General features: G+C 41.5%; 3 protein-coding genes across 3 annotated transcripts; 1 reads left to right on the top strand and 2 right to left on the bottom strand.

Moving 5' to 3' along the window:
- Positions 1-37,906: 37,906 nt before the first annotated feature.
- Positions 37,907-40,119, bottom strand: SNAI1 (snail family transcriptional repressor 1). Its single transcript, XM_053453494.1, has 3 exons — positions 39,956-40,119; positions 39,114-39,632; positions 37,907-38,282 (listed from the first exon to the last, which is right to left on the bottom strand). Exons 1-3 carry the CDS (start codon positions 40,032-40,034, stop codon positions 38,101-38,103), a joined length of 780 nt encoding a protein of 259 aa, XP_053309469.1. The 5' UTR covers positions 40,035-40,119; the 3' UTR covers positions 37,907-38,100.
- Positions 40,120-50,489: 10,370 nt separating this feature from the next.
- RNF114 (ring finger protein 114) lies at positions 50,490-54,917 on the bottom strand. Its single transcript, XM_053453498.1, has 6 exons — positions 54,788-54,917; positions 53,579-53,729; positions 52,467-52,582; positions 51,762-51,876; positions 51,033-51,140; positions 50,490-50,589 (listed from the first exon to the last, which is right to left on the bottom strand). The coding sequence occupies exons 1-6, from the start codon at positions 54,910-54,912 to the stop codon at positions 50,524-50,526; spliced, it is 681 nt and encodes a 226-aa protein (XP_053309473.1). The 5' UTR covers positions 54,913-54,917; the 3' UTR covers positions 50,490-50,523.
- Positions 54,918-56,883: 1,966 nt separating this feature from the next.
- On the top strand, positions 56,884-63,343 carry SPATA2 (spermatogenesis associated 2). The gene is made up of 3 exons (XM_053453490.1): positions 56,884-56,947; positions 60,757-61,169; positions 61,738-63,343. Exons 2-3 carry the CDS (start codon positions 60,837-60,839, stop codon positions 62,992-62,994), a joined length of 1,590 nt encoding a protein of 529 aa, XP_053309465.1. The 5' UTR covers positions 56,884-56,947; positions 60,757-60,836; the 3' UTR covers positions 62,995-63,343.
- Positions 63,344-72,089: the final 8,746 nt, after the last annotated feature.

Raw genomic sequence — 72,089 nt, 5'->3', positions numbered from 1 at the left:
GGCCTTATATTTTGTTGGCTTTGTAGAGCTCCGTTTTCCCTGTAAACGTGTAATAAGGTAACACAAAACTTCAGTTTGTCTAATAACTTCTCTAAATATTTTATACAAACTCGGAAAATGACTAGCGAAAAATAATCTTACAACCCTAACGCGCATTTACAGACAGAACATTGCATGTCCACATGCGCGTCAGCCGCGGTATAATTTAGGCCTGAAGAATTCCCAAACCCACATTACGATCTGTGAAAAAAAAAACCCTTAATTTTTACGTTATTTTGCAATTGGCATCAACAAGTCGAAAAAACGCTGCCAACGCGTAGCTGTTAGAGAATTTATCTTCAAGATTTAGTTTTCAATTTCCAATAAACCCAAGGACATATAAAATTTGATGTCATACTGTGAGATACCCCCTCCGTTTCCAGCTGGAATGGTTTAAAAAAACAACAACCAGTTATTGTGTTATTGTCAGCTTGCAGCCAGGCCAGAGCCATTTCACAATCTCATTTTAAAGAGATGCTTGGAAAATTTACCCGAAAAACGATTTTCTGTCCTCGCATCTGTTGTATCCAGCGCTTTGGTGGGGCAGATCGTTTTCCATGGGTTCTCCAAGACTTTGGTTCTCCAAGAGTTGGCGCACCACCACCACCATGATCCTTCACCAATCCAGGGAGTTGTAGTTTATCCAAACACCCCAAAAAGAGACCCTTTTGATTTGATGTCTGATCTATCTATAGCTGCGTATGCATCCTGTAACTCATACTGCTGTTTCTATACACATTATTGGGAGTTTTAGGGCTGAAGAACCCTGCTATACCCTCATGGCCATCAGAGCTCCTAGAATAGAGGGGCTATCAAGGGAGGAAAGATAATTTGGGTCCTAAAAACAAGACTTTCTTTCCTAAAGCAGGATACTTGAGCGTTATGCACAATGCACTGCGACGTTCTAGATTAACATTGGTGACGATAAAGACTTGCTCTGGATCAAATGGCTTCTTCAGTCGGCCCTCCTAGATAAGACCCACCTCATCAGAAGAGAGCTAAAACACCTCCTGCCTTTCTTCATTGGGTCTGCAGGTACACCCAAAGGTCCCACGTATATATTTAATGTATATTCATATTAATGAGTCCCGCTTGATTGGAACCAACTCTTAAGAACCAGGCTTGACTCGCACCTCAAGTTTGGTCACTGACCGACCCATCTCAAGACCTACAATCCACCGATTGTGGTACCTCCAATAAAGATAGCAGACGGGACTAATTATTTTATATATATATATTCAAAAGTTACAATACTAATATGCCCAGATTTTAAAGAAATTAAATCCAGGGGCATTTTTACTTTTATAATTCCAGACAAAGCATTAGGAAGCCTACATTGCGTTTGCATAAAAAAAAGAGATGCATCTGTAATGAAGACAGCGTTATCAGAAAATATATATATATATTTTTTTACAATGTATAAAATAATTAAAATAAGTTCTACAACTTTATCAATGATCTTACTGAGAAAAATAATATTCAATAAAATAGCTGGATTTTTAGAATGACTTTAGAAAATACTTTGAATGGCATGACAAAAAAAATAGATTTTTAAATGTAATTTACCTTTTGTCTTTAAAAAAAAAGGTTTTTGGGCAATTCCCAGGGATAAATAGCATCCTACTCGGGGATAGGTCACCCATAAAGTGGACGAATGGTCACCCCATGCAAGACATAGCTGCTATTTTTCTTAAAGGGAATATTTTTTTCCATGGCAGGGGTCACCGACACTTTACAACAAATGAGGTAATCCATCTTCAAAAAAAAGTTTCAATGACATCACCGCGGGCTCACACACACACACAACGATACCCCTGGACAATGTAAAACGTGATCAAAACCGACAGCTGCGTTTCCCATAGGCCTCTAGAAAAAGTTTTTTCTGTGCCTCCCTCACCTTTTCCATTGTCTCGGCTCTACGCTTAATCTTTTTTTTATTATTTTCTTTTACAACTTAATATTTTTTTCTGCAAACACAATAGATTTTTGCAAAAATATTGAAGGCTGCTTTTTTTTTTTTTTTTTTTTATAATTTATTTTTTTTAAAATAAATACGGATTAATTCATAGGATGTTCTATTAAGTCGTAATACTTTTGCAATTAATTTTAATAAGCCGTGAGTCTCTAAAGAAAAAAAAAAAAACTGTAACAACAGACAGTCGGTATTTATCAGGTAAAAAGGAAGTACTCCCTTCCTTAAGGAATCTCGCCGTGACCCCCTCCGCTGCAATCCCACGATCCTTTTTGCTACCAGAAGCCCATCTTATCTTAAGCGTAACATAAATATTCATTAAGCGCAAACAGGCTGTCTGGTTTCTCTGAGTTTTAGATCATTTTTATTTAAATCTGCGGGTCTCGTATGTATTTAAACCGTTTGTGATGCTGACATTGTTTTAGAGGAAATTTAGCAATATATACATATATTATATTATATATATTATATATATATAATATATATATCATATATATAACATATATATATATATATATATTAGATATATCATATATATATATATATATATATATGAAAATGTATATACATAAAATATTATATCATAATTATTACATTGTCACTATGGCACAGCCATCTATGACATCATATTCTGGCACTACCGAATGAGGGGCTAAATATGCTTCTGAATGGAACCCCCGGATGATTGGGATTCTTCAGTTACCTCAATCTGCATATGATGTAGTGGCCCCAGCGTCTCTATTCTTCTATGAGGTTCTTATGTATCATTGCATCCCGGATTTGCCAGAAATTCAATTTTTTCCATGAGGATGACATTGTTATTCTTCTACACACCAAATCTTCATGTCGATATTTCAAATCCTTTCCTTAGTTTGGAAATCCACTAGGATGTGGGGGTTTCACAGCCCAAATCTATCTAAGATGTAAGGGTTCCATAGCCAAAGTCCATCTAGAATGTGGGGTTCCACAGCCCAAATCTATCTAGGATGTGGAGGTTCCACAGCCCAAATCCATCTTTGGATTGACTGGGTTCGTGTGTGAGCAAGGAGACACATGCCTCTTTTGAAGCACATGGATACATGTTGGATTGGGTTATGGAGTCAAACACTTCACACAAACCCCATCGGTTACACCACAAAGACAGAGGGCAAATAAGTGTCCTAGTGAGCTCAAATGGACATCAAAAGGATTTCCAATGGACTTCGACATATTGGTCCAATACAAGATTGACTTGTCAAAGTCGATGACGCCATAGTAAAAGATATACATAAGCTTCTGAGACCTCAGATGTCTTTTCTTGAGATGGAAGGACCAACGGAAGGTAATAACAAACTACAGAGTTTTGATAAACACAATGAAGACAAAAAGGATCCAGTAATGGAAGGAATTCTGCTGAACTGTCTGCGCCTCCAGAGTTACTTTCACAGGAAAATGGGAAATCAGAAATATGCTGAGTACGTGACACTAAGCAACCTTTTGTTCCGTGAAGGTGAAAAAATATGTGCATTGCTCAAACATATGAGAAGCTTGAGTGCAAATATGCCTAGCGAGGCGATCTGTGATTGATACAGCGCATTATAGCGTGTCTTTCTATCACTTTAGCCTCTCTCCATATGGTTAATTGACACAAGAGAGGTAGCCCATGATGTAACATTTTACTTTTGATTCACACCAAGTGAAATATATTTTAAATTACTTTGGTGGCAGGATGCCCAGGCTGGAGCCTTGATGCATTACCCCCCCCCCATTAAATTGTGTTCCATTGAACAAGAGCAACCCAATAGTAGCAACCCTGGCGCAAAAAGTGGACTTATCACCGCAGCAACCAATGGAATGTTCCTTCCAACTGGACTATTGATAACCATGGCGATAGCATCACTTTTCAAAACCTGCCGCCAAAGAAGCTCATTAAAAATACAGTAACAGTAACCTTCTGATATCAAGAGCACGCCCGGATCTTAAGCAAAGCCTTTAGTGTCACGCGTTCATAATCTGACAGCTCTTGGTTGACTGTCTAATAAACATCTGGAAGGAGTTAGCGTTTCCCAGAACACCACTGGGGAGATACTCACAGTTTTGCAATCCTTTGTTTGCAAGATGGATGGCAACAGAACATACGCTCCCTTAAGTATTTTTCCTAGCGGGCGGGAAGATACAATTAGCTGTGCGTCAGCTTTGATGTAATATATTACCCCCCCCCTTTGCTGCTTTTAGGGAATATCACTTAATATTCTAATTATGGCTTAAAGTGATGTCGCGTTGCTCGTTGTCGATATATTTTCCCTTACTTTGTCCGTTTTATGGTCCTACTACGTCTTTTGCGGCTCAAGTTTTGGCCCTCGGATACACGTGTTAAGAGATACTGGTGCATACCGGTCCTGCTCTAATGAGCTTACAATCTATTGGAAGGGGGGATGAGACAAAATGAGAGGGACTGCTTCGTGGAGGATCCGGGGCGGATCGGGCCCCCCGTGTGCGTCCTCTGCCTATGCACCGGATGTAATTGGCGGCTGCGTGTATGTCATTGGGCAGCCGCTGGCCTTAAAGTGCTAGGGTCGCCTAGTCAACCCCCGTCTGACCCGTACAACATGGCGGATACCTAATAAAGAAGACCCCTACATGTGCTGATACAACACGAGTTTAAGGCCCTTTCCCTGCAAGTTTATAATCACAAATTCCTGGCAAGGATTATGAAGGCCTGGCTCATGAGCTTACAATCATACGGGTAATTGAGACAATAGGAGGGGTACTTATATGTATTCCCCGTGGCCTGAGGATTTTAATGATGTGAATCACTACGGTACTTGATGATAGTTCCCCTCCATTAAGTTACCCCTCCTGTTTGCCGGCTGGCGTAATATTAAGAATGGCTCCAAAACAAAAAAACCGAACAAAGATGTTTTTAATAAACAAACTCAAGAATTCCAAATATATGTCCGTAATCAGGCCGGCTGAAGTATTTATTTAGACTGTTATCAGCCCCTCTTCTGTTTAGTATAAACTCGCATGAAGTGTTCCTTTTAACTTCAAAGGCGGCTGTAACAATGGCTGCACCTGTCTTCGGCGGGCTCACCTTTCTATAAAAAAAAGTGAAAGCTCCTGCTTTGTTTGGCTGAACCTGAGCTTTTTCTTTCCACCGAGAAGTGATAATTTCCTTTTGTTGGACGCGGAGTCCTTTGTACCCAGGTGGATGTTGTCGACACGCGATAACCCCGCATGTATGAAGTTATTATAACCTTGGGAGGTTTCCAGTCCCAGCAGAGTAACCTCGATGTATACGTGAAAAGCCCAGGGAACCATTTTTTCCCTATTAGTGTACAAAATTACTCTTGAATTCGGATTTTTGTGAATACTTTCTAAGCAATAGACGGGCATGATGTCATCAGGAAGTAAAATAATTAAGGGTTGATAAAAGGGCTGCCATCGGGAGGGTGCAACCAGTACTGGTGTATTGGGTCCTGGCAAGCAGAATGGCCTCCCTGATCTGCCACAAGCCCTCTCATTGTACCTTGTGGCCCACTACCCATGTCCAGGCCCTTGTGGGCTTTGGAGCCCAGCTGGCACCTTTCCAGACTTTGGGGCCTAGTGGCTCCTTTGTGGAATTTGGAGCCTGGGAGCAATGGGCACATATTGGAACTCTCCGACTTTTGCCCAGAGACTCCAGATGAAGCACCATTTTCCGGGTCACCACGGAGAATCTCCAGGTAGCGGTGTTGAGTAACACCCATACTTGGGTACTTTGTGGCTCCAGCAATCTGGAGCCCCTCCTTGCGGGATGCGGAAGGTCCAGCCGACATCAGTGGGCGGACCTGCTGATGTCAGTGGGCGGTCATGGTGATGTCACTGGACACATGCCATTGTGGGCATGCCGCTCCCACAGCCCGGAGTTTTCCTGTATTGACCTGTGGACCCAGAGAAGTGGGGCTTCCCCTTGCTTCCCTAGTATGAGAACGCCCCGCCCACTTCCTCTCCTACAACTTTTTTCAGAATGTAAGGGTATGGGGCAGAGCTGGGGGAGGAGCATGGGGCAGGGCTAGGGGAGGAGCATGGGGTGGGACAGGGCAGAGGGCTCTGTGTTTTATACCAGGACCCACGATTTCTGATGGTGGCCCCACACTTAGGGCACAAACTGTTTACTAAGAGAGTGGTAGATAAATGGAACGGCCTCCAAGCAGACGTGGTAGAGGCGTATACAGCGAGAGAATTTAAACATGCATGAGACAGGCATTCTTGTTTTGTTTAATAAACCACTTTTTTTTTGCGGGCAATAGCTAAAATTTAAACTGTAATTGAATCAATCAGGATTTGGATTTGGATACACGAACAATCCATTTGACGTCATTTGGGTTTTTTTTATTTAGGTTTAGCCAAAACACCATTATTTAAACTTAAAAAGGAATATATCATCAAAATGTTGTTTAATCATTTTTGTTTTTGCATTTAAACATAATCTAAGCAGTTTCGGTATAATTTTCTGCATTTTTCTTCCCTTAAATGTGAAACATAATTCTTTATGCGGCTGTCTCTGCAGTTTTTCTGTCCACAGCCCTCTTTTGTAAACCTCCATCTAATGTCGCTTTCCTAGGCAGCAGGAAAGAATCTATTGGAAGGCTCTTTATTTGTATCCATGTAACCCTACATATCGCACAATCGTTCTATGCAAAGGCCAAAAGTACCGGCAATGTCATTAACGCAATTTATAGAAAACGATTCCATAAAGTTAGTGGTCTCAATGCCGTCGCTTAGTTATTAATCTATAATGAAATGGGGGGGTTTGCTGGGACAATAAACATAAGCATTCAATATAAACCATACGGTGCAATCAACATAATTAACAAAAAATGTACTATATTTAGTGCCTTGTAACCACAGCTCTTAAATGAATCATAGGCTGCGTTCCAAGAAGCTTCTCGCTGAGCCAAGGGAAATAAATAGGGTTTCGATCTACAGCTTCTAATGAAGAATTGGCTATAAGCCTTATGAAAGCAATATTACCTCCTCGTCTACGTGTGGTTACAGAGAATTAAGATGGATAGGAACCACACTTTCCAACATGGATTAACCTTGTATTCCCTAACGCTTTCTAGTCCACATTATGGGACAATTTAGTCTATAATTTGATACTAATAATCTGGCCGTTTGGGGCCAAGATCATGTGGAGAGTTTGGTTGGCATTGCTCAACAAAATTGATTACTTAAGGACAAAATTGGACTCCAATGAAAGGACTTTCTAACTTCATGGGTAAACCCATCATGATGGTTTGCAATGATTCTTTTGTGGATGGAACTGGACAGAATGATGTTGAGCATCAAATTGTGAATGTTGATCCTCATTGTTGTGAGTTTATTTTGGTTCTATGTTCATGAAGATGTTCCATAAGCATTATATCATGATCCTTGGTCCACAGAGCAGAACGATGACCACGATACATCAAAGCCACTATGATGACCATCATACATCCAAACCGTCATGATGACCATCATACATCCAAACCATCATGATGACCATCATACATCCAAACCACCATGACGACCTTCATACATCCAAACCACCATGACAACCATCATACATCCAAACCACCATGATGACCATCATACATCCAAACCACCATGACGAGTATCATACATCTAAACCACCATGATGACCATCATACATCCAACCCACCATGACGACCATCATACATCCAAACCGTCATGATGACCATCATACATCCAAACCATCATGATGACCATCATACATCCAAACCATCATGATGACCATCATACATCCAAACCGTCATGATGGCCATCACGTGATAATGATGGATCCACAATGATTGAGGTTTTTTAGGTGGGATGAATCAATTTTCTTGGGTGGAACCTATATGAAAAATATATTTCCACCGCTTTAACTCTTACTCTCAAAAGATTTAACAATGATGGTCATTAATTACCCTCCAAAAAAGTTGAGCGATCACAGCCTCCCGAGACTGTGTTAAAGGGCGCTGCGCACCTTAAAGACATACCCTGGAGGTCCATGTCTAAAATTTTTGCCTCGTAGTATAATGGGGTCACTTATATTCCAGAAGTTAAAAACATAATGTTTACCAATGACATCATCCATCCTTATTGTTTGATGGAACTCTATATTTTACTTCCATACCAATAAGCATACTTGTCTGTATATTCAGTATCACGTTAACTCGATCTCTTTAAATTATTGATTAACTTGGGTATTATTTGCTCGTCCAAACGCCTAAACTACATTTGGCCCTTCAGAGGCTCGTAAAACGACAACGGAGTCATAGAAGAACATCAATTCTTTTTAAGGGAACGCGTCTGTTTAATATAAAACTCAAGCCTTACGATTTGGAGTCAGATCCTGAAATGAAGGGGTTTAGAGTCATAAGATGCTTATGGAAGGAAAGCAGTTCCAGAGGCGATGGCCGCGAGCCAGGATTACTTGCTGAAAGTGGACAGTCAGGCAGGGTGATAAGCTACAGTCAGAAGAACACAGCGTTCCAAATGAAAAATGCGGAGAACCGGCTTTTTTTTCAGATAGGATGGGAGCAAGGACACATTAGATGTCAAAATATGCAATTTGGACCATGCAGATCCCACAATGTTATGGAACTCTTCAAAACGCCTGTCCATTGGGAGAGCTTTTTGTTCCAGAGGTTTTCCAGACAAACTTATTACAGGACAGAGAGAGGCATTCGTGCGCTGATTAATTACACCGGATTTCTCCTTGAAGCAATTCATACTCAACAAACTAGGTCCTTGTAGCCCCCGACTCAGCCTATACCTCCCAACCCTTCTTTAGAGGCAACAGAGCTTACTTAACCGACACTTTTTCAGTCGTTGGTCTCGTCTTAGATTCAGGAGCCGTATGCCTACCCCATGCATTTTTATATCTTCTCACTGTGTTAGCCTCTACCACTTCGGCTAGGAGGCTATTCCACTTATCTACCACCCTCTCAGTCAAGTAAAATGCCCTTCCGTTACATCTACTTTTTAAGCCTCTAGAACCCTGTGATACCCTCATATAGGGCAATATTGGTCCAAAATGAAGTACTTGCACTAATGACTTAAATACCCCAATTGCTTCCATGACTGATTTTCCTTAAAACGTCGCCACTATGTCAATTAACATTTTCTGTCCCAAAACCTAAACCCGCTAGCGATAATCCTGGTTGGGGCTACCCAAACATTCCCGCGCAAGGATACATTCCGTAATCATCGGAACCCCTTTTACGTACTGTTACTCTGCTTCGTTCAAAGGAGGGTCGCACATAAGGACCTCATATTCTGGTTCTCGATTCTGTTTGGAAAAGGAAAAATGATCTATTTTTCTTTGTGCGGGAAAACTGGGCATGGGTTTATCTTGAGTGCTGGTTCACATATTCTATTGCTCAATCTTTGCTCAGTTCTATTCTCCTGACAGCTACTTCCTTTCACAGAGAGGTAGCCAGGACTGTATCAAGAAATCTTAGCGTTTATTTGAAGGGAAACATGTTTTTTCGGGGGAGTGAGAGCCCGGAGTGTATGCATCTGCACTGCTTACAGCGTTTTGACAGGGAGAATAAAATGTCAGCGACGAGACGAGCGGCCATTAGCTGATTGCTTGTTAAACAGAGTTATGACATTGTCAGTTAAGAGGCAGTTTGTGTGGCTTGGAATAATAAACCGCTCAGACCTCAAATACTTTTCATGATCTTCTATTTCGCCTGTTTGCATAAGAATATATTGATTTATATAGAAAAAGAAGGATACCTCCCAAGTGTCCCTCTTTAAGAGGGACAGTCGCTCTTTGGGACCCAAGTTCCTCTGTCCCTTCTTCATCCCCTGATGCCCCTCTTTTCCAGGAGCTCGGAATGTTTGCTGAGTATGAGGGTATCTCAAGGTTCTACAGCCTTAAAAGTCACAATAATGCCGTCGGGTTGTCATGTCATTTTAGGTAGACCATCCGAGGTCTCCAGTATGACATTAAGCTCTGGGTTTGACTTCTGAAGGTTTATGAGGCCCAGAAACTGGAGGGGACCTTGTGTCCTCACCCCACGTCTCTACCTTGAGAGGAAGAGAGGGTCGGTTCTTGTCAATGTGGAGGGCAAGTCGGTGATATTAACATGTTGGGCTGCCATCGAGGTCAGAGCCTGGTCCCTAAGATGATAATGGACCCAAAAGTCTTCTGATGTTGTGCCAGGGACAATTGTTTATTCCTAGTCCAGCCTAGAGACCCCCAAAGCAGCTACATTTAAGGTGTCGACAGTGGAAACTAGGATGGACATCCACTCGACATTCACCCCATATGGTCTCCAGCTTCCTTATACTGGAGGTGAGTAGATATTTTGAGTAGAAGCTCCTATGTGACGTGCATGATACCAAATTGAACAAGTATGCCCCCAACAAGTATCCTGACAGCATTTATCTAATCTAAATCTAAAAATCATCCAGGGTATAATAAGAATAACTTGCCCCAACCTATTACCCCCATACGAGTTACTCAAAAAGGCTTAACTGCCCATGGAAATCAACATAACAAAAAAAATAATTGGAGACCTCTAGATTCTGAAATAAATAAAGGAAAATAAATAAACACACAAAAAAGTTCTTTCGGGCAAATTGTGTAACAAAAACAATCCTTACAACAAATAAACCAACCTTCACGTTTTAAGCAAAAGGATATTGTTGACTCATATGGAACCATTTTAAAATCATTTGCAGATAAGAGACCTGGTAGATTCTAGAAACGGTTAATATAATTAAATCTACACTTGTAATCAGAAAGATTAATTGGTACTATTTGTCCGGAGTCAGTCCTGGAAGAAGATCATAGCCGGGATGTTTAAAAAAAAAAAAAAAAAAAAAAAAAAGAAGAAAAAAAAAGGAACAAATTATTTGTTCGCTGAGTCCTAGAACATTTCCCATTTTTCTTTTAAAAAATGACCCCATCCCCAGAAGACTGAATGAAAATGTAATTACTTGTGAAAAAAAAATCCAATTATACAGAGGAAGCAGCCGAGAGAGAGGCATTTTTATTTAAGCAAATAAAATCTATTTTCTTAAAAACATTTTTTAACCCCTAAGAGAACTAGAGGTGTGAGATGGAGAGATTAATTAACCATTCTGCCAGTTCATGTTATAAAAGGCATGAATAATTTATGTATCGAGTAGAAAGATTTTTTTTAACCCTTTGAAGTGCTCAGCCCTCTGGCATACTTAGGGTTAAGGTCCCGTATCTTCTAAAAAAAAAAAATCTTCCTTTTATTTTGGGGAAAAAAAAAACATATTGAAGAAGAAGAACTAACTCTAGAAATGCATATTATTATTTTTATTTACTTATAATGAGTGGCGCAGCAGGAGGGGATACTATGGCTAAGCACCTTTTACCTAATGGTCTAATGGGCCTAACTGGGAACCCCCCCCCCCCGCAGAGCTTACCCACCATTACTCCTTATCGGAGGCAGGAAAGGGGTGTGTCTGAGTTAAGGCGTCAGGACTATCCCCCGGGAGACGCGTAAGGGGCGGGGTGTGACCCAATGCCACTCCCCCAGCAGGGACATATAAATATTCCCAATAGAAGCCACACAAAGTCAGTCACGACGAAGATGCTGGGAAAGCAGGCAGGCAGAGATCCATTCCCAATGAGAGTTTTGAGATTAATCCTTTTGTTAGCCTTGCAAAATAAAGAACGACGCTACAGAACCTGCTGGTGCTATATAAATAAATGTAAAGTAATGAATGGCACCACCACTGGCGTTTGGTCACATGCAACCTCATGGTCAGGTTCTTTGGACAGAACTTTGCCAACATAATAATACAACCACAATTAACATACCTCGGGTCCGCTCCGTCACAGAAAAAATAAATGTAATAAGTTAAGAAACAGGATATAGGACTTTTCCTTAAAAAAATCGCCTCAATACATTAGCCTCCTCTTGCCTCAAAGGCATTTAGTGGATCCAGTGTTTTATTTAGATTAAATGAGGCAAATGAATAGAAATGCATCTTCTCTGGGTCACCTGCTTCGGACTGTGTATAACTTCCCTCATAAAACAAATCCGGAATTAAATCCACAATCCTAAATACGTGTTTGGGTGAGGAGGGGAAGCACCAGAAGGAAATGGGTTTCCGTTCCTACGGTTCGCTGTTTCAACAATGAAAACCCCCCACGTTGAAATATATACTTACCATGAGCTCGTACCATAAATGAAACTAATGTATAGGATAGAATATTTAGAACAGCCTCATTTGTAATGTTTGGTTCTCCTATATCACCAAAAGGAGACCACATACATTATAACGTTACAAAGCCTCAGCTTCCTGTTAATATTTCTTAATGTAAACCTGTTCTTTTTCGGAATTTGGCGGGAAGAATTGTGGCTCTCCTACAGGGGGCTTAAAAATAAGTATTTTTTTAGGGTTTTTTGTTCCCTTCCCGTCATTATTAGACTCTAGAAAGGAATTTAAGTGGATGCGGTTGACCTAACATATCGGGCTAAAGATGAACATCTACAATCCCATCACAGCCAGTCAGATCAGGACTGATGATGTCATGGCGTTCTTTAATGCCAGCGTCCGCCTCATGTTGTTAGTGCGGCTGGTGGGGTGATATGATACTTTTTTGACTGCTTCTGGTGCTCCGGACTGGGTCTGTGTGTGGCGTTGTCAGCCACCGGCCTGCAGCCATTGGTATATTTACCTTGGCTACTGCCTAAGGCCTGATCCAGGGCAGTCTCCCAGCCATCCCCAGGACTCACCTCTACAGATGTCATCCTCGCTGCTTAATTTTTGGGATATGATGTCATAACACAGCACGCTGCCTCTTAAGGACACTTGGTGCTGTTGGCTTTTATGTCTGGGCACAGTCCCCCATAGTGTCAATGGGCCAGTTGGGTATATCAGCGGTCTCCTTTGTAACCAGCCTGTAACCAGTCTATAACAATATTTTAGTTGATACATTGTATATGAGCAAAGGTATGGATCCCACTTTCTTACGAGCATCTTCTTCCCAGTTACATTCGCATATGCCATCGTACCGACACAGAAATGGGTTATTTTGTCTAACAACATACTTAATAAGTTCCTAGGATTTTTCCCCAAAGCCGTCATGTCCAAAAGAATGTATACCAGGAATGTATTTACTGAAACATAACTTAAATAAGTTCCCATATTTGTCTTAAGTGTTGAGAAAACATTAACATATAAGAAAGTATGATAAGGCTGGCGCCATGGCAACTGGAGATGTTATCAATAGTGTTATTGTTGGAAATAATCCCATGTACATTTGTCTGGTCTGTCGGGCGTCAAACCTCAACATCACTCTTTTGGTCAAAAGGACACCTGCTTTCTTCTGCACCCAAGCCTCTCCATAACTTGGGTTCTTTGGCCGTCTGTCATATATTTTGTATATTTCATTTACAAACTTCTCGAAGGTTCCATCTGAGAATGACCCCAATGGCCAATGGAAACAGCCAGAAGTTAGTGTTAGTGAAATACTTTGCACGTAGAGACTGGAAGGTCCTGATCACAAAGTGTGATTTGGGGAATGGACGTGAATGATTGGAATTTTTTGGCCTTCATAAACATAAGCAAAGAATCTTTCTTCTACCAGCACCAGAATGAGGATTCCTACGTTGGAACCTATAATTATTGAATCCTATAGAATGTATATGTAATCTATAGTCTTACAGAGTTTATTTTATTTGATTGTTGTATTTAGTGTTACCCTTCAAAATGCTCTGTATGTTCTGAGCCTTCTACGCTGCCTCGGCATTATGAAGAATGTCGATTGAACTCTACGGGCTCTGTTCAGAAAGATGTGTCAAAGTGAGCCATGTTGGTTGCATAGGCTCACCTCAACATAAGTCAGTGTGACTGCCAACTTGCGTAAGTTCATATGAAAAGGATAATAAGTTGTTGCCCGTTGAGTTGAAAATGGCTTCAACTGGGAAAAAGAAATCAACTCCCTTATTGGAGTTGACCCAGAGCTCCATTACAAGTGGTCAACTTGACCACCAACGTACAGCAGCAGATTCAACTATCAAACTCGACCATTCACCACAATTGACTTAACTGAATAGCCAAACGACTTGACACCTGACTTTATTTTTTTAATTGACTTAGTCAACTATAGTTGCATTAATTAAAGTGAGCCAACTCCGTAACTCTGTCACCTCATACCTGGTGTGGCCTGGCCATCTCTGAAGACTACCTTTTAAATAAAAAAAACACCCATTGTATCTCTAAATCTACGCTGTACAGGGTAGCCACGTGACTACGGACTAGAACAGGTACCCTACACTGGAATATTAAGGGATTTACGATGGTTAAGCATTGTAGGGACCCTGGCCCTGTGTTAAACCAACATGGCTTTCCTTGGGGATTGCAAAAGAAAAGCATGTCTTCTAAACCCTTCTTATAATTTAAGTCAAATGTAAACATTCCGAGAGATGTTGTTGCTTGCTGGCAGAAAACTGTATTTAAGTGTTTGTTCGTTGAATCACCCCTAATTGCTACCAGTCCATGCTGAGAAAAAATGCAGACCATATGGTGACTCGGTATAATGGGAGGAAGTCCAAGGGGGAAAAAAATGCAGTATCTTTAAGAATTTCTCTTATCACATGTCTGGTGATGCAAAGCAGGAGAAAATTGGATTATGCAGTGATATCAGATGTCATAGGAGATGTGGCATTCTACACTTGTTATCTTTGTCTTGTAAGTAGAGGAACGGCAATTAAAGCTGTCTCCATTAAAGTTAACAACCTTGTCCAGGGGGTCTGCGAGGCTTTTTGAAATGGTAATTAGTTGCAGTCCCTTACAGGAGAACTATCGGGGAGACATCTAGAGAGATTTCTGCTTTAACCATGTAAAGGTAACACTTGGTGAGACTTGGTGAATTGACGGTAACCGCGTCGCATATTTTCCAACTGAGAAACAGAGCTAATTTTTATGGAATGCCTTATTTTGACTATATTTTCTGTATATATATATATATATATAATTTTATATCATTCACATTTTTCTTGGGCTTAATAGTTTTTATAAGTTCTGCAGAATTCTTTTTTTTTGGGGGGGTGCAAAATATTAGACCTATACAATGGGTCGTAAAAGGCCATCTGTCATGGAATTTTATTTGGGGGGGACAGGTGCCCCATCTTGCCCCCATACAAATAATAATAATATTAATAATAATACTGTGGACATCCATGAGAATTTCCCAGACCCAGTCATGTTCAAGGCACCATCTGAACTTCTTCAAGATGACGGGTTCAGCTGCATTCCCATCGAAATAAACTGTTCATTTAGCAGAAATTAAGAAAGTCGTAGAATTTGCTGAAATGGTTCATGTAAACAATGTGCCCAAGGTTCCCCGTGTCTTGGTTATCAAACTTGCGGCTTGGTGAATAGACTTATTAGTCAATGGGAAAAAGCCAACCTTTTGACGTGTTTTTTTTAGCACTCATATCCTTTAAACCTTAATAAACTGCAGAGAAAAAAACCTCAACAATGCTTCCCGTAAACTTACTCAACTTTAACGAGACATTGCTTCATATTTCCATAAATGTGACATCTTACAGCAGAGAAATCATGGACCTTGGATGGATTCTCTTCTCTTTGGAAGCGTAGCTTCTGTTGCCCAATTCACCTGCCAGTTCCTGAATCACGCGATATATCAGACTGAAGGAATTCTGGACAGAGAGACCCCGATAAGAAGTCTTTAGCAGTAGTATTTACAATCTATCCCCATTTCTCCAGTACTTGGCAGAGGTTTCATTCAGATCCTTGTCATTGGTTCGGCAAATTCATGGCCTTGGTTGCTGTCACGGCAAGGAGAGAGCTGCCGAAGGGTCAGACGAGCAATTACCTCCTCGGTGGCCTGATTCTAGTAGTCCTACATATAGTCACCCAGACGTGTAGTGTAAGGAAGACATCTCCATGATGTCTCCATGACATTTCCGCAAATGTCTCTTGGATATGTATTGAGCATATTGAGCATGTTCTAACAGATGTATTGTATGTTCCTCTAGCAGTAAGCCACTTGGCTAGACTTACCCTCAGGGCTGAACGTAGTCAGTGGGTCGATTGAACCAATTCACCCGAGAGAGAGAAGACACCGGACGAGCTACCAATATTGTGTAGGGATAGAACAACCTTCATGACGACAGAAACTTTGGAAGTTCCTTCACCCTGCCCATCATACCCCACAAGGCTCATAGCAGTTTGTTTTTAGGGACAGTAGGGCAAGGGTTCCAAGGGCATCTCCGTCTACCCCACAACACATCTAAGGACATATCGCATTAGCTCATAGCCCAATACTTTTAGACTCAGTACCTTTAGAATCAGCCGTACTGGTAGGAGATGATTCTTCTTTCCATTATGAATCAATTTAAATTAGAAATGCGTTTTTTGCATTGTGCCCTTGACCAAGTCTATGGGAAAACACGCCTGAGCTCACGTTACAAATTATAATATCATTCGCTGTCATTATTCTACAATACGGAACATTTTACGCGTTAAAAAAGATGCAATATTGAGAGTGATAACAACAGTTCCGACTAATGTCTATATTAGCTTTCCTGGTTGGCTTTGGAAAGACGGTGTGTGTGTTTTCAATCTGCGCTGGACAGGAACCAGTTCTTCTTAAGCAATAATAGTACGTTTGGGGGACTCCTTAAACACTTTATTGGCCGAGTCTGCTCCATTAGCTCCCTTCCTCCCATGATAATATCAGATCGTGGAAATGTTACATATCTGGGCCTCCCACCTTGCGAGAGCCATGAATGGGGAGAAAGATAGTTTTTTAACGTTTTCTTTTTCCTTTTAATAAACGTTCTGGCCGATGAGGTCACATGACAAGCAGGGCAGAGAAGAGAACATTGTATCCGCTCCGAACGATTATACAGTGACCCTATTCTCTTTACAGCGGGGCGTGACGCACAACGTCATCTTAAAAACAATCGGCCCTGCAGGTGTTGCATATAAGCGCGGTTTGCTGATAAGTTGATTGAAAGTCTATTTCTAAGCATGTTTTCTGTGCAGCTGCGAGCGTCTTAACCCCTCCCCCCTCCCCCCCCCGCTGCGTTCACGCACCTTCTGAAATATTAAAATTGTATATTTGTACAGTAAATACTCAAATAGCCTATTCATGCACGGGAAATCACGCAGGTTTTAAAGAGCGTTATGGGTAAAAAAAAAAAATCTGCCCCCAGACTCGTACGCGGAGCACCGTGGGTGGCGGGTTAAGGTTTTGGCACCGGGACGGTTAGTCTGCGACCGAAATTGTGACCGCCGCAGTAAAAAAGAAAAAAAAAAGAAAAAAGAAAACACTAGAACATAGCGTAGGAAAGTTCTTTTTAGTAGGAAATAATTTGGGATACTTTGCACTCCGACCGTTTCTTTTTTTATGAAGTGCGCCGTCACTCATTTGTGGGCACGTTAAGGGATTTAGCAAAAATTTTCAGCAATGCTATTCAAAATCGGCCAGTGAAAAATGAAATCGGGGGTGGGGGGGATAAGAATGGAGAGAAGAAATAGATTAAATCTGTTGTTACATGGTCAACATATGGCTGTTCCCTGGGAAGGGCTGGCACCTTCTGGCCTGGGGGGGTACAGGTGAGTGGCCCCCCCTGTCCTTTTCTCTTCTTCACTAGAAACTATACACACACCACCATGCTCATGATAACACATACACACACTTATACATACACACACTTATCCATACACACAACCTCTCACACACACTTATACTAAATCATACGCACTCCATCACACCCTACTCTACCAACAACGCCTTCACACTTCACACTCTCACACAGCACACATCACACCCTGACCTTGGCTGGAGCTTGTTCTTATAGCTGCTCTCATACTGTACGAGCAGACATGTTTTTACTGTGGGGGGTGTCAATTTTGGGCCGCCCATGGAGCAAATGCCCCCAAGGCCAGCCTAGTCTAATAAATAAGATATTGTATATTTTAGAAATGGGTGGAAAAAAAATTTCCAGTTTGTATGACAACAACCTATCACTGCCTGCTTTTGTGTCACATGACAATTACGTATTCCCGGCAAAATATATGGCAACTTTTAAATGATATTTTTAAAAATTTAACGTAATATACAGTTAATATTTTAATTCCTCATACATTTTTTCTATTAAGTAATAGAACAAAAACCCACAAATATAAGGGTAGGCTTAATAATATTTTAGCGCCACGGTTTGATGACTAAGCATCACATTTTTCCACTCTGTGGCCAAAATCTCCCGTTCTCCGATTTTTCGCCGGAATGAGCCAGCTGCTCGTTGCTTTGCAATCCCCTTCGGCCGTAAAAGGATTAAAAATACAGAATATATTTAAGACAACCACACCGAGAGAGCGCTTTTTGCATAGGGTTACGAGCAGGGGTTTTTATAGATGCATTGAAAGCGTTCAGAGGACCGTGGTACGTTGTCGAAATACCATAACCTGCGTATAAATCTTACATGGTGCTCCTGGACTTGCGTAATATAATGATTTCCAGATCGGGACGAGGGATTAAAACGCAGTTTGTGTACGTCTGGAAGACACCATCGACAAGATGCAGCTGGAACCGCTCACTGCTAACTCTGTCCCTTAACAAAATGAAATATAATAAATATAATACTAAACATACTAAATACTAAAAGAGAAACTCTGATTATAATCATTTTAGGGGAAATTATGAAACTGTTTTAATATAAATCAGCCTTCCAGCTGAAGTGGTAGAGGCTAATACAATAAGGGAATTGAAACATGTATGGGATAGACATACGGCTCCTGAATCTAAGACGAGACCAACGACTGATTAAGGTTTACAGCAGGAGAAACGGGCGACTAGACTATAGCTGGAACCGGGATTACGATGGCCGGATCCACCACAACGGCAAACTGGATGACCTTCTATTCCACGCAGTTAAATGAGGCTAAGTTCAGAGTCTAAGCTCAGAGTCTCGAAAGTCTGCCCCCCTCCTGGTGTATAACGTGGAAGCGGCAGTGAGATCCGTGTCCCCGGGAAGGGCCAACACATGAGAAACACTTGGAACACGTGGGTTCTTGGCCCTTGTAGAAGATGAGGACCTCTTCCATAAACCAGAGACCAATCCCACTAGAATTGTAAGGCTAGTTACAAAGTTATCATTTTGCCCCAAACCTCTTTGTGATGTCATCCAATGACCAAACTTGCCCGCTGAGCTCCCATTTGGGGTATCCTGGGGATGCCAACTGCGTTAAGAAAAATATCTAAAACCGATGAACCATCTTAAATGATGTTATTAAAAGATACAGTTAGGGCAAATTTTTAGCGCCCCTAGCAATTCATGGAAGGGGGTTCTCAATGGTAAGAAAGCAACGTCCCGAGGAAATAAAACGGTTAATGTATCCCCGTCCTGGTGTTCTATACATCGCAGGATATTGAGTTCCCCTCGTTAATTTTGCAGGCACGGTACAGGCCGCAGGAAGATTGCTCCATAAAATTGCACTTCCTCGTTCACCACAACACAAGGCGCTGAGCAGAACAGGAAATATTAGATGTCACATTTCAAGTTAACTTTGGAAAGGCAACTGATTTTATGTAGGGAAAAACTTAACGGAGTTGCCATCCGCTTCCTTTTTGCAGAACTAAGAGCATGTATAGATTGGGAAGTCAGGTGACCACACATTGCTTTCGTAGGATTATGAGAAGAAGCTCCGTTGATTTTGAATACCAAGTTCCACGGTCAGCCGTTGAACAGCCATTGTTAAGTTAAAACACATTATCATCCACTCTGACATTTCCGAACAACGTGGCGTCAGCTATGGTGGACTCAAACTGGACTTCTGGCACCCTAGGCGTTCCATACTTGCCCGATCTGCTGCTCCAGAGGTGGCCATTGGCGGCCATTGGCTGGATATGTCTGGCCACAAGCTACGTGAGCATAAAATAATGTAAGCTGATACTGAATGATAGCGCTGGATGGTCAAGATTACCTGGAACAGTCATTGCTAGGAACTAAACAAGGACACCATATATTTTAGGTATTAGAGAGAAGAACTGGAGAACCTTCAACGCTCCATAGTGAAAATCAGTGTGGAAGAAGCTTATGGAGTCAGGTTGTCACCCAACACTTTGGTCTCTGTCCATCAAACAGACCTGTTGAGACCTTGTATACAAAGCAACCACAAAGGCATACATGCCGAATATATATTCATTCTTAAACGTGCCAGACTTTAATTTGCTGGTGGTATCTCCTTAAGGTTCTTCGCCGTCTCCAGTCGATCATTTAACCTTAACACACACCGGGGTCAATACTAATATGTTTTCGGTGGGACGATTGCACTCCTGATATAATAATGACTTCTTTCTTGCTTTTTTACATCCACACCAGTGGTGGCAGAAGAGGCAACGTCATACTTTTTGGGGTAAAATTGGTAGCGCAGGGGTAATACCACATGTATTTAACATGTAGATGTTCTAGAACACAATACGAGAGAGATACATATTAGGAAGCTGCTGTGCCTTCAGAACCATGTGGATGTCTCAACATTCCATTCGGGGCTTTAACAGCAGAACTGCAGCAGAACGATGACCTCATTTATTAACTAAGAGCACTAAAAAGGCAGTCGTGTGGTGACTATTTAACCAACGCAAATCCTAAATCAGGAGATTTACACACTGTAGGTCTAACGGTGCTCCTCAGATCTTCATAAATCATAGAACTACATATGGAAAACGTGACATACCTGAACCATGCGTGGCTGGCTCTCATCATCTCCGGAGCCACTCGTCTCGGCATCGTGAGTTATTTGTATTCCGCTCGTGGCAATCGATCAGCTTTAAGGAATGAGTTTATTTTTTATTTTTTCCAATACAATGAAAGTTTTATTAGAGTGGATGCCACAACTCTTCGCTGGTTACATTAGACCCAGAGATGGGACTTTGGCGCGATAGCTACCAGAGAATTCTTGCTATTAACTCTGGCCATCGTCGGGAGTCAACAAGGCTCGAGCCGTTGCTTGCCAGCGATCCACTCAACATTTTATTCTTACAAGTAGCTTAGTGAATACAATCCATAGCGAGGACCACATAATTCAGTCGTTTAGGATTCTGGTACCAACATGGAACCAACTCATGAGTAAATTCTTGGCTGAGGCTTGGCTTCAATTTGAAGACTGCGAGCGACCCCTCAATTATTAAGATAAGCAAGTTAGTGGGATACATTGTGAAAGTTGATTCCGATTTGGTTTCCTAAGTGGGTTACCACTCGGTTCAAATACGTATCATTATCATTATTTATTGGTTTATATAGTGCCATCGTAGGCTACAGAGCAGCAGGCGCTGGTGTCCCGTGGTAAACAGAAGAAGTAACAATACGCACGGCGTTGCAGATGGCTTGGGGGCATCCTTTAAGGGCTAGAAGAAAGGAGATTTAACGTTCCGCAGTGGAGAGGATTTTTAACAGTTAGGGGAATTAAGATGTGGAATTTACTGCCTCATGAAGTTCTTTCAGCAGATTCGGTCTCAATCTACTAGACAAAAGTCCTGATTCCTGATCATACTGCCTGTGGGAAACGATAGAATGCATCAGTCTCAATTACACAGCCGGACTCTCTGACTAATGGAAGTCTATGGAGGAACGGACTTCATTAGCATTGCCATAAAGCGTCAGCTCAGTGTGGCGATTGAGCCGGGAAAGTCAACCAAAATATTACATGCCTGAAAACAATGGCGGCCTCCAGGTCTACAGATAAAGGAAGTTTATTGGAACTATTATTATTATTTATTGGAACTATTATTATTATTTATTGGAACTATTAGAAGTTTGTGGAAACTTCTAATAAAATCTGATACAATTTCCGGTGGATTCGGATAACATTTTTGTTTTTTTTTTACATCGGGTGATCTCTGCCAAAGGCTTGGTGGACAAGCCAAGATAAAATGTCTTCTTTTTGATTTTATTCTATTTTTCGGTGAATGACCCACTTTTACGGTCTGGTGTAACTTTACATGGTGTGGATAAGGGGTTAATATAACGCTTCTAGGGGGGAAAGATTAAGTATCTCCTCCAAGCAACAGCCACATCACCTACTTAGAGAGCTGGTCCCAAACCCAGCATGGAGAGTGTCTAATGAAGTGCTATTAGCAGCGGCCCGATTGAGTAGTGACATAATACAGACCTCTAAAACCCTTTGTCGGGGGCTTATAGCTCTATTCTGTTACCCGCCGCGGCTTCCTCGCCTCTGCCTTTTGTGCCTTAAGCACACTGTCAACAAGTGAGACGAACGCTCAGCACCACCCCTCTTTATGGACCCTACAGACAATATGTCGCCACCGTAACCCTGCGTGGAAAATTCGGAGGTAGAGGGGAACCCGTACTAATTAGCTCGGAAGACGCCAACCCCTTCCCATGTGTAACGTGAGATTTTTTATGGGGGGGAAAGTAAAACAAGCATTACATTGCTGCGTGTTCGCCCAGTAAAACAGAAGGTGATCCATACACACGCGTGTTATTCTGTGAGCTTGAAAGCTTTTTCTGTTGGTTTTTAGGCTGGCGTCCAAAGTCTTACAGCGCGGCGGTGCCACCGGGGAGGGAAAAAAACAACGAGCGCTTGCTGCGGACAGGACGTTCGAATGGTCTCAGCTGGCCCCACCGATGGTCGGGTTCCTAGGGTTTTATGTTGGAAAAACGGGTTGTAATCTAAATCTAGAGGGCCTGAGACTTAGTTGTAATGTAAGGAAGCTTTGCTTTACTGAAAGAGTGGTAGATCGGTGGAACAGCCTCCCAGCAGGAGTTTAGAATGCATGAGCTACGCATATGCCCCCCCCTAAATCTCAGACAAGACCAACGACTGATTACATTTTAAGCTCTTTCAGGCTTCACAACCTATCAGCGCCTGCTTTTGTGTCACATGACAATTAAACATTCCCGGCGGAAATTAAGAACGAGGAGGCGAGATTGTGGATGATGAAATAATTATTTCCCTGCAAGGGTTTAGATATTCAGCAGTACTAAGAATGATATTTCTGATGCTGCGTTTAGGGACAAAAGTGTCAAATTCAGTGGAACAGCACCTTTAAGAGCTTTTGGGGGGGGGGTTAATTCAGGAACAGCTGTATATACACAAGTGAGAGAGTGTAGAGCGCTGCAAAACATGTTATAAGCCTGGAGATTTGAAGGCATCTTCCCCGTTTTGTGTCCTTCAGTCCCCACCAGGAAATCGTCGGATGAACCCTCCAGAGCCTTTGAACCTTCCGGAGCGTCATCTATCTCCTTGACAAGACCCCCCTCTCCTCCGCTCTGCCCCGGTCTCATCTTCCCACATTTGTTCCTTAACAGACCATATTGTAGACTCCCCGAAGATCAAAAAGAGAACTCGCTTCTTGTCTGGGGTTTGTCAGGCCTGACGCGGGAGAATAAATTCAAGAATAAAGAGATATTTGGGAGAAAAATCATCCTCAATCTCAAAATTTGAGTCTTTTTTTAGGGATTAAATTAGAAAGTTAAGGATGAGAAATGATAGATTCCCCAAACTATGACCTGAGTGTAACATTTTATAGTGAATAATGTTATTAAAGCAAATGATCTTTGGGACCTACTAGGAGGTCATATCACCACCTTGACATGATGGGTGTTCAAGGACCACTTAGATCTGAAAATACTGTAGGAATGAGAGAACACGAAGAAATACGAGAAGAGGTAAAACGTAGGTGGGGGATAACATTTGAAATACAACCTGTGGATACGTTGGGTTGTATGGAGAACGTCTAAGGTTGCGGGGAACCACCGGAGAACGAAGAACAGCCATGGGTTTGTCGTGGACTACAAGATGGATGCTGGAACGGAGATCAGAGTTTTTCTTCATCCTGGACAAGCTGAAAAAATAAAGCAACGTTTCCTTCTATTACGAGGTTATATGCCACAAGGTAGTGAGAACTAGCCACGGAGGCTTTTTTTATTGTATGCCACCTAGTCGGAATAAAGCAACGGAAAAGCTCTCCATAAGCAACACCACGCAGTCCAATTACGAGTTCATTTGAAGACTCACGATGCCAGAATTTCCGCAGACGTCAAGAAGCAAGAACGGGGCGTTTCGCCTATTTCTCGACATTTCTCAGCCGCGTCGAATGTGACTGTTTGTAAATAAAAGGCTAATTACGCTAAAAAAAAAAAAAGGATGACAAAGTACATGGCAGGAAGTCAATTAAAACGTCGTATTTCCACCCACCGGCCAACCACAGGCAGCCAGCGGGTTTTGGCTCGGGACCTGTTTTTCCAGACCTCTAAGCCGGGCCTGATGTAATAGTCAGTGGGAATCGATGCAGACGTTTACCGCAGAGTAAGTGGAAAAGACGGTATATATGCCGACTTCACAGCTGGCTCCGGCACAACAAATTAAGACTTTCGGGCTATTAAAGAGGCCAAGTCACCTAAACGGCGTTTGCTATGGAAATGCGAGTGGGATGGAGTTGTGTAGCATAAAAATGTTGCGTCATGTTAGCAGAATGTCAAGTAAATAATAGGCAGACTTTAAGGGGATCTTCCCACCATTGGTTTATTATTAGTGTCAAAAAATATTGCTCTGTTACCGTTTTGGCCCCATAGTATAATGTTTTCTGGCAGCTGCATATCAGCCATTTCTCGTTCTCGTTCTGTTATCTGAGCCCAGATCTTCTAGACAAGCAACCTAATTCCTTATCGTACTGCCTGTGGTAAACGATAGAGTGGCTTGGTCTGAATCACTCAGCCGGAAGGCGCTGACTAATGAAAGTCTATGGAGGCCCGGACTTCATTAGCATTGCCATAAAGCATCAGCTCAGTGTGGTGTTTGAGCAAGGAAAGTCACTCAAAATATCACACGATTTGAAGATCCAAATTCTCTGGACTGAGTTTATTCTGACAAACTTTACTAAAATACATAAAAACAAAAAAATGCATTAAGTGTCTGTTTTTAACCCCTTAAGGACAACGGGCGGTCCCTAAACCCATTGAAAACAATGCTTTGCCATTAAAGGGTTAAAAAAAAAAAAAAAAACCCAACATGTTATAGTCTCAGATACATTCTGGATGAAATAACCGCCCTACAAGATAACCTGATACGCCATCTTTAAAGCGACTCGCTACATAAGAGGCCACATCCACCGCCCGACCGTAGAAGAGAAAGGGGGCTCGTAACTCGTGTGTGCGTCGGGGGTTATTTGTTCAGTGTAAGGGTTTTACGGAGACAATAGGATCTGACAGCCCCGTGGCATGGACCGTGTTGGCTTTAATATAACTGCAGGATGCAAATACAATGACTACACCTGCAGTTGTGTTTGTGAAGCCCGTGTGTGATAGGTAACTGTTAACTGATACAATCTCTTGTCTTAGATGTGTGTTGACATGCAACCTGGGTTTAATGTCAATGCACCTGCTCGGCTGCTCAAAGAACCGCTGATATACATGCAAAGCTTTCAGCCTCTTCATTAACCCACGTACAATGCGGGCTCCGGGCTCCTCGCGGACATCGCCACCAGCTGAGGTCTCTGGAGGACAGGAGATAAGCCTGGCGGACGGTCACGTCCCAAAACCAATGTGAAATATTGAAGGGACACCCCAGCGCTCCGGGGAGCCCCCTTAACAATCAACGCATATGAAGCAGGTGCCCAAATTTAAAGGGACCTCTAAAGTGCTTATGATGGGTGGAGTGTCCCTTTAAAGGTATGGTCACTTTAAAAAATATATATTTTTTCATGATAAAATGGAAGATTATATTTAACTTTTCTTCTAGCTTCTTAGTGCGTGTAAAAAAAAATTTTAATTTTAATTAGCTATTAATTTGATATTTTACTACTTTTGATCCATACTTTGCTCGTTATTAATATATAAACTGGGACAATACTGTAGGACAGGGCCTGAGCCATTAAATGGATCGATCTGCCATGTGAACCGATGTAAAAGGTAAAGAAAAGTGAATAAGGAAAAAAAAACGTAAATTAAAACCAGCAAAAATCACGGGCAGAAAGTGGATTTTCAGCTTAGAATGAGCGCCGCTGGCGAGATGTTTGGGGGATTTGGTGTAATTGAAAACGTATGCGCAGAATAGGTCTAGAGGTTGGGCCGAGCGAGAAACGCAATGTTTAGGATCCTTTAATTGCATTATTCAAGGGCGCTGGATTTAAAGCAGAGCTCTACGGCTGGAGGTCTATGGCCACCTGTGACTCTCAGCCACAAAAAAGTGCGCGAAGATAATGGTTAAAAAATGCTTTTACAGAAAGAATATTCTGGCTACTTGGCCTTGGCTAATGATGACGTAATGGCCCGGTAGCCGATGGCTCCTTAAAAGACCTTTTTTTAATGTGGTTCTAGACAATCATACACCCAGAGCCTCTGAGATTTCCCACGCGCGATCAGCGATGACGAACTCTCCAGATGCTGTGGTGTCCCGAGGGTCAAACGCACGGGGATTTCATTTGGATAACCACAACATCTTCATCTTTTTTACATGTCTAGCCTGTCTGTTAGTATAAGTGAAGAATGAATCATTAGGCAGAGTCGGGTTTGTGTAAATGCAGAGCGTGGCGGGAGATCCCGAGGCTTTGTTTCCAACATTCTACTTGTTACCATTTGTAATGAAGAACGACTACTAACATTCTGAATGTGTAAAACAATTTTACACTATTTAATCATCTCAAATCCTTCATTTCCAACAGATTATATCTATCTATCTATCTATCATCTATCTATCTATCTATCTATCTATCTATCTATCTATCTATCTATCCATCTATCTATCTATCTATCTGTCCATCTATCTATCTATCTATCTATCTATCTGTATATCTATCTATCTATTATCTATTATCCATCCATCTATCTATCTATCCATCTATCTATCTATCTATCTATCTATCTATCTGTATATCTATCTATTATCCATCCATCTATCTATCTATCTGTATATCTATCTATCTATTATCTATCTATCTATCTATTATCCATCCATCTATCTATCTATCCATCTATCTATCTATCTATCTATCTATCTATCTGTATATCTATCTATCTATTATCCATCCATCTATCTATCTATCTATCCATCCATCTATCTATCTATCTATCTATCTATCTATCCATCTATCTATCTATCCATCCATCTATCTATCTATCTATCTGTCTGTATATCTATCTATCTATCTATCTATCTATCTATCTATCTATCTATCCATCCATCTATCTATCTATCTATCTGTCTGTATATCTATCTATCTATCTATCTATCTATTATCTATCTATCTATCTATTATCTATCTATCCATCTATCTTTCTATCTATCTATCTATCTATCTATCTATCTATCTATCTATCTATCTATCTATCTATTATCTATCTATCCATCTATCTTTCTATCTATCTATCTATCTATCTATCTATCTATCTATCTATCTTAGTGTGCCTTGTGTGTTGTTTTGCCATGGTTTTACCCAGTTTTATTCCTCCTATACATCCGTTTCAGTTAATGATTGTGTTTCAACCTTAATATTAAATGAATGATCATTAGTATCTGTTTGGTATAATTATTGCATCATACACCTGACTATATGACTACAAAATCCCTGACTTTGTGTCAGTGTACCTGATGCTGTTTGGAAGGCAAAGGGTAGCTACACCAAATATTGATTTAATTTTGATTTTTCTTCTGCTCCCTTACTTTGCATTTTGTTAAAAAATAAAAATAAACTATTGACGGGTCTGTTTTTCAAAGAATTCTTTTTTCCACACCTGCCTAAAACCCCTTGCACAGTACTGAATAGATACATTATATTCACACGACTAATAATGAAAGACTGTTGGGGTCAACTCAATTCCAAAGTTCCTGGTGCCCATCCTCCAGATTATAATAAAATGTAACCATCCTAACACTGAATTCAGGATTCACACAGCAACAACGTGAACATTTCCCACATGACACACAATCAGGCACACATGTAACCAACACGTACAGACACAGCCTGCAGGAATCCTTTACACCTCCACGTCTGTATGTTATGTTTAGAATGTTTATTCCTTATGTGTTTGTCAGCATTCTGATTCCTATTCAAGTTGCGCATTTCTTACGCATAATATTTAAGTAGCTAAACTCCAATGCGTCATTCCCTGTATTGCACATAAACGTTGCCTGAAGCTCCTCATACGCTTAAGAAGGGTCCGAGTCCTCAAGGGATGTTCCCGAGTCCAGAAGAAGCCGGGCCGGGGTCACCTTAGTGTCACCTGAACAAGTAGTTACATGTTGGATTTATACTTAACACCCCTTCAACTGAGATGACCTCATGAATAGAGAAGGTTGATGTGGACAGGAGGTTTGACTGAGAAAGGTGGCATCTCACATCTTTGTTTCATAAATGTTCCTTTCTGAAGACTAAGTCTACCCTAGACTGTAAGCTTCGGGCCCAGCAGAGTCTCTTGAAGCAATAATAATAATTAATTTTAAATTAATTTTGGTTTTATGAAACACCTGACACCAAGGTTTCTTTCACAAAGGAATGAGGAGCAGACAGGCCGAGGTTCTTCAAACATTCGGGATTAGTCAACCCTATGAGACACGTTAGGGTAACTGTCTGGCAACGATCGCCTGAGGACACGAATAGACGAATTCGTACATGTGAACCGGTTATACGCAACCCATGACTTTCCTGCCCCTATGCACACCTTATGTCCTGGCTGAACATGATGAGCGTTACAGACAAAATCAAGCCCTTAAAAATTCCGAGTGTTTTATTGTTGCGTTCCTGTGGTCTGCCCAGAGAACATCGTGAAATATCATAAAACCTTCTGCGGAGATACAAACTCAGCAGTGGAGTAATTTGCAGATGCAGAGAGAGCGAGAGCGAGATGTCAGCATTGTTTAGAATGTACTTTACATGCTTAAGATGTCGACATACAGTATGTGCGTCCCTTATATACAGCTGTCAATCTCCATAGAATAAATTCAGTACCGACCGTACCCTTTCAATCATTTAAAGCAAAGGTTCCTCCTTCTCCATTCAGAACTCACCCTGAACCCAGCTGGGGGCAATACCGCGTCCCTTTGTGATGCAGGCGGGGGGGGGGGGGCAACGTACCTGCTGAAGTTTACATTCAGAGGGACTCTATGCATTGTGGGTATCCTTTGTGAAGCCACAGGTGCACCTGCCCTCATTAACGAAACCCCTTTCGAAGCACGTTAAGAGCAAACTCTAATATAAATCCATCTAACTATTAGGACGCGAGGATCTGGACAGAGAGCGCTCTGCAGAACATGACGCCAGTTTCTAATACCTAAGATTGGAAGAACCAACGAACCCCGCCAGCTCTTATGTTACCTACCTATTGATTGTTATGCTTCCCTTACCTTACGCCATACACTTATTTCCTTACTTTATAGTAGGCCTTATTCATCCAAACCAGCAGGTCCCCAGTTAGGACGGAGACCCACCCGCTTCACACAACAGCCTGGCCATTGTTAAAAGGCTCGGACCCCCAGGTGCTGCGGAGTGAATTGCAGGTGCAGTAATGCTTATGGCAGGTAGTAGCGGGGCTTGTCAATAGAACCCTATAGACTGGATGACCCAACGCTTCCTTTAACGCTTTGTGTGCCAGATACGGAAAAGCATGGGTCGTTCTCCTAGTCAAGTCATTAGAACAAAGAGGAGCAGAAGAAGAGAAGTCTTTGGCTCCAAGAGGCACAAATGCCGACGCTCCCAGTCTCAGTGTAAGGTGACTCGGGCAGCAACCTCGGGCAGCTGGAGAGTGGAGGGGAACAGCAACTCTTACTCCAGAAAATGCCCATAATGTGTGGAAGTAGATCTAACACCTGCCAGAAACCTCATAGATGACGTCTAGGCCTATGTTGACATTCATGCATGGGTGGGGGGGGTTATTGTTGCCTGGGATTCTTCTCGGTCAAGGACTACCTCTACCCGACCCAGTATAATGGGCATTAGATTGGCCACTGAGGTCTCCAAACTGTGGAACCCAGGACCTTTTTGTATGTAGCAACATACTTGTATGACTTTGTTAATAATATATTATTATTATTATTATTATTATCCCATTAAACACACTTGTTTAAATTAATTAAATAAATATATTAAAATATAAATATTTTTAATTCTTTTAAATAAAAATATATTTAATGATAAATTATGGTTAATAGATTGTTTTTAATTATTATTTGTGATAAATTATTTTAAATTTCAATTTAAAAAAAAAAATACCACGTGCCATTTTTAACTAGAAGACGACATTAACCCCCCCCCACCCAGGGAAAAAATAAGTTCAATGTTTGAATATCCCGATGTTAATTTCTTACATACCCCTCTGTGTAAACATTGTACAACATTCACTATCATAAACAAACACTACAGCCCCAAACTAAACTTCAACGCATCTCAATCGGACTCATCCCATTCAGCTTTGAATTTCAAAGGGGATAATGAAGTCGGGAATAAGAAATGCAAATGGGGGGGGGGAAGCATTTCAAGCTGGATCTGAATGCAAGAACAACAGTTTTAATGATGGTGATCGCAGGGGGGAGAGCTCCCTGGGTAGACGTCCCCTTTACGGATACCTTGAGTTAAATTGATTGAATCCCAGCCTTTATGACGACTGACGCTGTAATCTTTTGCAGATGTTCACACAAGGTGTCCACCAAATGGTTCCTGCGCTCAGTGGTTCTAATCATAGGTTTGGGGGGGGAGTGTAAAGTGGATTTTACCTGGCTGGGGAGAAAAAAGTCTTCGGGGGGGGGGATTCTATTTCAATATGTTTCCTGGCTCATTAAGAGGCCAACACTCCTTTACCCCAGGTACCCGTAGATGATGAGTGGATGGTTGCATGAGTTATGAACTTCTTCGGTGTAGAAGACCTTCTTTCGACCAATAGAGAAGCAAGAAAAATGACCACGCGATGGCCAACGCACTACACTACTCCATTCATTGTGTTAATGAACACTAACAAGTGAAATCATAGCTTATGTGACAGCATAAAGAAGGAGAGCTAAGATGAAGATCTACTAGACCCCCTACTAGACCACCAGGGATAGCAGCCCCTCGAAAGCCCACCGCATTGACATTATTCTGGCCAAATAACTTTGCAAATATACAGTATGGATCCCAACTTATACTCATATTTCTGCAAACCCAACCTGTTATCTTTTATTTTTACATATCATCATTACAACATTATGACATCATCAAAACATCTCCTAAAATATGATACGACATCATCATTGACATTATTCTGGCCAAATAACTTATGCAAGAATTTGAATCCCAACTTATACTAATATTTCTGCAAACCCCACCCGTTTTTATATTTTTTTTTTACATGATCATTACAACATTATGACATCATCAGGGGATCATTAAAACATCTCAAATAGGATATGACTCTGCAGAGCTTGCAATCAAAAGAATTATCGGTGTGATTGTAAGAAATGCCTGCACTTTTTATACCAGAACCGGAAACACAAACAGAAAAAAAGGCATGAAGATTAATAGCTTGTAAGTAATAGATTGCAAGCTCACAAGAGCAGGACCCTATTGTAACTGCGCTACAGAGTATGTTGGCGCTATATAAATACACGGAGGTATTTGTGAAGTAGTTAAGGGAAATGGAATACGTGGGCCAGTCTCCCAGCGGTGTTGGTGGAGACCTGAAGCTTTGACATCCCATGGGGTCTGAATCCTAACCCCAAGTAGATTAGGAGCCTAGCTGGTTCTAGCGGATCTTATCTGCCTTCTTTACTATGTATCTATTAATTAGATGGTTATCTAATTAGCATTTCGCGCGAGTCATAAACGCATTAAAAAGAATTAGCCTAAGGAGGCGACACTTTCATGACCTGCAACCACTTTCCCATTTATTCACCCTCCGCCTCTGGGTGTTCTGACGGATGTGAGGTTAACCCCCCGCCCCCCCCAATGGATCCCGACTTATATTAACATTTCTGCAAATAACCCATTTCAGCCAACCTTGACACAAACCTTGGTTTCAAAACTTAACCTGTTCATGGGCATAGAGGTATGAACAGAAATTGGGTAAAAAGTAAATATTAAATAATAATAATTTGCTCTATACATTTATATATAATTGTTTTATACTGTATATATATATATATTATATATTTTTTAATTTATTTTATATTGTATATATATATATATTTTTTTTAAATTTATTTATTATTATTTATGTATATTTATATTTTTTTTTATTTTATTTATAAGAGTATCTCTACTTTTTACCACTATATAAAGTCAGTATTTGGTATTGCATAGAAATTTACAATAGAAATGTATTAGTAAAAATCATTTTATTTTTTTCCCCTTTCTTTTTAACTGAAATAAGTTAAATAAAGGCCTCCTGGCAATTTATGGTTTCCCAGATACTGTTTACTGCAACTCCTATGATGCTGATGGTTCCAGTAAAAGGTGATATTTTTTATCTCTTAAACTTTCAGGACCTCCGAGGTCTCTTCTTCAGATGTATCTTTCTTTTGTTCTTCCAAAATAAAAATAAAACGAAATTATTCAGTAATGTATGTCGATCGATGCCATTCCTGGATAGGAATCCAAATTTACGTTAAAAATTTTAGATAGAAATTACATTTATTGTCTTGTCCACCAAAGAACCCAAAAGGACGCATTTTTGGAACCTTGAATGCTCAACGTATGATTGGCCATTACCTGGGCTTTTGCAGGTACACAATTAAAACTCTTAATAGCCAATGGCTATCCGATTGTTTAACACCAAGTGCAGTCAATTATTCTCCCTTTTGTTGGATATTTGTGGATCCCGGAATTTGTACCCTCGGAATTTGAACCACAATTGCCCCACGTTGGGTTATTGTCAAGTATTCTCTCTTTATATACCCTGAGGATCTACACCTGACATGAACGGGGCAGATAAAAGTAAAACGCCACAGGCGCTGGAAGGAGAAAGGTAAAGACCAAGGAGATCTCTCCTGTTAAAGTTTAACTTCAATAAGCTACCAGTGCCCTCTTTTGCATCACATGACAAATAAGCGTTCCCTGAAAAAATATGAATTAGACAGAATTAAAGAATTATTTCTCGGGGCATCAGCCTCGAATGTCCTGTAACATGTTTCATGGCAGATTAGCAGAATAACATTTTTTATTTAAAATATGATTAAAAAAAACTGCAGATTTTTTTTTAAAATAATTCCTAATAAGGAAAAAAAAATAGAAAATCATAAATTATTTTTATAAGAATTGAGATAACGAGAATCAAAGATTTAAATAAAAGCCGCTATCCTAAAAATATAAAAAAAAATCATTTTGGCGATACAGCCGTACTTGGAAAGGGGCGTGTCTTCCACTTAGCCACGCCCACCCGTTTAAAGGGACATTTCTAAAATGTCACGTAGTAGGCAACATCCTGCAAGTGATTACTGGAGGCTCGGCCAAAAAAAGTCTAGTTTTTTTTAAGTTTTTGGGAAATGTTTTGCTTCTATTATTCAAACACGGCCGTGATGATTACACGCTTTGAATTGTGGTTTGTTTGCATGGATTCCTCGTTGATTAATCCCGTAATCTCTGCATCTCTCGTTTGAGAGTGTTTTTAATAAAAATATTGCCCCGTCGGAGATTTTTTTTTTTGGCAGGTCCGCACAATCAGTTCTCATGTTTTATGCAGGGAATGCATGGAAGTCAAATTATAAATAAATCAACACGAAGTGAGGTCGGCTCGGCCAAATTATAATGACTCGCCAATTATGAATACGAGGAAACATCAATTCACTCGAAATTTTACTTGTAGGCACGGAAATCTCACAAAATATATGCTTTATTTTCTTAGAAACCGGTCCAAAGTACGAAAGATAGAAATCTGTGACTTTTCATGTTTGGCCAACGTTCCATCAGCACGCTGCTTGCTACACGCGGTGGTGTTTTAGAGGAAGAACATTGCTAAAGTGGCCCAAATTTGCACCTTTAGTACATATAGCTTTGGTATTATGCTTAAACATGGCTAGACTGGTGCCAAGGGCTTCCCACCCTTCTCTCACGTGGACTTTCCTTGGTCTATGTGTCCAGTGGCGACTCTGAAATAGGATTTCATGACAGATAAGTGCTGTTTAGGCCATCGAGTCTACCCATTTTTTCTACCTACTGCAGGACCTCAACCCTAACCTGGTCTACAGCCTTGTCTTATGTTCGGTATAGCCCTGGACTCATGCCACCTACCTTTGAAGTTCTTCACTGTATTAGCTGCTCCCATTTCTACTGGAAAGCCATGCCGTGTATCGGCTAACTTTTCAACGAATACGTTCTCATACTAAGGACTTACTTCTTCCATTGTGGACTTTGACCTCTTCCTCTATCATTTCTCCATCTCTGGCAACCATTGGTAGGCACCTTAACGATTGGTAGGCACCAGGCTCCTGGGTCAATGGGTATTCACCCCATGTGTCCACTGGCCAACCCTGGCATGACCATGGATGCTACGTCCCTCAGCTTGATGGAAAGGATCATAGTATATTATCCAAATTTAGAGGTTTCAGGTTAGTCTTCATAATTGAATCTTCTTTTTGGCCACAATGGGGCCGGGAAGCTCCTCACCTTCTGAGTGTAAATGTTGCAAAAGACTTAAATTAATTAAGATTTCATTCTTTAACTTCAAGTGCATTCAACGTGTTGCGAAGTGGAATCAGATGCTAAGTGCTACCTTTTAGGAGAAGAGGAGGACAAATGGGGGACATGCCTTGGGTTTCTTGACAGGTTGCCATAAACATAAGGTCACGTTAATCTGAGCTCTGGCTTTCGCTCTGCCCGGTTCTATTTACTCTTGTTACTGACCTTTAACCTTCCCCCGGGGTCACTCAGACAGAATGTTAGTCTATCTTACCCTTGACGTGAGCGCAGGTGGTAAACTTTGCCGAGGTGCACTCCGCTTTGGGACCATCCCATTCACTCTGATACTTTTCCTTCTCAGGCAGCAGGTGTTTCGAAACATATTAGCAAAGTAACAGATGGAGCCATGAAAAGAGCCTTTTGTTTCCAACCCTCAAAAGGATTCTATCAATGTTCTAACCGCCATCGATATACTCTGTCTTCATACATGTTCTCCACTTTGAAACGTCTTCGGCACCTTTAAAGGTCCCTTAAGTCCTACTTGATTCAATTGTTGCAAACGGGAAAAAAAGATGTGGGATTTGGCCTATCTCTATGCCTTCTGTGTAAAAGCCCTGCAGGAACTTAGCCTTATCAGACCGAGGTCATATGGCCAATTAGGTAGAATAGAATGTTGTGGTGGTAACATCTCATGATGTATCGTGTCGGCATAGGACATTTTACTTCCGCCTAGGACAAGTTCTTGGTGGGTCAACACGCTGAGCCCTTGGGGTGGTGGAGCTTTGAGCATCAGATCTATGGGTCCATTGGGCGGAATGTATCACATTTGGAAGTCTTGTTGATCCATGTTGGTGAATCTCCTGCCACAGTGAGGATCAACCTGGACGAGAGAAGAGAGAAAGCTGAGATGTGATAGTTTTCTTTATGTATTAAAGGGAAGGGAAGTTTATTTCAAAGGAGGAGAAATGTTAGAAGAAGAGATCATAATCCAACACTAGAGGGTCAGAGGATCGTAAGGAAGTTTTACTTTACTGAGACAGTGATAGATAAATGGAACAGCTGCCCAGCAGAAGTGGTAGAGGGTTATACAATGAGGGAATGTAAACATGCATGGGATAGGCATACGGCTCCTGAATCTAAGACGAGACCGACGACTGATTAAGGTCTGAGTCTCAATATCAGGAAAATGGGTCTTACGTGCCGTCAAATTCTATATTTACGTTAATCTCTGTTTCTAGGTGGACCAGGACATTATTGGACCCGCCGCATGCTGGAGAAAGAAGAAAAGCTGCAGCTTGGGCTTTGAGGATTGGGCGCTCTCTGCACAATTATCCTTTCGTCACATTTCCATTTCTTTAAAAGCAGAATGACAGACGGAAGGCCCTTGAGGGATGGAGGGAGGGCTTCTCACTAACCCACGTAGCAGGTTAAGAGTTAAGAGTCTTCATGTTCAGCAAAGGTGCCAGACCCAGGTCCTCTACAGAACACAGCACATTATTATAAGTTATTGATTCATATGGTGCCGCCATAGGACGCAGTGCAGTACAATGGGAAAAAAATGGCTCACTGGGACACTATATGCATAATCTGCCTATTAGTGAATCATCCAAATAATTAAATCAGGGCAGGATTATGGAGGAAGTGTTAAATTCTCCAAATTTCCACTTAATTTTCTTAATTATGAATGAAAATCATGAAAGAGTGAAATCTAAACCCTTTTAGAAAGTTTTGGCCGGTTCCGATTTGCGAGCGGAGAAGAGAATGTTACGAATTTCCTTTGCTCTCTTTCGCCCCCCACAGGTCAAGGATGGCATAAAGCATGGGGAACCAGAAAGAGTCAAGAGATCTGATTCTTCTCCTCACTGTTGCGTTGAACTTTGTAAAAGTAGTAACTTAGAATATTAATACGAGATGTTCTTTTAATGCTCCTTCAAAAGATAGTTTGCATTGGCTTTGTTTCTATGCAATGTCTTCAAAGTACAAAGACTTTTTAGAAGGTAGCCGAGATCTACATGGTGTTCTTCAACAATCATAGCTATTAGGGTCTTGGTAACAAACTTAGTCCATCTTAACACCCATTATGTCTCCATCTATGATCCCAATGAAGTTTAGCCAAAATCCTATCCTAAGCATGAGAGAGGGTGGTAGATAAATGGAACAGCCTTCCATCAGAAGTGGTAGTGGCTAATCCAAGCATGGGATAGGCATATGGCTCCTGAATCTAAGACGAGACCAACGACTGATTAAAAGTCAGGGTCCTAACCATCAGTTATAGGATTTGCTCTTAAATCCCACCTGTTCCATCCACCTTCCACTATGGGCCAGGCTACAGAACCCATCTACAAATAACATGTAATTAAGCAACACGGAACATACATGAGGCTTTGGATGACTCCATGCAACCCAAGTTATTCAAATCAGAATATTTGTATATTGGGTGGAAAATAATAAATGAAAAATACAAAATATATATATATTTTTTTTTATAAATTAGACTTTTTATTGAATATCAATAAATTGTGTATAACTATAAAAAAGTTTCATCAGTACAAAATGTGGCAAATAAAAAAAAAAATAGATAAATACCAGTGTACCTTTGAAATGTAAACATTCATTGAAAGGATTATGCAGAAACATGTTTTTTTTAAGAATAAAAGATGTATTCATCTGGCACCTGTCAATGGGATTTTTTTTTCTTTTTTTTTTTTTTTTTTTTTTGGAATTTTCCACCTGTCTGTGTTTCCTTGAGATCTACAGCAAGTCTTTTGTGAAACCTGACAACTGCTTCACTATTAAAGTGACTTATCCACAAAAAGCAGTTGTTGAGAGTCGAATTAACAGGTGCCTGCGCGGGCTGGCGCTCTGTAAACGGGGTGGCTTGAAAACCTGCGATTGACGGCTTTCTTCATTTTTTTGCTAACCGCGCCATCAAGCAGCTGCCCCGTGATTGTGAAATATTATTGCATAGTTTACTTTCAGCTTGTAGTAATCATTTTCATATTTACAATCACAATATTACAAAAAAAAGTAACACTTCTATTCCGTCCTTCATAAATATTTAGGATTCAGTCTTTTTTTCCCCCCATAACAGATAAGAAAAATAAAAAAAAAATCTCCTTATCTATTTGAGGGCTTGCAAAACCACAGGATTAGTCAGTTTTAAGTTCAAAAAGTGTCAAATACAATATATTATGCACTTAAAAAAATAATTAAAAAAAAAGAAAATTAAAAAAAAAAATTATAATAAAAAAAGAGAAAAAATTTAAAAAAATATAAAAAAATAAAATAAAATATAAAAAAAAGGAAAAAAAAAAAGAGAAAATTTAAAAAAAAAGTGGAGGACATCTCTGTGATTTTGCAATAAGGCACATAATTCCGACTCTACGACCACCGTAGAGCTTTCTTAAGTGTTCTAAGTGTCAATAAGGCCCCAAATCAATTAATAGCTTTTAAAAAGGGACTCCTCTAGAAGAGGAGTGACCATAAGAGTTCATTGTGCTTGGAGACTTCAGTGGCTTCCTGAGCAACCGGTCTCTTCGTGTTTGTGAAGAAGAGACATTCTTGAGAAAGTTCTAGAGCAGTTCTTGCACTGGTACTTTTTGACATCTGAGTGGGTTTGGAGATGGGCTCTGAGGTTGGACCGATCGGCGAAGGCTCTGTTGCAATGCGTGCAGGAAAAGGGTTTTTCACCTGGAAAGAAGAGGAAAAAACATATATTATTATTTTAATATGGTAAAAAACACACAAAAAAACCCCAAAAAAACCTAAACAGAAGACGCGATAATGAAATAAATTAGCCGTTTCTTTGTTGACCCACCTACTGTGATATTCTGGAGACACATCAACATTGGCTTAGCTTTTATACAAGGTGTTGAGTACACAAAAGGACCTTGGACCATTTTAACGCGGCTCAAGCAGGCCCTTAATTAAATTAGCATCTCCGCTGTTTATGAAATGCTAATTATTCCAGAAAAAAGAAAGCTATTTGGATCTACTTATGCAGCGGAATGAATACATTTAGCATCTCAAGGGAATCAGTTAGCATACGAGCAACGAAAAATCAAATAAAAATAATAATAAAAAAAAAAATAAAGCCGCCTGTGGCATGAATAATAGAGGTGGACGGATGTATTGTAAATGTTTTTCCTTTTGAGAAGCAGGGAGCCGGCAGCTGGGAGGGCACTGGCAGCGCATGAACTGTACAGCAACAGGTGCATAGCATACACCATCGTGCCCAGCCCTTTATCGTGTCTTTATAGAACAGAAATCAACGGTGCTGAAATCACTCGTGTCCTACGTGAGCCTTCGCGCCATTCAAATTTATCTTCAGAAAGGGGTTTTTGTTTAACCCTTTCCTTAACTAGCCATCAGGACCTTCAGATAGGCAATCGAACACCTTAACCACAACGGCAAGCCACGAAAAAATGTTTTTATATTAAAAAAACGTAACTTTTGGGATATTCTATGGGTTGGCAGGCTACACGCAGACCCCCCCCCTCTTCCCAGGTGATATGTACATACCTGTATGTGTTCTGATGTGTCCCTGCAGCAGCCACGGTCTGGAGAACGCCTTGCCGCAGATTTTGCAGACGCAGGGTAACGTGTGGCTCCTGATGTGCATCTTGAGGGCCCCGAGGCTAACATATTCCTTCTCGCAATACTTGCAGCTAAAAGATTTCCGGCTCTGCGAGTCGCAGTGGAGCTGCTTGTGTTTGGAAAGTCCAGCAAAAGTCGAGTACGACTTGGTGCATTGGTGGCACTGAAACTTCTCCGCTTCCGTGGCCGAGGAAGCCGGGCTGGGGGGATCCGAGGTCTTGCCTTCGTCGTCTTCGCTGGAGAAGGAGGTCAGGTCGAGAGGCTTGGAGTCTTCACTGGAAGGGGAGACGGGGGAATTCTTGTAGTCGGGCTCGGCGGCGAAAAATGTTGTAATCAACCCGGTGTCCCAAACCAGAGGTGGGTAATACGCCCCTGTGCTCAAAATCTCCGGCTGGGGTATCAATGGAATGGTGAACTTGTCGTATAAAAACGGTGAGATATACACTGAAAGGGGAGGAAAAAAAGACACATTAGACACGGTTCTCCCAAAAAAGAGTTACATTATGATTAAAAATAAAAAAAAAAATGTAAAAAATCATGTATAATACTTACTAAATTGATTTAAAATTCTACAAAAAAAGTAAAATCCCCAAAGTAACAATTTCGATAAACTAATTATAGTTTTGCATGATTACTAATTCTGTTGCAGGATGCAGAACAAAACTTTGAAGTTTTTTAATGCAAGAAAGACTTTTTTTTTATTTTAATGCATTTTGATATTTTTAGCATGAATACCCATAGGAAATATTCTGGGGGTTTTTTTGTACCTGTTTGGCTTTCCAGTTTGCTGTAGTTCGGCTTCTTGCTGGTAGAGAAGTGTTTCTTCACTAGGAACGAGCGAGGCATCTTGCAGGGCTAGCTAGCAGCCTGTGGCTCAGTCCAGGGTTAGCGAGAATGAATGCAGGGAGATCCTCACATGTGGTTTAAAGGGAAGGGCACAGTCTGCTAGAGAGCAACTCAGCCTAATATGCAGCCTGTGGGCTGGGGCGTGGCCATGCAAATGAGCATTGTCAACTCCCAGCCAATCACAGCTGAAAGGAGGGGTCTGCCTTCTCCTTGCCTTTCCAGCAGGTGCCTGGAGCAGTGAATTTTGGAAGGATTCCCTCCCCACCCCTCTATTAGAGCGCATCTGCACGCTTTAGTCCGACTCGAGGCAAACTTCGTGCACATGACATCATAGCTAGAAACGTAGAACTCACCGGCAGATCAGACTCGTGAAGCCATTGAGCAAACACTCACACCTCAATCAGTCGTTGGTCTCGTCTTAGATTCAGGAGCCGCGTGCCGATCCCATGTGTGTTTAAATCCCCCCTTCTGCTGGGAGGCTGTTCCACTTACCAATAAAGTAAAACTTCGTTACATTCCATCGAAGCCAACGACCCTCTAGTGTTAGATTATGACCTCATGTTCTAACATTTCTCCTCCCGTACTTAGTTAAATCCCTTTATGCATTTAAATGTTCCTTTCATACCCCCTCTTCTTTCCTTCGAGCCGTACGTATTCAGATATAGAATATCGATATCGAGATGGGGGTCTCCAGAACTCTAGATGGGGTCCGGCCAGAGATCGGGCAGAGTGCCGGCCCTTTAAATGCTCCATTGTTGGCATCCAACAGGTTCCTCCTGCATTGCTAATTATTAACTGCGCACAAAAAGAGTAGACCATCAGCTTAAACTAACAACATGGGGTCTTTCATTTTATTATCTACGCTACAAGCACGGGATACATCTCCTATACATTGTATCCAAACAACAACAACAAAAACACTTTTGTGATGTGTCCAAACCGGCCCTTTCCTTCCACAATGCGAGAAGTCTTAAGGAAGTTAAAAATCTTTCCTTTATTTTTCTCAAGATCTTTGTCTTCTGTGTGTTTTCTTAAATCCGTGGACATTATCCATCCAGAACACGTGTTTGTATAGAATTGTCGGCTAAATTGGGCAAATCATGCTGAGTTCTTTAAAAAAAAAAAAATCACATTTTCTGGGTCACTTAAGAGTCGTATATTCTATAAAAAAAATAAAAGAAAGTAGATCTGGGGTGGATTTTTCTTCCTTTTTTTTTTTAATTTATTTTTTTTTATTATTTTTTTTTTTATTATTTTTTTTTTTTTGCCCATGACCCAGTTTGATTTGTTAGTTTTGTATAAAGAGGAACAATTTTCATATAAAGAATTATTCCGGCGTAACAATTTAATAAGGATTTAAATATCTTAAAATTATTATTATTTTTTTAATAATTTTAATGATATTTAAATCATAATTATTATTTTAAAATAATTGGTACACCTCTTTTTTTATTCTAATAATATTTAATAATCTCATTTAAATGGGGCATTCAAATTCCACCAGATCTTTACAGTTTTCTCAAATTTTATTTATTAGCCAGAAATGTCAAATTTCCTTTTTTTTTTTTTTTTAAAAAGTCTGAAAACCCTTATTATATTTTTTATTTTTAGATAAATATGCATTTTTGTACATTTTTTTTCCATGATATAGAAGGCCTTGACGTACTTTTCATGTCTTTCAATCTCGTCCTTCCCCTCCCATGCCTGTTTTTCTGTGTTGTTTGAGTTTGCTGTGGTTTGTCGGAATTTTTTTTTGTGAACTTTGATTTTTTTTTGGTGTTTTTTTTTTTGTTTTTTTTTTCTGCAGACCCACACGTGTCGAGCACATGGCACCTGTTCCTGCATTCCAGTAACACCAGTGGAAAGGGCAGGTGATGGTCTCAGCAGAATGCAGACTCCTGCAGACCCCTTTTAACTTGCAAGCCCCTCTCATCTTAGCCATGGGTGGGTGGGAATTCACGGTGCATTTTATCTCTACGTCTGTGTATACAGATGATCCGCGCACGTTTCTCTCTGTACTTTCAAACTCTGACTACTGTATGGGGGTTGTAACAAAATTTCCGTAGCGCTGTACAATGCAGGCAGCGATACACAAAACCCTGTGGCCCCCTTTGAAGCTATGCTAAGGACCCTCTCCCCATGTAGGTACCCAATATGTATGTACCCAAAAAAATACAACTTTGAGTAATTTATAATTAGAAATAAAGAAAACAATTAGGGCCAATTTTAAAGGGTCCACTTCTGTGCCAAGAAGCCGTGGGGGGGTCCCTAAGACACACCTAGCGATATCAACGTACATCATTATTTTGGATTTGGAAAGACATCTATGAACCTTCATAGTTAATAAATGAATCCATTTATTTATTGGCTGATAACCTGTACTGGGTAATGCGCGGCTTGGGACAGAAGGGGTTAATGCCGGTGGATCACCTGCAATGCAAATGATACTCTTATCTGGAGAGCTGGAGATAAAGGGCCACTTGCGGTGACCCTGGGTGATATGGAAAGTAGAACAATTACCGAGGCCTCCTTTGCAAACACTTTTTTACGGGTGTATACTCAGTAATGAACAATTAGAACATCAGCAAATAACCTGAGCCCCCAATACCGACACTGATCCCACCATCCTCAGGATCCACCTGTGCAAAGGGCTCGGCCCTCAACTACGAGAACAATTTCTTGTTTTCGGAGGCCAAAAATAACGCACACACTTTTCCTGAAGGGGGAAGCTGTAAATGTCGCGCACGTTATTCCTACATTGAGCACCATTTGGCTGTTTTCACAAATATTTCCATAATAATTACACAATATAATGGAACTTCAGGCACGGGGAGTATGTTTCTCACCACACTGGGAGGGAAGCTATTTTCAGTCACACACACTTCACTCGGACGCATCGCAGGGAATTTCTGATCAGGAGGAAGTGATCGACCAGCAGGAAGTGAAATGTGTCCTGGAATATTTCTTCCCTCAGAAGACAATTTCAAATATCATGTTTTGTGACGACACGTAAACGAGTACATTTCTTTACGTTACAGTAAATTTGATGATTTATGGTTCTAGATTATTAAGCCAATTATGAAGCGATTATACTTAAAATCAAATTTCCATTGTAAATTTTAAACTTGACCACAAATTTAAATTGTATATTTAAAAATAAATTGCGTTCGAACCCTCACTCACATGAAAGATTTTTAATTCCTTATTTTGTGCATGTATACAGTGATTAAAACATGATTTATGTGCTGACAATTTGTGTATAAAGTGGAACATTTATGGAAAAAAAAAATCAATTTTTTTCTTTTACATGTGGATTTTAGGAAATTACTCGCAAATTGCTCCGGTGACTCCTTGATAAACGTAATCCTTAAGAGCGATGGTTGTTAACATTAAGTAATATATCAAAATAAGTGAATATGAGGTTTTATTATGAAATCACACAATTTCGATTCCTGGCTGGGAATTTTCTCCCCGTGAAATAACATGGAAAACGATTGTTATAGTCAATTAACCCCTTAATGACAAAGCCCGTACATGTACGGGCTCAAAATGCATCGTTTTCAATGGGTTTAGGGACCGCCCATTGTCCTTAAGGGGTTAAAAGCATTTCCTAACGTACAACGTGAGGCTAATTTAATTGTATTTAATGTTTAAACTAGAAGCCAAGACCTTAACTCAATTATGTTTTTTTTAGCACCGAGTATCTTATTTCTTTTAAAGAGGATGCGGGTTTTACAAATAGAGGTGCAAGGGCTCCCTCTTGTGGTGAGGTTATGAAGTCTTCGCCGGCTTTTAGATGCGACGGGTCCGTCTTTGGAGAGGCTCGGAGGCGAGACAGACAAGGTTTGTCGATTCTGATGCGTAGGAATGAACTTTAATGCAATTTATTAGTTTTTTTAATTAAAAAAAAAAGAAGAAGAAGAGAGACCTCAGCTATGTTGGCCCAAAAAAGGAGTAAACTTTCAAGTAAAGACTCCTCTCTCTCCTGCACTAATACAGTTATATCTATAATCTTTAATAAGATGACCCCCAGATGCAACGCTTTCACTAGACGAAGTATAGAATGAGTCCCACACATAGGAATGGGGGACTATATAGAATAAAATTGTATCGATAGACTTTTTTGGCCATTTTTACGAAAAAATATCAACTTTTTTTATTCTAAATTTCTTTTTTTAAGGGTTTTTTAAGGGTTAAGACCCCTTTTTTCCAGACGTCATTGAATAAACGTCACTTACTGACAGTGGTGGTAGATAAATGGAGCAGATAGTGAGGGGATTAAACATGCATGGGATAGACAAATGGCTCATGAATGAAGACGAGACCAACGACTGATTGAGGTTTGAGTCCTTACAGCGGGGAAAAAAAGTAGACTAGATGGGGGCCGAATGGGGCCGATCTGCCGGCACATTCTGTGTTTCTACTTCCATGTAGAATTACGAGGAGGTTGTCTTCTGGCAGCCGGGGTTCGATCGATGGCTCAGCATCTCGTACGGATGCATTTACTAAACCAAGAGCAGGTGCGTTGACCGGGTCATCTCACAGGCTTCACGATGCATTATGAAGGGCCAACCCTAGTAGACGCCTCCAGCAGAACATCACAAGCTGGCCCCGTATAATGAATAGTTAATGCTGGGAGTTTGCTTAGGTCCATCACACATGGTCACCCAAGCCCTTCTTGGAGGAGTCTTCCTCGGCCGGCCCTTCATATTGCATAGCGATGGACGTTGAACAGATTCAACCCACCCAGGAGCCTAAAGTCGATCGAGTTTTGATTTAACATTAAATGTTGGGATGCCGATGGACGTACACAGCTGAAGATCCTCAGAAGATCCACAGAAGATCCACGGGCAAGTCCCCGCTTTGGAGGAACATAATCAAATTATACACGGAGTAACATCGGCAGGCTTCCTTCCTATGCGGCCGCACGCCTCACCTACCCGACGTTGTGTATTCCGCTGACACAGGATGTCCAGAAATCACAGGTCAAAGGACCTGGAAGTTGGGAAGCCTGGCGACAGCGGCCAAAGGAGGATGTCCCCGAGTCAACGCATGAATATCAGACTCAACACTCACACTCAACCACAGAGTCTGTTATGGGTTCAATTAGTTCTTTTGTCCGCGAGTGGAGATCCAGACACATTTATTTGTGCTCCACCCATCAACACTTGGACGCTGTTAGTAATTAGCCTTGCGGGCCGCCTCGTAGGCTGATAATCAACAAAAGATGAGCCGTGAGGAGCAAATAATGAGTTGCAAATGTTTTCCTTTCAGCTAACAGACTGAGGAGGACATTTCCTGTTGTCCATCGGCCATATTTTTTTTTTGGGGGGGGGGTTCTTTTTAATGCCCGCAACATTCCCGGAAATAATTATTTAAGAAAGTCAAATTTTGCCTTGTTCATCATTTTTTCAGGGAATTGTCACGTGACACAAAACCAGGCCCTGATAGGTTGCTGCCATGGAGGCATTAAAAAAAAATGACTTCCTTTATTCAGATTTGTGGTGTTACCTGCACCCAGATATTTTCAGGCGTAAACACAAGTAAACAAGTTACGCGACTATACCTTCCTCTTAATGGCACATGCACAGCCGTGGTAAGCATGCCCCACATGGCATGGTTGCCATATCAGCAATCTTTCTAGGAATTGTTATTTTACTTTTTAATGGTTACCACTTAAACAGCTACCTTGCAGTATGTGTGATGCATAAACTCACATTATAAGTTTACATGCTGTTATCACGCTTATGGCATTATGAGATATATATATATACACTATATGTATATATGTATTGCTGTAGTGTATATATATATATATTTCTATAGTGTATATATTTTTTTATAGTATATACATATATATTTTTATAGTATATATATATATATTATATTTATACTATAAAAATATAAATATAATATATATATATATACTATATTATATATTATATTTATAAATATAATATATATAGTATATATATATATTATATATTATAATTATATTTTTATAGTATATATATATATATAATAAATATATATATATATAATAAATATTATATATATATATATATATATATATATAGGAAGTAATAACACATATTTCCGTTGCGTGCATGTTATTGTTTGCCACATTCCCTATTTTAAAAAAATATATATTTTTTATACATTATATTAAGAAATCCCAGTTTTGCACCTGTGCCCCATTTATAAATCACCCCCCCATTGTTTTTTTTCTCATCTGGATAATTTACTCCATTTCTAGAGCATGCAAGCGGCTGAATTAAGCTCCGAGGTTCTGAAAGCAGAGTTTGGCTGGTTATTCCAGATCTCAAGCCACATTTACAAATTACCTATTTTGAAATTTTGCAATCTGGGATTCTCAAGAAAAGTATGAATAGGGGGGGAAACAAACCCAAAAACCGGTGCCTCGGAGATCATAAACCCTAGACAGGCAACGACCAGACAGATCATTCATTTTCAAATCTTTTATTGCTACTCAGGATTAAAGATTGACTCGAGACATTGTATTTTTTGTTTTGTTTTTTTGTGGAAAATATGTGCAAATCACCAAGATACCTTGAAAAGGTAACATTACTTAATTTGCATAATTAAACAGACTTGAAAGGGCTGACCAGCCTGACAATCTACAAATCTCAAGTGTCCGCTCCTTATCACATACAAGGTCAGACGACCTACCCAAAAAGCACTGCAAACCGAGGCCTTATTTAGATGAACCAAATTTATATATAAAATTAAAATGGAAAAAAAAAAAATTAAAAAAAAATTAAAAAAAAAAAAATTAAAAAAATAAAATAAAATACAAAAAAATAGAAAAAAAAAAGAAAATTATGCCAACAGGGCATAGAAGTATCTAAATGAAATGCGCAAATTATAAGAGCAGGCGTCTGGCAATGACAGTAAAGACTGATAACGAAATTATAAAGTTAAAGAAATATTACATTATAAATCAAAAATAATAATAATTAAGAAAGCGCTGCTTTTTTCCCATATCCCCCTGCGGTTTGTTTATATTTATATATATTTATATATATAAATCAATATATATTTTTTTAAAGGTGCTGTTTCACCTATTTTTACATTTCTTAAACATTTTTGTTACTTAATGCAGCATAGGAAATATTTTTAATTATGTTGATGGTAGAAATAATTCCAGAAATAATAATTCGTTCATTATTATCAGAATGTTCTAGAATGTTGTTGTTTTGGAATGATCATTTTTGCTGGGAAAACTTGTCATGTGACAAGAAAGCAGGCACTGATTGGTTGTTCCCATAAAAACATTTTTTTGTTGTTGTTTTTAACGGTTTCTGTGGGTTTTTTTTTTTACAGATCAAAGGTTTTGTGTATGTGGAACAGCACTTTTAAGGGAAAAAAAAAGCTACAGTTTCACGGGGCGAGAGGATTACGAACACAAATAATGTTGAACAGTAAAGCGGATACTAAACTAACAATTCCTATAGAAGGGTAAAACCTCACGAAATGACCCCCATTTATATTTTGCCTTTTTTATAAAAGCAAAACAAGAGGTAGACATCCGTCACGATTGGATTCCTAATCAACGGTGGCCAACTGGCATCATCCAGCGGACGATGGACTACAAGTCCCATCTTCATCGGGTCGTTCAACTGAGGATCATGAGAGTCGCAGTACAAACACATCATACAAGACATATGCTGGCTACCTCGGATTTAATAGCTACGCACTTAAAATCACGTTAATTACACTGTATCCTGAGATCAATTGTTTAACGGTTTAACTAATGGAAGAAAAACCCAAGGTACACACACACACACGTGCGCACACACACGCACACACACACGCTACCGCTGAAAAGTTCGGGGTCACTTACAAAGGTCTGTTTTTTTATCCGTTAAAATAACACAAAATCCAGCGCAGACGGGGTTAATGTTGTAAATATTGTAGCCGGAAATGCCTGTTTTTTTAATGGAACCTCTTAGGCATCTTATAGGCATACAGAGGCCCTTTATCACTCCCATCACTCCTGTGTTCCAATGGCCCTTTATCACTCCCATCACTCCTGGGTTCCAATGGCCCTTTATCACTCCCATCACTCCTGTGTTCCAATGGCCCTTTATCACTCCCATCACTCCTGTGTTCCAATGGCTCTTTATCACTCCCATCACTCCTGTGTTCCAATGGCCCTTTATCACTCCCATCACTCCTGGGTTCCAATGGCCCTTTATCACTCCCATCACTCCTGGGTTCCAACGGCCCTTTATCACTCCCATCACTCCTGGGTTCCAATGGCCCTTTATCACTCCCATCACTCCTGTGTTCCAATGCCCCTTTATCACTCCCATCACTCCTGTGTGATAGTAGCAGCACTCAACGGGTTAATGGGTATGAAGAAGTACCCCTGACTCACCCGGGGTAACGTTAACCGAGCACCACTAGGACAGACGGACGCAAAGATATCTAGAAAGCCAGAATCAAAAACTCCCTCCATCAACAGAATCGAAAACATAGAATCGGCCCATTCGGCCCCCGTCGAGTCGCCTGTTTCTCCTGCTGTAAAGACTCAAACCTTAATCAGTCATTGGTCTCGTCTTAGATTCAGGAGCCGTATTGCCCTATCCCATGCATGTTTCACATTACCTCACTGTATAACCTCTACCACTTCTGCTGGGAGGCTGCTCCACTTATCTACCACCCTCTCAGTAAAGTAAAAAAAAAATAACGAGCTACACATTTGATTAAAAGAGTTTTCTTCAAATAAATGTATATTATAGATAATAAGATCCACTAAATGCTGGGCAGGGGGGGACCTCAGCCGGTGTCGGTTTGCATTTGGAACAGAAGACAGTTGTTACGAACAATGGATTTATGTAGAAAACGACAGACATTGTGCTCAAGTAGGATACATAGAAAACGTTACGGATAACGCATCGTTTAATCATACAATAAACAAGGGCGTCAATCAGACGTCGCCCGCCCGCGATATATTTAAACGTATAGATCGCCAGCGTGTGCTTATTTTCATTAGGTTTAGGTGGGAGAGCGCCAGCCAGCGAGTCGCCGTAAAGTGCTATTAACCCAAAACGCGCTCCCTGCTTGGGTAAGAACGATATAGCGGAACTAATTAGACCCCTTTAATGCAGAATTAAGTGCCAGATTATTTGCTATTTAATGATGCCGTCTAAGGTTAACCCTTTAATGTCAGGAGCAGAAGGGATATAATATATATATATATAATATGTTATTGAGGGATCGTCTTTACAGCTTGTGATGCCAGCGGACCTGAGTTGGAAGGACAGCGCGATACACGGAATATGCCGGCAGATAAGATGCCATTCGGCCCATTTTTTTTCCTGCTTCTTTAATCAGTCGCTGGTCTTTTATTAGATTCAGGAGCCGTATTCCTATCCGCTACACGTTTAGACTCACTACCGCCTCTGCTGGGAGGCCGTTACTACCAACAAAGAACAAAATAATAATAATAAAAGCATGAATGTCAAATTAAAGCCACTAAACGAACCAAATGATTCCTTGTATTAAAAAACAAAACACAAAAAAACAAAACAAAACAAAACACATCAGCTGCTGGCTTTCGGGTTGTCCCGGACCGGCTGCGCTCCACCTTCCGGTTAAACAGAACTCCATTATTCCCAGTTTAATAATTAATAACAGAATGATAAGGGGGGGGGGTGAAAAAAATGAGATGGGGCCTCCATATACAGAGGAAGATCAGCTGCAATTTAACCCCTTCATGACAATGCCCGTACATGCTCGGGCTCACAATGCATTGTTTTTAATGGGTTTAAGGACAACCCATTGCCCTTAAGGGGTTAACATAGAGATGTGCCTCTTCCCAGGAACCCCCTAGACATGTATACATTAATTTAAAAAAAAAATGTATATATATTTTGCAGACATTTTCTTCTGCATGATCATTTTTTTTTATTTTTTTTTTTTACTTAATATGAAAAAAAAATAAAATAAAAATAAAAACACAAACTATCGACGTTATTAACATCTGCAGAATTCCACTCCATCGAGGGCCAATATAGACTTTCTGGCGAGCCCGGCTCCGCGCGGACTGTATTTTAATTTTATTTATGTCATTTTTTCTTTTTTGCCAATAGCTTTCACCAAGCCAGTGACATCATAACTCATTTGAGGATAGGCAAGAGAAGCCGCGTATAACCATGACTTAAAGTGAACAAATATATGTTTTTAGGATAGAGACCTCGGTCGGGGGCGCGTGTTACCCGTGTAACTGACATGAGGGTTGGATGTGCACAAAAACCCACGGTGTGGATACATTCGCCGGTTACCTTCAGAAGCACCTGACTTACATAAGGAGGAGCACCTGATTTAAAAGACCTAGAAACAGAAATATATATATAAAAGGAAAAAAAAAACTACGGAGGAGCTCGCTAGAAGCATATTGCAGACGTTTCCATGCCCGCTGCAGGACGGATCCATCCGGGCGGCGAGGAGCGGTCAACGAACTTCAATTGTCCATCAAAGATCTCATGAGGGCTTCGTGCATCATGGCTTCCTCGTCTGCGTTGTAGTCCTTGGGGAGCGCAAGAAAAAAAGAAATTGGAGATACCTCTGTAAATACCCTTGCAATGGCGTTAGAACTTCCACAATGGGGAGGTCATTTGCATATGGGGCGGCGCTGTGATGATGCAATGGGCAGTGTCTATATAAGCACAACATAATGGGTATACAAGCATAAATCCGATAGTGTTTAGCTGGCTCCCCCGTGTGGCGGTGTGTGGAATTGCAAGAAAAAAAATGGCCAAAAATCCTGGAAAGGGGGGAATTAATTAGCCAATGGCGGCTATCCCAGAGGCACAGGCTAGAGACCGTTTTCATGAATGAAAGAAGTTGTGACAGCAACGGCTCCCCCCTTAACCGGAAGCTGGGGGTTGCCTACAGCATCCCGGAGGAGTCGGCGATGAGTAAATAGGAATTGAGCGCCCGGTATAGTCTGGTGCATAAAATCATACCTACCACAAACGTGTCGTATGAGAAGCGATGCCTGCGGTTGACGTGTTCCATGAAGTTGGAACTCCTGTAAGTTGGGTCCCCCCATGGCATGGAAGCGCAAATGGGACAAACCTACCAAAGGAGACAGTAGATGGCTGCACCTTATTAAACATTTGGGAATCTCCTATGTCTTCATTCTTCTACATCCCTCTTACCAAATGCTTAATATTAGGAGTTACAATACAGGACAATGATTTGAGTCCCCCCCGCCCCCCCCCCGGTTCCTATAGGCATACCTCAAGCCGACTCGGTTTAACGGGAAGTCTCGTGGAAAAAAAGAAATATTATTTTAAAAATATTGAATTATATATTTTAATGTCATACCAACAATAATAATATAGATTATATACGGTATATATATATATATATATATATATATATTTATCATCATTGGTATGACATTAAAATATATAATTCAGTATCTTTAAAATAATAAAAAAAAAATATATATATATTTTATAATATTTTTATTTATATATATCTAATATATATATAATATAATATATTTTATATATATATAATATAATATATTTTATATATATATAATATAATATATTTTATATATATATAATATAATATATATATATATATATATATATATATATATATATATATATATATATATATATATATATTTATATATATAATCAAGAGTTTCCCCTAAAAGGAAGGAGAGGGGTCTGGAGGACTTACCACCGGGGTTGGGTCCGAGAAGTGCTGCTTCCTACAGTGATCTACTAGACCTTCCTGATCGAGATTCTGTTCCCGGCAGTACGGGCAGGTAAAGGTGAACCGGTTAGGCACATCTCTAAAAGCAACCAGGTTTAAAAACAATAATCAAAAAGCAAGGGTTCTAATTAATTATCGCACGGTCATGACATCATACAATGGCTCATAGAACATAACATTTATATATATGATTTTTTATCTTAATGGATACATTTCGTGGTGATTCCTTGGAAGAATACACTGGGCTCCTCGATTTGCCCGGCCCTGATCAAAACGAGCCCTGGAGGCGGAGATTGCAAAAAATGGGTATTTTCAGAAGACTGCGTGGGGGCAAAATTTAAGAAGGGAAAGCAACACCTCGCCCCCCCACACCCACGCGACGAGCGATACAGGAAATGAAGTGGTTAGCAGATCAGTTACGCGTTACAAGGTTGGTAAAAGAATTTAGAATAATTAATTTGAATCAGATTTAGAAAGAATTTAGAAATTAGTTGCGTGGAAAGTGGTCCCGCTTTCCTGCCTCTGATTGGCTGCTTCGTCGGACCACCAAGGAAGCGGGAAGCTGCAGCTTCGCCCTACAGGAAGCTTTTACTACTTTAACATGCATATACATTAAACTGTCCCTGTTGTTATAATGGAGCGGCCGAGCTGGACGGGAGAGGCGGACGCGATACTTGCCTCGTCTGAGGAGTCTCTTCCTTAGTCACGGACTTGATTCCTTCCATGACATAATTCTCGTATTTGGAGCAAGTGGCGGCGTGAGCGCGCATGTGCGCCAGGTACATCTGGGGACACAGGAAGAAGAAATAACGTCAGCGTGCAGAACACATTAAAGCCCAGAAATGAGGAACTTTACAACAATTATTAGCCAGGAGGCGGAAATGCTGGCGGAGGATCTCGGAAACGTCCCTCAGTAACTCAGAGCAGGTACTTGGGTACCTGGTTTTGATTGCTCCTTGGCCTCCTTTTACCCCCTTCTTTTGTCCCAATTACAAAATTTTGTCCCCTCTACTACCTTGTAGATTGCAGATTTATGAACGGGACCCTCATAAGCCCACCAGTCTTGCCAGGAACGTGCCACAAGGCGTAGATCGCAAGCTGAAGGCCCCCCGACAGCCAATTCCCTGCCGAAGCCGACGAGGACTCAACTTGGCAAACGACAAATATTCCACGTTCTGCCCAAACGAATCCAATCTACGCCCCGTCTACAATTTCTAATGATATGAGCACACAATAAAGTGGCGGGAACCATACGTAGATTGTAAGCTCTACGGGGCAGCGTCCCCTTTCCAAGCGTAACTGCGCTTATCGTACCTGGATCAGGTAGGCCTCCTGTATTTATTATATGACTGTGCGTATATATCTAAAACTGGAGGGCCACCGGCTTTGATGCAACGTAAAGGTTTACTTTACTGAGATGGTAGTAGATAAATGGAACATTCTCTAAGCAGAAGTGGTGGTTAATGTAGTGATGGAAGTTAAACATGTAAGGGGTTAAAACTTGGGGGGGGTTTGCAGCAGACGCACTAGATGGACTGAATTTTTCTTCTCATCCGTCATCGAGTTCCTTTTTTTTTTTCAGTCTGCAGCCGGATAACAGTGAAGGAGTAGGGCAGCTGCAGCAGCAGGGCTGCAACTTCTAGGTCAGGTTGGTCAGCGCAACTTTAACACGCATTCTTCTTTAATAAGGGTGTCCGAGACATTAAACTGACACCGGTGGGGGCTGTGAATGAAATATAGAAATGTGCCAGGTAGGTAGCCCGGTCTGGCTGAGACTTTACCTTCCTGCTGCAGCCTTTACACGAGGCTTCTGTGACTTCCATCTGCCGTTCGAGATCCGCGGCCTTCCTACCCGGAGTCAACAAGCAACGGCACACACCGCACATGGGATTCTTCTGCTTCAAGCACTGGTGCAGGCAGGTGGAGCAAAATCTGGGGCCGAAGTTCGGAAAAACATCATTGCTCATTTAATATTTATCATTTTTTCACTTTCCTGCCAATCAAATGGCGAGGAGCTGCAGCTTCTCCTTAAAGTAACTGATTTTATTTTATAACTATACTTTATTATGCATTCTTTCTTAGGCGAGGCTGCCCGTGACATTAAACTGTCCCTTTAATAACAGATCTGCGAATAAAGTCATATTACAGAAAAAAAAAAGGTGATTTACGCTGCCTGTCACTTCTGCCGAGGACCCGTCGGCATATGGAATAGCGCCGGGTCTGTACGGTTATGCGCACCCACCTGCATGCTTGCATCGATAACAATATATGTTAGCAGGTGAGGAGGTTGCAGCGGAAAGGAGCCGACGATCTAGAAGGCCTTGGATTATTTTACACAAATGGTAAAAGCAGCAATACTTGCTATGGACCAGCCACAAAAGTGTATCATTCATTCATTCGTTATTCATTAAATTAGAGCGTGCTAGATAAGTGGAACAGCCTCCCTGCAGAAGTGGTAGAGGGTAATACAGTGAGGGTATTAAACATGCATGGGACAGACATACGGCTCCTGAATCTAAGACGAGACCAACGACTGATTAAGGTTTGAGTCTTTATAGCAGGAGAAACGGGCGACTGGATGGGGCCGCTCTGCAAGTCAGGACAGGGAATGAATAAGTTAAGCTATAAGCGCGCTGCATAAGTGAATGCACAGCCGTAAGGGTGCGGGTTTCTCTTTAAGGTGGATGATTCCGGATGGAATGGAGCGGATCCAAAGAAAAGGGACTGCCCTGTTTTTAAGTTTCACTTTCTCAGGAAGAAAGAAATCAGCCCAGATCCTAAATAAATGAGAAGCGCTGGCCTCTCGGCACAAATATAACCATAGCCAAGAATGAACAGCTTTACATTCATCCGCCTATACTGCCAACAGCAACCACCTTTCCTACTGCAGACAATCTCTATAGGGGCTTCATTCTTACATATCATAGCTGAATACAGTATTGATTTTAATATACAGTACAGGTCACGTGATCACACTGCAAACTCCTCACATATGTCCGCAGTTAACCCGGACAGGGTTCTCAAAGATCTCCAGGCAGATCGGGCACACGAACCGGTCCATGGGGTCGGTATCCCGGGCTCTCCCTGGGCTCTGCCAGCGCTGCTCCACCGCCATGACAGTTCCAGTTTTGATTCTGAGATCGCTTCCGCAAACACCCGCTGACGTCACGCGTTCCAAGCCTCGGTCTGGCGCTGAGCTCTAAGACATGGAGGGCCGCGTTACCTGGCCGGGATAATGTGGGTGGACGGCGGCCTAAATAAATATTTAAACAATGACTCTCATCATGTGGGATTTCTACTCATAAAAATTCCCTATTTTTTGACACACAATGATTATGACATTATTGTAAAACAGACTATTATTAAATGAATAGTGGAATTTTTATTTTTTTTTAGAGATAACTTTATTACTGCCACACAGGGACACAATGCACACCCTCAGTCTCTGGGAAGGTCAGTCCCTTATAAATTGGGACAGATGGCAGCTATGCATAAGACAGCAAAAATCTTAAATAACCAAATGACAACATTTTAAAAATTTAACCCAGCGAGTGTATCGTTTGAATATGAGCGTAGTAAAAAAATGCATATAAATATTATTTTTTAAGTAATGTCCATATATTTTATATCTAAATAATTTCCATATATTATATATCTAAATAATGTACATATATTATATATCTAAATAATGTCCATATATTATATATCTAAATAATTTCCATATGTTATATATCTAAATAATGTCCATATATTATATATCTCAATAATGTCCATATATTAAATATCTAAATAATGTCCATATATTATATAGCTAAATAATGTCCATATGTTATATATCTAAAAAATGTTCATATATTATAGGAAACCGAATATCTTGAGAAGTAGGTAGAATAACCACCGTGTAGCTGCGCAGCTATCCGTAGCATTTGGTGGAACTCATTCCCGTTTCCGTGGCAACTGAAAATATTTCGACTTTTGTTTCTATTCTGCGATTTTTTTAAGTGATCTACATGCCACATGAAATAGTTACTAATTTCAGACTGTAGATACAGATCCACGCCGGCACCAGGGCGGCCAAAGCAGGTGAAAACGGGACCGAAAATAAGTAGATGCCAGCCAAAAAAATTTAAAAAAGCCATGTGTGCCGGGGTCATCTACCGGACAGATGTGTCCGATATTGGAAGAGGGACCGTAATTTGGGGGCTCAAATACATCTCTATGATGTGCAAGACAGAGTTGGTCATCAGCATGGCTCCCAACTGTCCTGCTTTGTGAGGGACAGTCCCCATTTAGCTACTCTACTCTGCCGAGCTCTACCTCGGTAACCGGGACACTGGCGAATGCGGGACTGCACAAGAACCGAATTGGTTCTGTCCTGTCCATGATACCACCCCCGAGCTACCGTAATACCACCCCTGAGCTACTATAACCCCACCCCTAAACCACTATAATCCCACCCTTAAAATACTATAATCCGTCCACTCTTGGAACATATTTTCAATAGTCTGTTTCCTGTAGAAAAAAAGGCAGAATGCGGCAGTGATGTCACGCGGCAGTGGTGACATCACGCTGCAATTCTGCAGGGGGGTGTAGGCATATGACATTGAACTCCACCCTCATAATGACCCAAACTTGCCCATTTTAGAAACGCACAGAGCCCACGTGGGTGTGAAGAAGGACTCCGGCCTGCCAGGATGCACTCAGATGCCAGTGCATCCAGCGTGTGTATGCGTATGTGTATATATGTGTGTGTGTACGTGTGTATGTATGTATGTATGTATATGTGTATGTATGTATGTGTGTATGTATGTATTTGTGGGTGGGTGTATATATATATGTACTCTTTACATAGATTTTATTTCTGCTTATGTGAGACCAATTTTTAATAATAACAATAATAATATAAAATTAAGTATTATTAATATTAATAATAATCATAAACTGCACATAAGACCAGCACTACCTTGGTGAAAGAGTGCGCGCAGTGGGACACACCGCGCTTGCGTGCGCGTTCCCGCCCCATCCCTCTCACTGCGGCTGCGCGGTGACGTCGCTAGAAGAAGGAAGTGAAGCGTTATTTCATAATGGCGGCGGTGAGAGCGAACCTGCGATTGAGGATGTGAAGGAGATCGCTGTCACAGTGGGTCAGGGTGCGTTTCAGGCTTCTCCGGGCGGGATTTAAGGGTTATGAATGGGGTATGCGGGGGTGGAGACTGCCTCCCTCTAAGGCCTTGGAGCTGGGAGAGCGCATCCTTCTTGAGGTAGATTGACAGGGAGCGGGGCAGGGGGCAGACCCCTCATCTCCCCCTACCTTGCTTCCCCACACCATCACTGGGGGGTAAACCTCTGATATCCTGCAGTCATGTGGCTTCCCCACCCTGGGAGCGATGGGGTTAACTTGCCTTCCTTATAATGTTAATGTGCGGTATGTATGTATGTATGTATGTATGTATGTGTGCGCCCGCTTTGAGTGTGTGTGTGTGTGTGTGTGAGCGTGCGCTGCGTGTGTGTGAGCGTGCGCTGCGTGTGTGTGAGCGTGCGCTGCGTGTGTGTGAGCGTGCGCTGCGTGTGTGTGAGCGTGCGCTGCGTGTGTGTGAGCGTGCGCTGCGTGTGTGTGTGAGCGTGCGCTGCGTGTGTGTGTGAGCGTGGGCTGTGTGTGTGAGAGCGTGCGCTGTGTGTGTGTGAGCGTGCGCTGTGTGTGTGTGTGAGCGTGCGCTGTGTGTGTGAGCGTGCTGTGTGTGTGAGCGTGCTGTGTGTGTGTGTGTGAGCGTGCTGTGTGTGTGTGTGAGCGTGCTGTGTGTGTGTGTGAGCGTGCGCTGTGTGTGTGTGCGAGCGTGCGCTGTGTGTGTGTGCGAGCGTGTGCTGTGTGAGCGTGCGCTGTGTGTGCGAGCGTGCGCTGTGTGCGAGCGTGCGCTGTGTGAGCATGAGCTGTGTGTGTACGAGCGTGCGCTGTGTGTGTGTGATTGTGCGCTGTATGTGTGTGTGTGAGTGTGCGTGAATGTATCGCACACTGTACCTTGCAGGAGATTGTGACGCGCGGTTACGCGTATATATAATGGTGTAATGAGCGCTCTGTGCCTGGTATATATATATATAATAGTGTATATGTAATAGTGTATATAGTATATAAGGTGCAGCAGGCCGTGCTGCGCATGTGGTTTATAATGCAGTTACAGGTGATTGTGGGTTCCATTCAGTTCGGCGTAGTAGTCTCTCTGTCACCTGGAAGGTACCCGGCGGGTAACGGCACGACACTCCGGTATAAATCGCCATCATATTCCCCAGCGCTGTACAACGCGATAAATGCACCAAATACCGGCGTACGGAGATGGGGATTTAGGGCGTGATATAGAAGGAAATCACAATGGAAGCATTTTTAGTAACAAGTTTCACACCCAGCTGGAGCCACGCACCAGCCCCCTCGGCGCACCTTTCCTGTAAGGTCTGCTGTCGGCAAAAGGGCGGTTACCGATAGGTGCGATGAGGCGCTTGCTCTGTGAAATCTGATACGGCCACAGACTCTAGGACTGCTCTGGCGCGGTGAAAAGAAAAACGCATGCAGGGTAACGGAACACCGCTCGCTACAAGTGAGCGCCTTCATGGCCACGCGTTCAAAAGTATGGGGTCACTCAGAGGTTTCCTTGTTTTTGAAAGAAAAGCAAATTTTGTGCATTATAATAACACGAAATGGATCAGAAATCCAGCGCGGATGGGATTTTTAATGTAATCTCTTCTAGGAGTACAGAGGTCTTTTATCACTCCCATCACTCCTGTGTTCCAACGGCCCTTTATCACTCCCATCACTCCTGTGTTCCAATGGCCCTTTATCACTCCCATCGCCCCTGTGTTCCAATGCCCCTTTATCACTCCCATCACTCCTGTGTTCCAATGGCCCTTTATCACTCCCATCACTCCTGTGTTCCAATGGCCCTTTATCACTACCATCACTCCTGTGTTCCAATGGCCCTTTATCACTCCCATCACTCCTGGGTTCCAATGGCTCTTTATCACTCCCATCACTCCTGTGTTCCAATGGCTCTTTATCACTCCCATCACTCCTCTGTTCCAATGGCCCTTTATCACTCCCATCACTCCTGTGTTCCAATGGCCCTTTATCACTCCCATCACTCCTGGGTTCCAATGGCTCTTTATCACTCCCATCACTCCTGTGTTCCAATGGCTCTTTATCACTCCCATCACTCCTCTGTTCCAATGGCCCTTTATCACTCCCATCACTCCTGGGTTCCAATGGATCTTTATCACTCCCATCGCTCCTGTGTTCCAACGGCCCTTTATCACTCCCATCACTCCTGTGTTCCAATGGCCCTTTATCACTCCCATCGCTCCTGTGTTCCAATGGCCCTTTATCACTCCCATCACTCCTGGGTTCCAATGGTTCTTTATCACTCCCATCACTCCTGTGTGGGGTCTATGTAAAACAGACAGAACGGGGCATAGCTGGTATCTGATTGTATTCTCTTGTATGGTAGAATGTGTGTGCGTGTATATTGTATTCTGTGTCCCGTTTGGGTAACAATCTTTTTTTTAATATAGTGAGAGATGTCGCAGTGGATTTTGTTACGTTGTATCGGTGCCTTTCCATAGATCGGCTCGGAAGATGGTTTTCCCAAATGGGACCCGACCGCTTAATTATTAACGTGGTCTTTAACGTGGCCCCCTCTCTCCCTTTAACATCGACGTCCCTCCGGTCGTCCTGAGCCAAGCAGAAGGTTTTCGGCGTTACTCCTGCCGAGCGCCGGCCGGCACGTTATCCCGTCTAGCAGCGACCAGACGTAGCTGATGCTTCCTCCCGCGGCGGGCGCCTGGCGGTGTCTGAGTAGCGCAGCTCGTTTATACAGAGATATTTCTGGCTTTAATATACAGAGCAACAAAATAATAATAATTGTAAAAAACTGTTTGCGGATTGCTCTGTATATTAAAACATGAAATCCTTCTGGGCTGTGTTCTGGCAGCGGGCGGGTTTTACACGGAGAAGAATAAATAGTGAGCCCCCCGGTACGGTTTATGAACAGATGTCTGCAGCTCTCTCCGGTGGTCTCTTTCCAGATCGGTGTATTGATATTAGATCGAGGGGATTGGCTGCAGAATCTGCTTTCAGACAACGCTGCTGAAACTGCAACTACTACCGGTTTAGTGTCCCCCCCCCCTAAAAAACAATAGTTCCAGAACGGTCGCACTGTTTTTTTTCCCCCAATGGTTCTAGTTTTTGCAGAATGTTTGTAGGCAGCTGCATATCAGTTTTGTGTGATTTCTCGTTCTATTATCTTTAGCCGAACCTACTTAGACAAACACCCCGCTCCTTATCGTACCGCCCGCGGGAAGTAATAAGTCGATGGAGGAACGGACTTCATTAGCATTGCCATAAAGCATCAGCTCGGTGTGGGGAAATATCACATGACTGATAATGTCGGCCTCCAAATCTGCAAATAAAGGGATTTTAAATTATAAAACCAGGTTTTTGTCAATACAGACTGACATTACAGGGGGGGGGGGTATTATTGCTGTGTACAGTGCTGGGGGGGGGCATGGGTGGTATTATTGCTGTGTACAGTGCTGGGGGGGTATTGCTGTGTACAGCACCGGGTTTTATGCTGAAGGAGACAATTTGGGAATTCTAGGTTTTTCTTCTTTGAGTAATTGTACTTTAACCCTTCTGTGCCGCGGGGTTGTTGGTCAGTATACTCCCGATTCTCAGAGCTTAGGGGCATCAGAAACCAGGCTTAGATTGCACTTTTATGGATAAATACTTGTTTATGGGACGGTATTTTGATCCATGCACCGAAAAGACCAATTCTTAATTGCTCCGCTGGAGAGTTTCTAATGCGACGTCTTGCTCACCCTTCACAATTCATTCATAAACAAGACTGTACAAATATTCTGTTAATAACGGACCCCAAATGTACTGAATCTGGGTTTTTGTTTTTTTTCCTGTTTTTAGATTGTCGGCTATGGCACTAAGCTGAACCCACACATGCTCGAAAAGCCATGGATGAAATGAGGTGACTTCTCTGCCGTCAAATGAACTGCCTTTCAATGGATACAAAGTACAAGGAAGATCTCTTCAGAAAATATGTACAATATCACGAATCCAAACTGGAAGCTCCCGACAGCAAGCAGCGCGCCATCAACGACGAATACCTCCGCACGGCGGCCTCGGCCCTCCTCAGCTTGCCGAAAATCGACCCCCTTTATCGATTCCGGCTGATCAGGTTCTACGACGTCTGCGAGAATTCTCTCAAATCTTTGCGGACGTCCAACCTGCGCTCCCTTCACAATGCGGCCGCCATGCTGGAGACGGTGGGAATTAATCTGTTTCTTTATCCGTGGAAAAAGGAATACAAAACTATCAAGGTTAGGACGTCGCCCAAATCTAGGGCAGTGGATGTTGTACCGTGTTTTAACCCTTTTCTCTCTGAGCCACCATGTCCAGGGGAAGAAGGGAGTCGGACCTTCTTAATATGTCGCTGAAACACAATTCTCACTTAAGAAAAGAGGGGCTTATTCACTTACTGTTGCTAAAAAAAAATGGGGGGGGTAACGTTCTACATGATTAAAGACGTATTTCTAGGATGTGGGCATGCAGCCGTACTATGAAAGGAGGGGTCTAATGCTGCGTTTAGTTACAAAAGTGTTAAGTGGTGGAGCAGCACCTTTAATTATCCATACTGTTGTCAGGCTTATTGTGTAATAGTCCATTGCGTCAGCGCTGGCCTATTCACGCTTTAGTTTGCTTGTGTGAACTTGACTCTTTCCCTAGAATTTGCCGGCGCTGGCACAGAACGAGCTGCCGTTTATCAGAACGGTTCCAATATTTAAGCTCAGCAGGGTGTGAGTTTTGTCTTTGTTTAGATGTTTTTGCAATCACGTATAAAAAATTTACCTTTTTATTTTTTTTTTTTTTTATCTCTTTTCTTACCAGACTTACACTGGGCCGTTTGTTTATTATGTCCGTGCTGCTCTCATTGATGATGACATCAGGCATGTACTGAACCATATGGGTTACATTCAAGAACTTGGGACCGTTTACCGATTGAAAGATCACGTGGACCCCACTCAAGTCAAGAGGGTTTCGTTTGAGCTTTTCTTAGCACGCGTGGAGTGCGAGCTGCTGCTTGAGATCTACTTGCAAGTGAAGGACAAAGGGTACCTGGAGATCGATGTCGTGAACGAGCGGAAAAACAGCAACGAAGATGTCCGAGGGTGCACCGATGAAATGAAGCGGCGCGTGGAGTGTAAGGAAACCTTAAACATATCCATGGCTAGGATGGTCCTTCAGAAGTCGGCCAGCGAGAGGGCGCCCTCAAAAGATTACTTCAAACAAAAGGTAACCAAACCGTCCAAGTCCGTCGACACGTATGACAGTTATTGGGATAGCAAAAACAAACCTCCTCTGATGGCCACGCTGAGTCTACGGAAAGAGCCGATTCTGGTCGACGCAGAAGACGACATCAAAGACGAAATAATACGTCCGTCTCCCTCCTTGTTGACTATGTCCCCCTCTCTACACGGCTGCTCGGATGAATTTTTAAACGTTTCCTCCAATCCAAACGGAGTGCTGCGGGCGAACCCGACGTACGGTTATTACTCCCCTGAAGACGACGTAGACTTATACACGGAGCAGGAGTCCAGAATGGTAAATATCAAAAGGCAGGACAAGCCTGACGTGTGGCTCTACAAAAACGAGATGACTCCGTCTTGTCACCGGCGTTCGCATCTAGCCAAAGAGACGGGTTACGTGAAGTGCCAAAGCTGTGGTGTATCCTGTGGCGGCCCTTTGTGCCAAAAATGTGACGGCATGCTTATCTTCAGGCCAGACGGTCCTGCGCTGAAGCAAAGCAGCTTGTCCATCAAAACTGCTGTTCAAAACGACTCTTACTCCTCCGGCTCTGCGTTACGAGAGAAGGCCTGTTACGGGACGTCGCCGTCGTCGTCTTCGCAGGACAGGGCTGCTCTGCAAATTCCAAAAACCAAGCCTTCCAGCACCTTGCGATGTGGCTTCTGTAACCGATTAGGGGCATCGAATACTTGCACAATCTGTTCCAAAGTCTCGTGCGACGCCTGTGTCGTCTCTTACTGTCGTGAACATTGTTGCCGAAAAAGCGATTACCATAAGTTTGCACCTAACAATCAGTTAAACTATAAATCGACCCCGATGTCTCACCTTGTGTATAGATAGACTCGCAACATCTCATCGATAAAAGGGCTAGCGAACAGAACCTTCTGGACTGCGGCGGAAATATTTTACTGACCTCTAGAACAAGTACGCATTGAGCTGTTCGGGGGGTGGGGGGTTGGGGGGGGGATGGGTCATCTTAAGAAAATCAAAATCTGTGTTTTTGTGATTTCAGAAACACTATAGATCCTTCTAGTCCTCGCTGCTACTACAGTGCAATAATCCTTATGGGCTTGCTATTTAAATCGAAACGCACTTCTGGGGAGCCAAGATCGCGCATATTTTCTTTACACATATATTTCAAAATATCAAATAGAAAAAAAATATGAGATAGAAATCGAGTAATGTTCTGGTATGATTAAAAAGAAAACGTTTATTGGCTTTGCTTATACTCCGTTTAATACGCCCCAACTCAGACGGCTTTTCTCCTTCTTTCTCTCGCTCTCCCGGCGTCTGGAAGGTTGGGCGAAAAGTCACGCAAACGCAAAGTTTATTTTATATTTTCCCCTCTCGACGATTGTTAATTTATATAGCAAGTGAGCACTTAAGGATAGAGTAGAAAAGTGAACACTCAATCCCGTACGGCTGCACTATGACGGGCGACGCATGGTTTTTCCTCCTTCCGACGGAGCGTCGGGGGGGGGGAGTTAGCTGCGCAGCCGGAGGTCCTCACTAAAGCCATTCCTATTGTAAACGTCTATAGATGGAATAAATTGAGGTGGTTTTTGGTATTTGATGTGTGGTCTGCATGCAGTGTTTGGGTGGATAAAGTGTATCTGGAGGCTGTGGCCCTTTAGTTTTTATGTTTGGTGATATATTTAGTAATGTGGGTAAGTACCTGGGATGCCAACACGTCTACACTTGGCTTTTAATTAAGAAGTCCATTTCTTAGCTCTTACGAGAGCTTTGATAATCCTACCCGCCATGCCTGATGTGTTTTTAATAAACACCTCAAAGAATGTGGGTTTTTTTGAAACCCAAAAACGGTGGACCTGCAGCTGGTTGTCCACATGATCCCAGATCCCAGCATTATAATCTAGGATGTGTGTTTCAAAGTCAAAGTATCATTTCTAGGATTTATGATGGCGCCCGAGCCTCCTCCCCAGTTCAAAAAGATGCTTTATGGGGAAAAAACACCGTATTTTCCACATATAAGGTGAACCTAATTAAGACAGAGAACATCCGAGGGTAAAAATTCTCTTAATTTTAGGGCACATTAAAAAAAAATATATATATTTTAGGCATTGCCGTGTTCAGTACCAGAATGCCAGTACCTTCTGAATGTTCCCTGTATAGCATAATTACCCCCCCCCCCATGTTTGTAGCCGAGGTAGGCTCTTCTGTAGGTTGGGGTGGAATTCTACTTTATCCAGCACAAAACTCAGCTTTCCCCCCTATCCCTTCCTCTTGGCTTCTGCTGCGAGGTTGTGCGAGGGGCTCCAAACTGGAGATGTGTGCCTCTTGTGGCGTGGACATAATTGATCCACTTCTTCTCAGTATTGTCCTTTTTGGGAGCTGAAGGGTAAAATGACGTATTAAACTCTTGGACACCAGCGGTAATCTATCCTGAAGCGCCAATCTCTCGCATTTGTCTATTCCTCCTCTACCCCTCGTTGGGGACCACCGGTTGCCCCTTGCGTTGCGTGGTCCTCTCATGGCAACGTGCGCCAGTCATGGTAGAAATTTAATCTTTACTCTCCCCGCGCAAAACTGTTTAACGTTTTTTGGTTTTAAATTAGAAAAGAAAAATTCTTAAGGTCAGGTGGCGTTGTCTTGCGTTTTCCCGCTCGTTAGCACCATGCACGTCGGAGGTTTCCGGGGTTAAAGTGTTTTAGGATGAGATTTACCAGCATTAATCCCCGCAGCTGTAAAATCCCAATTTAACCAACGCCAAGGTTTCTTGTTTCCTCCATGTTTCCTGGAGTCATATTGTCCCACCAATTATCTACTTTCTAATTTAATAAATATACATTCTATGCACCATTGGTCAAAAGTTTGGGGTCACTTAGAATTTTTATATGTTTAAGAAAATCTATTAACGGGAAATGGATCGGAACTCCAGCGCAGACGGGGTTAATGTAACTGACTATTGTAGCTAGAAACGGCATTTTTAATGGAATCACTTCCAATGGCCCTTTATCACTCCCATCACTCCTGTGTTCCAATGGCCCGTTATCACTCCCATCACTCCCATCACTCCTGTGTTCCAATGATCCAAGTTTGTTTAAAAGGTTAAATTTAAAAGTGAAGTTTAAGTTTAAAGGACCGTTGGAAAACCCTTTTGCAATTATGTTACAGCCAGAAATTTCCTTGTTTTCCATAAAAACGGCTCAGTGACCCCAAACCTTTGAATGGTGTATGTTTATACATTTTTTTTTTTTTTTATCCTTACGCTTCATGTTAAGCCAAAAAAATTTTTTTTTAGTGCCATAATGATCTGATCCATATATCAAATATATCCGTTTACTTTTCATTTCTATTTTTTCTGTGCGCAGTGAGGAATGACGAGTATTGCTAATAGTGACTGTATAATGCTTTTTTTTCCCCCTCTGGTAACCTACATGTCTCCCTCTCTATGATGGGTGTTTGCGTAGGTTACTACCTAGAAAAAAAAAAAGCTTTACTTCCCGTTTTTAATTCACATTTCTTATTTGCGGTGTGTGAATGGCAGCCGTACAAGTCTGTCCCTTCCAAGTACCCGTCATAACCCACCCAGCATCCCCCCCCATGACTTGAAATACTTTTCCAAATATTAATGAGATTTGGGCTTCTTCTCTCCCCTTAAGGGTCAGTAGCCATTTAGTAATTTTTTTTTTTTTTTTTGTGTATGAATGAAAAAGCTTTAGGGCCGTGTCTGAGATCGTCTGACCCTTAGGGTCTCTCCCCCTATGGTTGGCCCTATTACCCCCTCTGCCCAGACCTACAAGCCTATAAGAATTATTAATCCAGCAAGGGTTCGGATAAATACCGCCGTGTAACGTAGGCTTGGGTAACGCGAGGGTTCGTATTAATGCTGTTCGAATGATATGCCAATGCCAGCTCCCTAACTTACCGTACTACTGTTAAACATGTAAGAACTTACTGTACAGATAGCAACGCATGAATACCGTACCCCAGGGGTCGTCCTAATCAATTCAACGTAACCCGTTTGCCATATTACTTATCCAGCGCGTTCAATCTCGCTAACGTGGAACACTGACTGCTCTTAAAAAATTAACATATTTTGCATTTTCATAATGTACATAAATGCCGTGTATATATTCAGTGCGCCTTTATGAGAAACAAAAAAAATAACCAGTATAAAATATATATGTACAGTGCCTAATGATTTGATGTTATTTTAATATATATAAATATATATATTTTCCAGATCTGCATCGCCTGTTTGGTCCACTATAGGTATTCTGGTCTCCATCACATCCACAGAAGTAATAACTTGTAACGCCACGTAACTTGTACAGTGACCATAGCGGAGAAAAGTTCTTTTGCTTTACAAAGGATTCCTTTGTACATAGTGCCATATACAGTCTAGTACTAGAAGATGTGTTGAATTTGCGAGTTTATCAGATGCTGCTTTTTTTTCTTTTTTTTGTGAATTTTTGTCGTATGAGATTGCTGTGATGACAGTAAGATCTAAAATATAACCGATTTAATTTAAAATCTCGAGTGTTTGGGATTTTATTTCCATTTGCCTATGTGTTCTGTGTGGTTTGGGGCAGAATATACGTAGATGCCACATAGGTTTGGCAAGGGGGGAGATCGCATTAAAACTAAGACAGCCATCCCTTGTAGAATTTTACCTTCTTTTCCATAGATAAATCATTTTCTAGATCCTCATAAAAGAGATAGGAATGGGAAGTAGTAGCCCGAAATTCTTCTCCATTAACCCAACACATTACGATTCAGGACATGTTGAGTAATTAAGTCTCTTCCATTGCTTCTGACATGCACCGTTCAAAGGTTTGGGGGTCACTTGGCTGTTTTCATGGAAAACAAGGAAATTTCTGGCTGTAACATAATTGCAAAGGGGTTTTCTGACGTCAATTAGCCTTTTAAACTTAAACTTGGGTCAGCGAATACAACGTGCCATTGGAACACAGGAGTGATGGGAGTGATAAAGGGCCATTGGAACACAGGAGTGATGGGAGTGATAAAGAGCCGTTGGAACACAGGAGTGATGGGAGTGATAAAGGGCCATTGGAACACAGGAGTGATGGGAGTGATAAAGGGCCATTGGAACACAGGAGTGATGGGAGAGATAAAGGGCCTCTGTACAAGATTTCACTCGTGCTTTAATTTACGTTGAAGTTTTGGGTTTATCTTCTACTCTTTGATGAGTGAAAGACATTAGTGAAACGGGGCCGATGGAGAGTGTCCTAAAACCTGTGATTCTCCCCAAAGCACTGGAAGTCTCCCTACTTACGTGGAGACTGTGCCCGTTTAGTTTACCAATCTACCCATTTGAGATGAGAATAAGAATTAACCAGGTCCTCTTTTCACAGAAGAGCTTTATATTGGTGTAAAGTCATTGAGGCAAAGCCTAAGCTCCTGGAAACATCTCAAATCTTATGTTTTAGATGTTCTGCAACATAAAAAACAAATGATATACTGTACATGATTGAATATAAAGGAACTTAAAGATGCCTTCATGAACTGGTCCCTAGATGGCGCTCTAGACCCAATTGCCGACATAGACAACCGGTTACATCACAGTTCCGATGTAATGAGTCCTACTTCGAAACCTTCAATATTTGCGATGTCATTTCACGTGATATCTATGACTTCCACAGGATGCCTGTTATGGAAACCGCGTGTAACCAGGGCTGGATTTACAACCTACCTTATATTACGTGCATCTGTGGAGCACCAGCAGGTTCCGTAGTGCAGTTACAACAAAGGGGAGAGTGAACATTAACAATTAAAAACTGACCATATACAAAATTAGACCTACGTTTGGAATACCTAGATTAGACCTTAGACCTACATTTGGAATGTTCAGAGCCAATGGATTAGACATGCAAAGTAATGCCCAGACCTTGTTCCTTCCTGTAGATCATCTTTAGATTAGGTGTATAGTCTGTGCACTATATCACAACTCAATAGACCCAAAAACAAAAGTAGGTTCTGCATTATCTTCAGTTGGAAGCAGTTCTCTACAAGGCATAAGAGGTTACAAGAGGTTATCTAATACAGATTTGGCCTTGATGCAAGGATGGGCAACTGCTGGTTTAATCCAACATTTGTCAAATATTCATCCACAACACCTGTTGGCATAGGTCAACCACGTCCGCCATATGTATCAACAGATCAGGAGAGCACGCGGAGCATGTAACCAAGCAGAGAAGTATCTTCCCAGTACTGTTTTCCTCGTATCATACACAAAGTAACATGTCCATTCAGGAGACAAAAGGAGAGGTGTTGAAATGATTCGGTGGCCACCGATACAGGTGGCCCTCTGTAGGCATCATGTTAATTGGTTATGTGGCAGTAGAAGTATTTCCCGGTCACTCACACTAATTCATGTGTTTTCAAGCACTGAGTTACTATGCGGGCTCAGAGCCTTATCGCTTTTCAATATGCTGATTGGTAAGTAAGTAAGTCTCGTGGCTTTCGGTCACCAGAAGGAAAACCCTTTTAATCTGTCGAGGCACTTGACCAGTATTAACGACCATTGATTTCAGTCTAGCATATCCTGCTTGGCCTAAAAGCAATATTTCCCTTGGTGGATCTGTGTTACGTTGAATCTAAGTATGGAATCTGGTGATCCGTATGTATCAAATACACTGATATTCGGATCTGTCTGTTAAACGGTGACGCTTACCCGGTGCAGTGTTTCCTTGCACCAAGGTAGCGATGCATCTTCAAGGGCCAACCTCAGCAAGCGTCTTCTGCATGAAGGACTCGGATGGTCCTGCATTACGCATAGACGATTCAGAGACTGATAACAATTGATTTTAAGATCCCGTGTCATCTGGAATAGAAGACAAAAGCATCTGGAACCTGGTTGATAGACCATTATTTTTTCAAAGAAGAGAGAACTCTTTGGCATCTAATAAATTGGTCTGGAATCGATGAGAGGTCCATGGAGAACACCAGCCAAACTTTCCATAACACGTACGAGGTATGCGCTCGGATCATCGCGTCCATTGGGATTCTATAAGGAAAAGGTATTGGTCGAAAGAAGACATCTGAGGTCCTGAAAGCTTATGGGACCACGTCTTTTTCCCACGGTGGTGGCCAAATAAAAGGGGTAACATCTAGTTAGGATACTATTGGAGATATATTGGCTCTAAATATATTGATCCCTGAGACTGACCAACAAAAACCAGTTTATTATTTCCAATATTGGATTTTGGCGTATTTTCACCTTCGTATATAATAGGTCTTGTTTTTCCTGAGCGATAACATCTTTTATATAGATCTAGCCATGATTTCTGAGAATTACACCCACTTTTCTCAGCAGCTTTTTTTTTTGCCGCCTTGTCTATCATCTGTGATGTTGCTTAGCGACCTGCCCGACCATTTAAAGGGAAGGTATAAGAAAACAATACGGAGTCGTTCCTAAATGAATTCTTTGTGCTCTGCACAGCTGTCATCTTCTGATACATAGAAGCGGCCGGCCAAATCAAACTGAGATTGGCAACATTTTGCCATTTTTGTTGGCAGCCGTGCGCTTTAATTTCTGCGGAGAAATAGCAACGTAATTTATGTGGCAGAAAAAAATAAGTTATTGCTTCATCAATTACATCCTTTCCAAAATCCCCTCTACCCTTTCAATGCTCTGAATAACCTAAGGTCTTATAAAGCCAATTATAGCTGAAATGGGAAAAGGGGGGCATCTTGATTCCAACAGTAGGCTGATTACCAATTACCCAACAATTGGTTCTTTCTCTCCTTAAAAAAGAAATAACCATAACATTATTATTGCTCTTCCCTTTTGTTCCACTTTTGACCTTCAGTGACTGAGTTCTTCGGTGTCTCCGTTCCGGTCGAGGTCAATGCTTCAAGTTGCTAAAGTCAAGGACGAGTTACCTCCAACCGAAGTCTGCGATACCATGAGCGTTCTCCGCTATGCCAAATTATTACAGATACTAGAATTCTGCATTCGGAAATGTGCATATTTTTATTTTTAACAAACTTTGTTTCGTTTTTTAATTTGTTCGACTCTTCAAAAACGAGGAGGGAGCCCCAAAAAAACAAACAAAAACAAAGGAGAAAGCATCGAACTTTTGTTTCAAATTAGTTTCTTTCCTCCCTCTCACTCTCTCCCTACCTTCTCCGACGACCACTTCCTTGTCTCCTGTTCCCTGTTTCCTCTTCCCCATCTGCCGTTTCTTGTCTCCTCTTCCCGGTCTACTCTTCCCCATCTCCTTTTTCCTGTCTCCTCTTCCCCATCTCCCTTTTCTTGTCTCATCTTCCCTATCTCCTCTTCCCTGTCTCCTCTTCTCCCTTTTCTTGTCTCCTCTTCCCCATCTCCTCTTCCCTGTCTCCTCTTCTCCTTTTTCCTGTCTCCTTTTTCCTGTCTCCTCTTCCCGTCTGCATTCTTATCTCCGTTGGAAGGGGGAAGACGTTGTCCCCGTGGTGTCTGCTGAAGCTCTGCCCTGTTGTGTAAATACTACAAAGATCGCTGACTAGGAGAGAAGAATACAGACTGAGAAGAGGAGACACAACGTTGTTGTCAGAGAAGGTAGGGAAAAAGTAAGATTAAGTGAGAAAAGACAACACCTTTCTTTTTTTTTTCTAAATTTCATCTGAATTCGAAAGGGCATCAAACTAAATGTGTTTTTTTTTTAAAACAAATGGACCAAAAATGGAAGAAAACATCTCCTAGTAGTTTTTTTATCTCTACAGTTTGAGAAGACTTCTCGGAACGGAGGTAATTATACGACTGCTACAACATAAAAAAACTACCTAATAATACGAAATGGGACATATTATCTTTTTTCTCTCTAGGCGATAGCTACTAAATATGTATGTATTTCTCCAACGCAGAATCATCCAGGGATCCTCATCCAGAAAGAACTTCATGTAACTTGAGAGTCAATGGCAGAGGACTGAACGAGCCAAGAATACCAATGGGGTTATTCCATACATTTAACGTTGCCCGTGGGATTTGAGTTCTTCGATATCTGCTATAGAACCGTAACCTTTTTTTTTGTTTCTTTTTCCACGGGGGGGGGGGTCAGTATATTTATGAACATTAAAGTAACCGTTTCCATCTGGTTTTCAAAGCGTGTCCATCTGAACATCATTGCGCGTTAAGATAACTCACCCTCTGAAGATTTCTGTGGCATCGTGCGGATCAATGCTTGATGATGGGGTCCCTAGTCGCAAATCGACCAAGAACGCGGAGAAATTCTGTTAAAAATATACAAAAAAATATTTTTTAAAAAATATAATTAAAATAGATCATATCATTTTACTAGTGTCAATAGATATTCTTTAAGGCAATGGCTACAAATATACATGAATACGTTTTTTGGGGAAAGATGGCCGTTCTTTTGGCTTCTAGTTCTCATTTTCGGTACTCTTCTGATTGGTTGGTCCAGCTTACCTTCCCTACTAGAAAAATTGGTGTGGTGTTGCGTGAAATCCACCCATGGGCAATCCAGAGGACCGCTTTTCATGGAATTCTAGAACACTGGAAGCTTTACGTTCCTCTCGGGTTCTGCAAACACCCCGGCAACATCCAGCGGCCCTGAGGATGACCATCTCCACATTATTCTTAAAATAACTAGAATTTTAAGCAATCAATGCTAAATAACCCCTTGTTACGGTAAGAGAAAGTTGTGTTTGACAAATGACTACTGTTTTTGTATGCAGTATAAGCATGTGATTACAATTACCCTAAATGTTGCGTTGGGTTTAGTGGCCAGCAGGAAACCTCGTATGTTTACTCTTTGTTTGGTATGATGTCCATGTGACCCTTTTCATCACTCGACTTATCGTTGAGTCAACCTTTATCGCCCTCGACGTTTTATCACACTCTCCGTTTAGTGACTCAAGTTGGGGGAAGAGCTCCAACTTGACCTTTTCGATGAAGTGTTCCTTTGTTGAGTGAAAAGTGGGTATTTAATGTAAAAAATATATAATTTAAT

The sequence above is a fragment of the Spea bombifrons genome, chromosome 13 (genome assembly GCF_027358695.1).
Source record: "Spea bombifrons isolate aSpeBom1 chromosome 13, aSpeBom1.2.pri, whole genome shotgun sequence".
NCBI lineage: Eukaryota > Metazoa > Chordata > Amphibia > Anura > Pelobatidae > Spea > Spea bombifrons.
The sequence above is the reverse complement of the archived record's forward strand: the minus strand, read 5'-3'. Positions and strand labels throughout refer to the sequence as shown.

Bases quoted from the DNA above. Each gene is read 5' to 3' on its own strand.
- RNF114 (XM_053453498.1), bottom strand. From the start codon at position 54,912: ATGGCGGTGGAGCAGCGCTGGCAGAGCCCAGGGAGAGCCCGGGATACC. The intron at 53,730-54,787 runs GTGAGGAGTTTG...CTTCGGCCCCAG, and splicing joins CGGGTTAACTGCGGACATAT to ATTTTGCTCCACCTGCCTGC. The intron at 51,141-51,761 runs GTAAGTCCTCCA...CTCCTTTGGTAG, and splicing joins TCTCGGACCCAACCCCGGTG to GTTTGTCCCATTTGCGCTTC.
- SPATA2 (XM_053453490.1), top strand. From the start codon at position 60,837: ATGAACTGCCTTTCAATGGATACAAAGTACAAGGAAGATCTCTTCAGA. The intron at 61,170-61,737 runs GTTAGGACGTCG...TTTTCTTACCAG, and splicing joins AGGAATACAAAACTATCAAG to ACTTACACTGGGCCGTTTGT.
- SNAI1 (XM_053453494.1), bottom strand. From the start codon at position 40,034: ATGCCTCGCTCGTTCCTAGTGAAGAAACACTTCTCTACCAGCAAGAAG. The intron at 39,633-39,955 runs GTACAAAAAAAC...CTCCCCTTTCAG, and splicing joins CAAACTGGAAAGCCAAACAG to TGTATATCTCACCGTTTTTA. The intron at 38,283-39,113 runs GTATGTACATAT...TCTTCTTTCCAG, and splicing joins ACACATCAGAACACATACAG to GTGAAAAACCCTTTTCCTGC.